The sequence below is a fragment of the Aplidium turbinatum genome, chromosome 1 (assembly GCF_918807975.1).
Source record: "Aplidium turbinatum chromosome 1, kaAplTurb1.1, whole genome shotgun sequence".
Lineage (NCBI taxonomy): Eukaryota > Metazoa > Chordata > Ascidiacea > Aplousobranchia > Polyclinidae > Aplidium > Aplidium turbinatum.
This window is the reverse complement of record NC_137472.1, coordinates 17,676,899-17,748,987: the sequence shown is the minus strand read 5'-3', so window position 1 is coordinate 17,748,987 and position 72,089 is coordinate 17,676,899. Positions and strand designations below refer to the sequence as shown.

At 37.4% G+C, this 72,089-nt stretch overlaps 2 protein-coding genes across 5 annotated transcripts in view; both read left to right on the top strand.

The window, feature by feature from the left end:
* LOC145769269 (uncharacterized) overlaps positions 1-11,935 on the top strand; it is a 15,023-nt gene extending 3,088 nt beyond the window's left edge. For 3 of the 4 annotated variants that reach the window (XM_082580862.1, XM_082580869.1, XM_082580855.1), the window contains exons 3-17: positions 577-623; positions 1,057-1,231; positions 1,699-1,941; positions 2,379-2,423; positions 2,815-2,964; positions 3,620-3,738; positions 5,322-5,401; positions 5,874-5,969; positions 6,740-6,843; positions 7,215-7,321; positions 7,743-7,838; positions 8,461-8,623; positions 8,959-9,028; positions 9,349-9,474; positions 11,716-11,935. In XM_082580862.1, the coding sequence (XP_082436988.1) occupies positions 577-623; positions 1,057-1,231; positions 1,699-1,941; positions 2,379-2,423; positions 2,815-2,964; positions 3,620-3,738; positions 5,322-5,401; positions 5,874-5,969; positions 6,740-6,843; positions 7,215-7,321; positions 7,743-7,838; positions 8,461-8,623; positions 8,959-9,028; positions 9,349-9,474; positions 11,716-11,853 (1,759 nt within the window). In that variant the 3' untranslated portion in view covers positions 11,854-11,935. Of the gene's footprint in view, positions 1-43; positions 185-576; positions 624-1,056; positions 1,232-1,698; positions 1,942-2,378; positions 2,424-2,814; positions 2,965-3,619; positions 3,739-5,321; positions 5,402-5,873; positions 5,970-6,739; positions 6,844-7,214; positions 7,322-7,742; positions 7,839-8,460; positions 8,624-8,958; positions 9,029-9,348; positions 9,475-11,715 lie in introns of those variants that run through there. The other variant, XM_082580875.1, reaches the window with a different exon arrangement.
* Positions 11,936-38,756: 26,821 nt separating this feature from the next.
* Positions 38,757-55,804, top strand: LOC145769259 (uncharacterized). Its single transcript, XM_082580844.1, has 10 exons — positions 38,757-41,671; positions 42,598-42,714; positions 43,109-43,279; positions 44,669-44,761; positions 51,374-51,521; positions 52,630-52,679; positions 53,878-53,995; positions 54,203-54,282; positions 54,791-54,895; positions 55,166-55,804. Exons 1-10 carry the CDS (start codon positions 38,921-38,923, stop codon positions 55,271-55,273), a joined length of 3,741 nt encoding a protein of 1,246 aa, XP_082436970.1. The 5' UTR covers positions 38,757-38,920; the 3' UTR covers positions 55,274-55,804.
* The last annotated feature ends 16,285 nt before the right edge of the window (positions 55,805-72,089 follow it).

Sequence of the window (72,089 nt, the reverse complement as noted above, 5' to 3'; positions counted from 1 at the left end):
TTTTTCGCAAGTATTGCATTATTATTTTGTTTTTGTGATTAACTTTTAATGTTTGCTTTGCTTGTTGTGAATTGATCCATAGGTCTGATCCAAACAAATCGTAAAAATAATTTTATCAAACTCGATGGTGTCAATAAGTAGTGTATGTTCAATGCGTATGTTCATTGTATGTTCAATGAACCATGTAAGCAAAGGAAGTCGAGTAACGTAATCAGAATTGACATATTTAAGTTTATTATAGTAGCCTAACATACCTAGTAAACTTAAATAAACCGATTTATTGAAACAAAATTAAATAAGCTGTTACTACAATATACTTAAACATGTTAAATCTGATCAAGTTATATGGCTTTGTATGCCTATGGTTCAACAAGACAAATTCTTTACCAAAGCTCTATTGTTGCTAATGTTTGAATATTGTTATTTAGTTTTTATTTTCTTATGTTTAACCACTATACTATCCTTTTAATGTTTATGGTTTATTGTTTCAATTTTGTTAATTGATTTTGTTTGACGTTTCTTCGATAGTATTTGATTGAACCAGCCTGTTCTTACATTTTTCTTCCGAATTTTCAGATTTAAAGAAGACAAAGTCATTTATGAAGAAAGGGACAACACATTTGGTGTGTAGTTATGGTTTATTTTTCTTCTTCCGTAATAGTCACAAAACTTTAATCCTCAGCCAAGTGTGCTTTGTGAACCACATTTCTATTCTTTAGAACTTCCTCTAGACCAGTGATCATCCTGATAGTGTATTGGATGAAAACATTGAAAACAAAATTCTAGAATTTTCAAATAATTTCAGTATCAACAACCCTACTTTTGCATAACACGAAGACTACTAATTACAGAGCTTAGAGGATTTCTTCCATTCCATGCACTAAACCGTCCATTTCATGCAAGATGATTTCATACCGATGTTAAAGTTTTTTTTCTTTGCTATCTCATGGCATGCTCTATTGTGGAATGCTATGTTGTGTAGGTATTTTATTTATAGGCCGAGAAGGGTCGGTTTGTAAAGCAATCAAAATAAATTTACTGCTTTTAACATGACAGATGGAATTCCTGTCATGACAATTGTTAATATGCTCGATGACTACGGCTACAGTGAACAAGAAAGGTTATCTTCCGCGTCGTCAGATAGAAATCAATCAAAAAGGTTTCCTACCCCTGATCTACCAGCTGATGGGTTTGAACTTATAACTAAGTTGCAACTTCAATCCTTGAACAAGTGAGATTTGTCAGCCACAAAAGTGTACACTGTACAACAAACTACTTATTTATTTTTGTATTTATATTCTCCCGATGTTATAATAAAAATTCCAGAAAGCAATCTTCTTCAATTGCCTTGTCTGAGCCTGGCATTGACTGCCTCAGATGAATATTACTTCCGAAAGAAACACTTTGATCAACATGCAAAATTAAAATTGGAAAAAGCTAAATAGAAATTTAAAAAGTTTATTTGTTTAGAAACTTTTTCGAACTGGTATTCGGTTAGTTTTGAAACGTTCCTATAAAAATTGTTGTATTTTACTACCAGTGCATATTGACGTATTAAACATCAGTTTCAAAAAGAAGATCACGTGTTCAGACAAGGAATAATTTCAAACTTGCATAGGTAGGCTACATGGTCTTTACCAGCCTATTCAAAGTTACAGAAGGTCACCATTATCGTTCACGTCACCTTTTTTGTTACAGCGAAGTCAGCAACGGAATAACTCCCGCCCCAGCAAATACACCTTTGCAAAGCTCTCATGGATTTGCTGATGGCTCTCATCCTTCTGAAGATTCCAATTCTCAGGATCCTGTATATCTTCCTAACAAACGTGTACCGCCACACTCTGTCTACAGAATCTTACCTCACAGCATCAACAACATAAAATTGGACGCTCGTAAACTACAACCAAAGAAGGTTTACGTTTGGAAGGCGAATAATTCCAGGTATGTCTGGGAAACGTGTTAACAAGTTTTAAGTTCATATGGAGAAGCTAGTTTTTTTTACAATGAGTATTGGTAAAGTATTAAACTGTGGCGAATTAGGCAAACCAAGCAAACAGATGACCAACCTAACCCTTGCTGTTGCTAAAGAAATTGCATTCGGATTAAATGCCCACTCATAAAGTTCATGATGACAATTATAACTTTTAGAAAATGGTCATTAATAAACGATTGCGTTTTGGATTATTAAGCATCAGCCTACTTAACTGTCATAACTCTATTTAGTTACATTTATTAGCTGAAGGGATTTTGTTTGCTTCTAACGCCATGTTTTGAAGATGAGCTCTGAACTGAATAGCTGTTGACTGCATATAAGCTTACTACACCTGCAGTTTAAACTTGGTTTGTAAAACTTTTTTTTTTCTGTATTACTGGTCTAGCGCGCAACGCCGAATCCTGCCAAATCCACAGGATATCTCAGACAAGTGAGTGATCGATTTTGGTTAATGAATGAAAAGTACTGGTTGGCTGTTTAACTTGATTGAGATCTTGTGGGTTACAAAATTTCTTTGTTTTCTTGAAATCCATTTTTTGGTCATAAAGAAAAACTACTTCAGAGTCTAAAATAAAATTCTTTTAGTGAAGTTCAACGGTTTATGCGAATGCCATAGAAATGCAATTTGCGAACTGGTATAACATAGCCTATTCTCAACTAAAGTCTTTGATCAGCTTTAACGTGTACAATAGAGTACCGTACGTGCTAACAATTTGTGGACTTTTATCTTGAAGTGTTTTGAGAGTTTCAATACACCAATCCTTTTTTGTCCATAATGTTGGGAGAAATTAGTTTTTTTAAAAGGGTTTTTCTCCTGTCAGAAAACCTACCCCGGCATCAAACATTATATTACCTGTCGATATCTTACCTGAGAAGATCAACGAAAGTCAATGGCGAAAGAAAAAACTCAAGAAATCTACAAAAACACAGACCATCGGCTTACAATCGCTTAGCTTCGATCACCCTTTCAGGTAGGGCTGGTAGGCAAACAGCAAGCGTGATATATTTTTTTATTTTTGTTCTTAGTTTTTTTTTTTTCAATGATTTAAGGAAAGATATAGCATTGCCCAAGCAGCAAAATTCATCATTTTATATTGATTCTACGCCTGTAGACGTTAAATCAATGCAAAAATGGCAGGTTTTGTTGTGAGGTGGTATAGAGTTCATTTTATTGTATCACAGATATTCAAAACCGCCACGTTAGCTCAGTGGTTAAGCGCCCGACTCACGATCACGCGGCGCTGGTTCGGCTCTTGGGGCGTGCGCTTAAGCATTTCAGCACTGCTCTCTTTTAAGCGGCACTAGTGGATGGAATAATTTACCGGCAACAACATTTCAACAATCGGAAACTTCACTCTTCCAATCTCGGTAACCGGCCTTAAGTCAAAAGCCTCTACAAGTATGCGAAACTACCAGGAATAACCTGTCAAGGCTTCTTTAGTCCGAGGATAAAGAATCAAAACCAAGCAATCAACTTAGTTAACATGTTTTATTTACGCGAAAAAATATACATATATAAGTAAATGATTAAAAAAAGTCCATCCATCTTCAATGTCAATGTTTTTTGAAGAGCCCATGCCATCTTACTCCATTTTCTGTTGCAATTATGTATAAATAAATTGATAGGAAACTCGGAAAAGACGGCAAGCCTTTGAAATTTAGTTCCTTCAAGTCATCAGATGCCAACACTGCTGAAGCGCTAAGTGCACTGCATGCAATTGAAAAGTTACGTCATGTATCTGTTGGTGAGTGACGTCAAGCTAGGTTTACCCAAAGATCAAATCAACTGTTTTATACTTTGATTCAAGGTCTGCAGACGTTAAGTTCAAAAAGGGTTAATTTTCTGTCTGGCTTATATCTTCAAACCACAGCTGTTAAAGAATCTGTTTTTGAGGGGATCAGGTGTAATTCCTGGCCGTTTCATAGCTCCGGCTTTTAACTTACTCGAACAAACTGCGCTCTTGTTCTTCTTAAGTAGACGTGCAAGTATAGAGTAGGTAAGCTAATTTAGTAGTCCAGGCGCTGCTTTGTAAACCCATAGCAGTCGTAGAGGATACTGCTTCATCGGCCACAGACAAATACCGTAGCTAGTAAATTTATCAAGGAAGAAATTATATCATTGTATTATTTTTGCTATTAACGTGTCCGGAACGAAAAAGAGAATGCTAGCTACAACAGTCGATATACCAACATGCTAATGAACAGAGGTGAGCACCCGCTACTTTTAAAGTAGCGCGCTACCCGCTACCGCTACTTGGACCAAAATAGCGCGCGCAACCGCTAACTACTACCAATTTACAAAAGTAGCGCGCTACCCGCTACCGCTGGTCGGACCAAAGTAGCGCGCGCTACCATTACTTCTTCCGCTACTTTTGTCTAAAATGACCCTAGGAAATATTTTTCAAGTCCCTAGCTATGCAAAAATGACCTTGAAAACGAATGTTATCATTTGTTTACAATACACTGTCATTTTAACGTCGTTATAGAAAACACTTTCTAAGGGAAATTTATTGTTACGCATCTTTCAAAAACACGAGCATTTCAAAATGAGAGTCACTAAGTCCTGCCCGCTTTGGCTTAAGCACATCTTTTCCAACAGAGAAAAGTCTCTTCACCGCAGCACTGGAAGGAAGATGGATGTTGTATTTAATGAACAGATGTTTTAACTCGATATTCGAAAAGCTCAAGGACTTGCTCCTGTCCGAAAAAAAGGCGTCCACAATTGCTGTTTCCTTCTTCACCGACGTTTCATGGGATGTCGCCAATTATCGATTTCATAGCTTGATCGCAGGACCTTTGCTCCACACCAGAAAACGATATTTCCAAAAGACCGAAACTTTGCAACCAAACCGATTATATAGGCTATATAATATAGCTGCTTGACCACGCCAGTGTTGTCAAAAAAAACGAGTATTTTTTTCACTTTAAATTAAAAAGTAGCGGGTAGCGGGAATGCGACTGAAAAAAGTAGCGCCTCTCCCGCTACCGCTACTTTGGAAAAAATAGTGCCGCTACTGCAGCCTTTACTCCAACTAAAAAGTAGCGCCGCTGCCGCTACTTTTACCAAAGAAATAGCGCCGCTAGTAGCGGCGCTACTGCCCACCTCTGCTAATGAACGGCAAAGGTTTAAGACGTTTCTAAATACTTGTTCAGTTTATGTAGTACGATTATGTCCAGCTATCATGGCCACAAAGCCTAAATGCCTTCCTTAACTGGGTGACATTTAACCTTTGATTTACTGATGGTGTTTTTCTGTAATGAGAGCATCATCACAACTCAGAAGGGTTTCTATTGACTTTTGCTATATCTTTACCTGTTTTGTTTGCAGAGGTTTTGCTTCGAGTAATTAAAATGGCGTTGCGGAATAAAGTGCTCTCTTCCCAGCAAGCAATCTTACTATTACGTCAGGTAGACAACAACAGCAAAAGTCTTTTTTTATTCTATCTGTAAAGAGAAATGCATTTACTCATCCCACAAAATATCAATGTCTTTAAATTGTACCTTCCCATCACACTTAATTTGTTTGTTTGCGGCATGTTCGTGCACATAAAACCTATATACTGGATCGTCGACCGATAGGTCTACGGTTCAATTCCCCAGATGAGTGATTATTGTTTTATTCCAAGAAACACTTCTTGTTAAACCAACGGCGAGGTCCGAAATTAAGAGGAAAAAAAGCGACAGTTGCTCACGTTCTAAACCATTAGATCAAATCTGTAACTTTTTGCTGAAAGTTCTCAGAGCTGCTTTAATTTCTAAAACGCTAGACGCAGCTCCACTAAAACTACATTCACTCTCAGAATTTGAAGCGAATTGTGTAGGAACCAAAATTTGAAAACAAATTAACTCTATTTTACCTGGCGATTTTTATTTTGTTCAGGTCACAGGGCAAACCTACGCAGTACCTGCTACTCTGCCCGACAAAGATCAAAAAGAGGCTGACAGTTCTTCCTCGTTGTTACCAAAAACCATATCGGTAATAATATGCAAAGCAATGTCATTTATTAGTAAACCACCACAGTTTCGAGACTGAGTTGATCAAGCGGTTGGCTCCCAGCAACTACCCAGACAGCAAATCAGTCATGTTTTACATTGATTCAACGTCTGCTGACGTTGAATCAATGTAAAACATGACTGATTTGCTGTCTGGGTAGGATTTTTCTTTACCTTACTGAAACTCCTAACTGTTAGTAAGGTCTAATAAAACCTTTCTAACTGTTGCTGCTTGATTAGCAACGCATCCTATACTGTTAGAAAGGCATAACAGACTTATTTTTGCGTATTAATGGTAGCAGTCATGTTATTCCAACTAGGCGCTGAAGCTAGTGGACTGTGTTGCTATTAATCACTGTCAGATTTGCACTTCCACCTGGCCCACCATTCATTTCCACGATACAGAGAAATCTGTACCACGATTCGGCAAGACTTCAACAAAACGAACACATAAATGAACCAGAACAACCCAAGACGTCCAAAGCCCATCGAAGTGCTTGCTTGAGGGTTGTCACAATTGTTGTGCTGCATCAAGCTGCTAGCGTATCGTTACTTTTACCCCCAAGCCCCATTTCCACCCTATTTGCAAGGAATGAATTCATCACTCTAACTTAGGCAGTTCAATTCGCCCTAATAGCGCGTATATACCGAAACCATATACCACTTCGTCAAGCAATCTTAAACTGTGTATTTGGGAAACTTTTCCATCTACTGTTGTTATCACGTGATAACTGAAGCCATTTTGCATTTCAGGTTTGCCAACCAAGTGCCGCATGTCCCGACAAGCTGGCCAGCAAAACAACTCCTCTTTCTGTGTATAAGTTAGACATACAGCCAGCAGTTGCAGAAATAAAAAGGTGCTTACAGTGATTCATAAATGCTTGCCCAGCTGCTATAGTAAAATTCACACTTTTCACAATAATTCAAGGTCTGCCACCTCTGCAGAGGTTGAATCAATGTGAAAATGATGAATTTTTCGATTTGCCTGAAATTTAAATGTGAAATTGAAGACTCAGAGTGATATACGATCTTTTGTTTTTAAAGAAAAGAAGGTTTTGATGCTTCACAGCATCGTATTATTCGCCATCGTCTTGTGTTACAGCAACTGATTGTCAATAATTTGATTATTATAGAAAAGAATAGAGGCTATGTTACTGATATTAACTCGATTGTGAGTTGCACAAAGCTTGCTCAGCTGTAACAGGGTTTCCACGTTCCTTTTTTTTAGAAAACTACCACCTAATTCTACTCAACCCATCCAGGAAAAAAAAAAAACTGACGGTATTGTTCAAAACACACCGGAACGAGTGATTCGCCCAATCCTTAAATCTAGAGGTAGGACACGAGCTGACGTGTTGTAGCCTACTGACATTTTTTGCGATTTTCTATATGTTGTATATTTATTTATTTATTCTTTATAGCTTGGAAGCTTCATCAGCTGGTGCCGAATGTCTTGGAAATGAACTGAGTTGATCCTGATGATTTAATAAATAAAATACTTGCCTGGCGGTGAATTAAACACGCCGTGGTGTCTTTGAGAACGCAGTTCAAAAGCATACTTCAAAATTGCACCATAAATTATAATCTTCTAAAAACTATCTTTACTTTCATCACCTAGTTGAGACAGTGATATCCATATGTTATTACTTTGTAAACAAATCAGTATTTACCTGGTTTGTCTCACTAAGATCAACACATCTAGGTTCAATCTAGGCCTACCACTCAACATTAATTTTATGTTTTATTTTTATGGCAGTTGGGCTAATTGGACCTTCGACAGACGATGTTGTAGTGCGAACTCCCCCAGCAAGACCCTTCCATTACTTAAAAAACAGTCAAGACATGGGACTGCGTAAGTGGAGTAGTGGTTTGTCGTAACAGAAACGTTAAACTTGCATTACCGTACGTGTTACATGTTGTTAAGGAATTTTAATCAGCCAGCTTTGAAGGTAGCCTACAAACTGGCTTATTCTTAGTTTTGTCGTATCAAAGCTTATGCAAAGGTGGGACGTTGAAGCTTTGCGTGGACTAAACAGGAAAGATAAGAAGTCACCTTTGTTGTCCTAGTTCAAGCATATCATCCACTTAGTGCCTTGCCAAACTTAACAAAGTGCTTTCAACGTATGTGATCAGTGATGACCCCTGACAGTGATCATCTTCAGTTACGGTTTACACTGATTGTAAACCCACCCGCTGCCAAGGTTTTTTTTTAAACCAGACTTTAGGTTCTCTTCATCAGAGGTGAGCGACAGGATTGTCATAAGCGTGCTTAAGCTTTCTTCTATGTGTTGTGAATTGTATGTTCTTGTGGTGTAAGCTTATTGTGTAAGTGTAGCCTATTATTATGGAATGTGATTGATAAATGAAGTTATTTATATTTTTCTATCTCACCTGACTGCAAAAACTTGCCCCAAAAGCTCAAAAATCTAATGAAAGTGACACGAGAAGAACTTACTGAGATATTCACTCCATAGATCCTATCCCCACCCCTCCACCTTCCAGTCCATCGACCGAGAGAGACTCACAATACAATGAGGTTTTTGGGGGCTCAACAATGGTAGTGAACCTCTCTAACCCAATGTCTCCATGCACAGAACGACGCCTTTCAGGAGGCTCACTTTTGTCTTGGAGAAAAAGGTACATGTAGAAAATATTTTGCAGAAATGTACGAAAAGAGGTTTACTTATTCGAAATTATGTAACTTGGATTTTTTCGCTACGTTTCACGTGTAGCCCAACCTGAAGGCTTAGGTATACTTTGCTGTTATTTCAAGTGCAAGTTGCTTCATTTCACAAAGCTAATATTTAAGATCTTGTAAAAGGAACTTTTTCCATTTGCTATCAACGTGACAGTACTTGCAGTTAGCTGTGGCTGAAAACTCTTTGCCGATTTTGTTTTTCACTGAATGTTGTCAGCTATCGCGTGTGCTGCCCTGCAGTATTACTCAATGACTTGACCACTTGCACATTCAGCTTGACGTCGAATGGAAATCAAACTGATAGAAAAGCTCCGTCTTCTTCCAAGTCCACAATGTGGCCCCAGGTAAGTTAATCTGCAACCTGACTTTTCGCCTTCTCTGTTTTTTCACAATTTCAGGCTATGCTCATTTATTAAAGACAATTAGATTAATTTCCCCTGTCACCACAAACAAAATTTTGAATGGCCCACGCGTAGAAGTCGTAACTTCCATTTATAGTTGTCTTAAGCTCACCGGAGGCCTAAAAATGGATTAAAACTTCCACGCTGACTAAGCTCTAACTTTGCATTGCAGCTTACTTAATAAAAACTAAAAAAAACGTGTAGGCCTAGACTATGCTGGTGCAATGGCAAAGAATGTGGTTGATTTTAAAATATTTATATAGGTTGATGAGAATGATTACATGGCAACCGGAGGCGAATTTCCTGATTCGAGCGAAGATTTCATGGATTTCCACAATAGAGGAATACCCGAAGGAGTTGACGTCAAACTACCGGCCTTGCAGGAAACTGTAAGTTCAAGGAAGAAGTTGATAGCCACTTAAACATGACAATTCCCTGTAAGACCCGATGACACCGCCTACCAATCAAAACATGTTTAAGTGACTACTGTGCTATTGTGACCCTTCTAGCATTCAGCCAGAGAGTTAATCCTGCTTTGAACTTTGTTTGGTAGGTACCCTTTGACCGCCACCAAAAATTTACCCTACCGTCACGCATGAGTGATCACGAGTTTGTTGGCCTTAAATACCTCATGTATGAATCCCCCCTCAATAACCTTCACATGAATGTCAAAGAGCAATTCTTTTTCTTTTCAAAAATGTAAAAAGATTATTTTATACAATTATATTAATTAATTTTTGACCTCGCAAAGTTATCTGCATTTCTTTTCATACTTTTCTCACTTCAACCCCAAATATAAGCTAAATTTTCAGCTCTTTTGGTGTTGAAATTTAATAAAATGTTTGAAATATTATCGGCAACACTGAAAAAACAGTTTCTAGCGCGACGGTAACGCTCTCTCGTCTGAAGCGAGCGCGAAAAATCCAAGCAAAAATTTTTGTCCAAGTTTGGCAGTAAAAATCTCAAAAAGTCTAAATACAAACCATATTTTTTTAATATATATTTTACTTCTCCATTGCTTTATCTTTGATTTAAAAGGTCAACGAGCATCAACGATGCCACCGTTTGCAAGATGTTGTGGTTTTTAGACTTGCACTCAAATATGAGTGCTGGCGGTCAAAGGGTTAATTACAGAAGAAAAAAGAGTTATGGTTTGGGTGGGAATCGAACACACGTCATCGGAATGATTACCACCGCCTTATTCCTGTACAGTTCACAGTTTACGCCAAGCTGTGGACGACCAAACGTTGACTTAAGTTACTATATATCAGAAATGTTTTCTCTGTTTTCCCTGCAACTTCTGATTGGTTGAAATGCTGTAACTTTTGATTGGTCCAATGATTCATTTATCGTAAAAAACGTTTTACGTTTAAGTTCTTACCCCCAAATGTAAAAATCATTGAGCAATAGGAAATTAGGCCAAGTAAATTTGAATCACATTAGGCCAGTGGTTCCCAATCTTTTTAGGCCTACGGCACCCTTCAGAAGAGAAAATATTCTGTGGCACCCCGTGGCAAACCAACGATTTTCACCTCAAAAGTACCAGGTTGTTGGAATACACCTTTAACCGTTTCATTCCAAAGGCCTTCAAAAATTATATTCATAGCTTTTCTGCTTGACTTTCAGCTGTAATGCAATGTAGAGAAAAGTAGACAAGTTCGCTTTTTGTGCGTGCCCTTAGAAAAGGCAATTAACTGTCCTCCCCGTTACCGCAGTGGTTAAGCGCCCGACTCAAGATGAAGTGGCGCTGATTTGCTTTTTATGTTTAACAGCGTTAAAAATCCTTGCTCACACAAGTAAGTAGCCAAGTGGGGAATATCAGCAAAGAATTCAAAACAACATCAGCTACAACAGGGTTGTTCACACTCATCTTCGTCTAACTGCTCGCACCTTGTGGGCAATCCTTGAGCCTTGACAGGTGTCTGTGACATAATAATACCACAAGGATTGCATCACGAAGAGAAATCAGTAGGAAAATCGTTACACACGTGTCGTTCACTCACAGTCACATATAAGCTTGCTGGCAAAGCTGTGGATTCCGTATTGTTGCATCACAATAACGCAAATTCAGCAAAATGTAAGCCTACGCACTATTCTCAATCAACACACATTTTTCTCTGGTATATAAGATGTCAAACAATAGCAACACATGAAAACTTGCCATCTAAGTGCCCCTAGAAATTTCATTGTGATCCCCTGGGGGTTTGCAAACCCCCAGGTTAAGAACCCATCCCTTAGACTTAGAGTATTGCAAATAGCACCCCGGTTGGGAATCACTGCATTAGGTTAATAGCTTGAATTCGGCTAGTAGACTATGTTTTGAATTAAGTTTTTGTCAAGTTTGGTGGCTACCTGTTGGCCCATGCGTTTCTTTTGGGTTATAGTCTAGCAGGCTAGTCTTGGCGTTTGTGAACAATTATTTAGCTATTGCTTTCTTAGCTCAGATAAGCCAATATACCAAAAAACTTCTTTCATGAAAAACTGTAAATAAGCAACTGCCTTTAGTACCTTACTTCCTTCTCGTTAACATCTTGTCAATGCAAAGAAATGCTTTGCTCAGCTATTTAACAATGTAACTTATTTATTGCAACATTGTCTCTGACTGGAGCCGATGTTGTTGGATTTTTCAGGCTGCGTCTGGAGTAGAAACTACCGAAAGCGAAGAAGCTTCTCCCGTGCCTCCACCCCCCTCGCCAGAACTTCACCAAATGATCAATAAGATTTCAGGAAAAGAAGAAAACGCCGAAACAGTCAAAGCCATTTCATGAAGCCAAAATAACTATAAGTTATAGAAAGTTATGTTATTGATAAAAAGCGTCTAACGAAAATAAATTAAGTTTTTAATGCGCAGATTGTGCTACGGTATTTATTTTGCAGCTCATGTTCTGCAAAATCTAAAACAAATTCAGAAATATAGTCGAAGCTACAGCATAAGAAACAATCTTGGTAGCTAAGTTAGGATTGGAAATTATAACCCGGGTAAACAGTAGATACTACTAGATAGCCCACAAAGCTTTAGTGATGCCTGATTGCCAATGATAAAAAAATTATAGGCTTATGTAATCCGCGGCAAGCTGGCCAGATGAGAATTGCGGTGTCCGAGGTTTACTCCACCACGGCCTACTAGAACACGGCCAAATATGTTGCTATTTGAGAAATTTTCTAAGAGTTTTAATTGTTACAATCATAGCCATGACAAACCTGTCATTTTCTCACAGAAGTATGTAAAATAAGCAATATTTGCATCTAGACATATTTTGGCTTGTTTTGGCGAAGATTAGATATGTAGCCTACGTTAAGCACAATTTATGCAATAATAATGTAAAATATGTAAGACTTTCCAACCGCATTCTGGAGGTAGTCTCATAATACAGTCGTTAGGTTTTTTGTATAGCAGGGTCTTTCACCAAAAGACTTATTTTTCTTGCAAAATTAAACTTGGCGAAAAACAAAACAAACTAAAATTTAAATTGGCATATCAAATGAACAGCTTACAACATAGAATTCACAAAAAATCCTTGATATTTTAATGAAAGATGCAATTGCACCAAACGATACTACCTCCAGGGTACAGTTGGAAAGTCTTACATATTACATTACTGTTGTGTAAACTGTGCTCAACGTACATACCTAATCTCCGGTTAAACAAGCCAAACATATGTCTAGGTGAAAATTTTGCTTATTTTACTTACTTCTGGAAATGGGAAGATGACAGGTTTGTCGTGGTTATGATTGTAACAATTCAAACTCTTTGAAATTTCCTCAAATAGCAACATATTTGGCCGTGTTCTAGTAGGTCATGACTCCACCTTTTCTAGGGGCTTCCCCACATAGCTTAAGAGAGTAAAACATTTTGGGGAGGCAAACAAAATTTGCCCAAATTTTGTCTGTGCAAAAATACTTTCAAAAACGCAACATTAATAGGCCTACTCACAATTTCTGAAGTGATGTATGGTCTGATACAAAATTCGGGAACCTTTTTAGGTAAGAGTTGTTAAGTAGAAGCTTATCATTCTGCCCATATTGGAATAGGCTACCGCATGTAACTTAATAGTTTCCGAAACCGATGATATAATTGATACGTTTTACATTCACTGGAAAAATGTTAATGTAGGCTAAGGTATCTCATAAATTATAACAATAATTAACTAAGGCTATTATGTAAAATTTTGTAAACTGGTGAGAGGTCAAATCATCATCGTAAGATTGATTTTCCAAAATAACTGGACATTTTTGCCCAAATTCGCGACCTCCTTTTTTCAGCGGGGGAGCGACCGCCTCCCGCCCCCCATTTTCTACGACTATGTTTCTTCATGAGCTGCGGGAAATACTAGATAAGCCAGCCCAGACACGGGTCTTGCTACCGAAGCCCAATGTCACCGCAGTTCAATGGGAGACAGTCATTAGGCCAATAGATCCGCCGCCAAAGCGTCAGACCGGGCTAAAGGCTCTCAACTCTACCAAGCCTGCCCCTGCTTCCCCGTAATATCATCGCCATTGGGCTTTGTTTGATCCAGGTCCAAATTGGGACAAAGACCATTTGCTTTTAGGCCTATAGCCTATGGTTGTTTAAGGGCTACGCAGTAGGCCTACGCACACACTCTAGGCCAGCTCCATGTCCATCTGCGATCCAATAAGATCAAAATGTGCAGCTTCAGGGGAACTGCCCGAACTGGTTACAACGGGCTGCCGGGTAGGCTCCTCTGTTAATCGAGGCCTGCCTTACAGGATGCCGGCATGTCAGACACTGCCCTCTTTCACCAAAAAAAATTGCCGTTTTGAGACTTTTACTTGTGTCTATTAGCCCTAGGAATTGTTAGATGACTATAGTTTTCAGCCTGGGTTCACCTCTACACCGCGTTAAGGCAGCTTCATAGAGATGGGGGCTGAACAAAGTCAGCTTCTTATAGACACTCTGATTTCGTGGAGGAGTGGTTGGAATAATAATTCATAAACAACACCTCAACAAGAGGAAACTTCACTCAGCTTATCATGGTAACAGAGTCTGCATTAAAAATTCTAGCCTACTTCTACAAGTCTGTAAAACTGTCAGTAGTCAAGCTTCCACAATAACTTTCTTAGTCTGAGAATAATGATTCAATTGAGGTGGTACGACCTTGCTAAATGTAAAACTGATTATCCTGTTTCGATATCAAGTACGTCACATGAAGTTCGCGTTTTGTCGCTTCCACCCTTTTCTAGACTTTTGCTATGTTTTGCATATATTATTTTTCTTTGTGATGATCAGAAATAAAAACAAACTGAACTGAAATGGCCTAATCTATTCTCTAATAAACAAATTGTTTAAAAAATTGCTGTATTTCCACCGTTTTCCCAAACATCAGCGTTTTTTTGCTTTATGGCATATTTTTATAATATTAGTAAGGGGCAACTCTACTTTTTCATGAACAAAATAAAATTGCTAAATTGGGTTGAGTTGACCCCAGCAGCCTATTAAGTTTAATGTGTACTTTGAGTTGTAATTGTTGCAGTACGGTAATTTATTTGGATTTCAAGAAATTAGGCTAGAATTAATAAAAAAACATCGCAAAACTGCAATGCTTAGAGAAAGTGGAAAAACAAAGTGCTCTGTTGTCTGCTGGTGATTGCTGATAGGCTCAAAGATCTTTTTCTATGATCTCTGTAAAGGTGTATGTTGGTGGTATGCAGCTAATTTTCCAATGCTTTTAAGTATAAGTTCACTCGAAAGTTGCCCTATAATGAAAATGTCAGTGCTGCATTATGAAATTTACACTTGATTAATGAGTACAGTTTATTTCTAAAGAACTCAACACATATGTATGCAGTCATTTATTTTGATCCAGTCAAGTTTATTTTCCAGCCAGCAGACGCAGCAAAAACATCAGTTATAACAAAGTAATAAGTATATATAAATCCTACTGAATGAAAAGGAGACAGCTAAAAGACCACAAAGGGTCATTAAGTCAGCCGCCACCTTCAATAGGCCTAGAAGTAATAAAAACAATAATAGAAAAGCCAAAAACAACACATAATAAACAAAATGAATTAGTGTTAACAATAGAAATGTTACTGGAGAAAAAAAACAAAACAACTGAGACATGCTAATACAGTGTCAACAGAACAATACAGTATATTTTTAGGAAGTGGCTGCATTTACAGCGTCGTAAATACAGCCGTTCCATGCCTTTTTTTTAATCTCTACGTCGCTTTTACTGCGCATGCGCGCTGTTGCTGGAAAAAAAGTGCGTATATGACTTCTAAATTCAACTGTTTTTGCCAAGTGAATCAGTGGCGCGTGCGATCTTTGTCTGGCTCATACTCGCAAGGGTATGAGTTAGATTCCAGGGAAAGTTAATTTTTTTTTTGAACTTAATTCTAACCCGAAGTGACTCAATCGTTAGGCTACGTATTTTTGTGGCCGTTCAGTTTAGTTTGTTTTTAGTTCTGACCATCACAACGAAAAAACAGTGGTATATGACAAACATAACAGAGGTATTATATAGAAAAAGGTAGAAGCGACAAAACGTGGACGTTATAGCGTGTATGATAGTAAAGCAGGACAATCAGTTTAAAATATGGCACGGTCGTAACACCTAAAAATTTTATAAGTTTAGAATTTTTACTCATTTTATTTGTTAAAGAAAAAAAACTCATTAGCCTTTTTTTCTCTGTTTTAAATTTAAAAAAAATTGTTAAGGTGTTACGACGACGCCACGGTTACGACTGTGCCATATTTCAAACTGACTGTCCTGCTTTGGTATCATGCACGCTATAACGTCCACGTTTTGTCGCTTCTACCTTTTTCTATACCTCTGTTATGTTTGTCATTATTATGCTGTTTTTTCGTTGTGATGGTCAGAACTAAAAACAAACTAAACTGAACGGCTACAAAAATAGGTAGCCTAACGATTGAGTCTCTTCGGGTTAGAATTGAGTTCAAAAAAAAGAAGTTACCTTTCGGTGGAATCGAACTCATATCCTTGCAAGTATGAGCCAGACAAAGATCGCACGTGCCCCTGATTCACTTGGCAAAAACAGTTGAATTTAGAAGTTATATACGCACTTTTTTTCCAGCATCAGCGCGCATGCGCAGTAAAAGCGAGACGTAAAGATTAAAAAAAAGGCATGGAACGACTGTATTTACGGCGCCGTAAATGCAGCCACTTCCATATTTTTAGGCTTTTTTAGTGACAGCACAAGCAATAGATACGGTAATTTTTCACTATCCACAAGCAATCAACTACCTAAACTTCAAAGCTGATTATCCTACCTGGTATATTCCTGATGACAAGATTCACTGTCTGAAAATATTACCAGTGGCCTATGAAATTTTCAGAAGAGTCATAAGAAGTAAAATGCTATCATGCGGATGCAACCTAATTCGTACCATGAACAATTTGTACCGTTAGTTCGTACCTTGAAAAGATCAAGAGAAAAAATTAAAAAAGCCGAAGTTGCTGATTGCAGTTTTCGCAAGCATTTTAAAATTTTTTGCAAACAAACAAAAGCTCTTAGGATCATTTAAAAAAATTTTAAATTGTTTGCTGAAACTCCAATCAACCCTAACTCTTTTAAAATGTTTGCGGAAACTCCGATCAACCCTAAACCTTTTAAAATGCTTGCGGAAACTGCGATCAGTGACTTCGGCAAACTCTTAGGATCATTACCGGAAATTTTAAAATTTTTGCGGAAACTGCGGAAAAAACGGAAACTGCGATCAGCGACTTTGGCTTTGTTCTATTTTTTTTTCTCTATCTTTTCAGTTTGTTTGTTTGCGGAAACACCCTAGCCCTAAACCTTAACCCTTTTAAATGTTTGCGGAAACTTCAATCAACCCTAACCCTTTTAAAATGTTTGCGGAAACTGCGATCAGCGACTTCGGAAAACTCTTAGGATCATTACCGGAAATTTTAAAATGTTTGCGGAAACTGCGGAAAAACGAAAACTGCGATCAGTGATGTTCTATTTTTTCTCTCGATCTTTTTAGTTTGTTTGTTTGCGGATACCGATACTCAGACACCCTGACCCTTTTAAAATGTTTGCGGAAACTGCATTCAGCGACTTCGGCTTTTTTAAATTTTTTCTCAAATCTTTTAAGGATGCGAACTGACGGTACGAATTGTTCATGGTACGAATTAGGTTGCACCCTTATCATGCAGTGCAATTGAAATAAACGTTGTTGTAGTTCAATAATAATAATTGCAGTGGCTGCGGCTACCAGGGTGCAACCTAGTTCGTACCCTGAAAAGATCGAGAGGAAAGTCGCTGATCGCAGTTTAATAGCACAAAGCCGAAGTCGCTGATCGGAGTTTCCACAAACAACTCGAGGGTTAGCGGAAACTGCGGAAAAATATTTGCGGAAACTGTGATCAACGAGGGTTAGGCTTAGAGAGCATAGATTACTCGATGGTTAGGGAAAGCCGAAACTGTGAAAAAATGTTTGCGGAAACTGCATTCAGCGAGGCTTAGGGTTAGAACTAGGGATATGGTTAGAGCATAGATTACTCTATGGTTAGAGTTATGGTAAAGGTTAGCGGAAACTGCTGAAAAATGTTTGCGGAAATTGCGATCAGCGAGGTTTAAGGTTAGAGCATAGATTAGTTTATAGTTAGGGTTAGCGGAAAGTGCAGAAAAATGTTTGCGGAAACTGCGATCAGCGAGGGTTAGCGTTAGGGTGAGTGTTAGCGGAAACTGCAATCAGCGACTTCGGCTTTGTGCTATTTTTCTCTCGATCTTTTCACCGGGAAAATTTTAAAATGTTTGCGGAAACTGCGATCAGCGACTTCCGCTTTTTTTAATTTTTTCTCTTGATCTTTTCAGGGTACGAACTGACAGCCCTCGAAATTAGCTTCCATCTATGACGGCAAAAACATTGCCATCGCCAAATCAACAAACCTTGGATTGCGGCGGCAATTGCCGTATGCTTTAACAGGCCTCGAAATTCGTTTTTGTTGACGGCGGACAAACGTGTCCGGTCTGAGCAGCTATCTCGGCGGACAAATCAAGTCTCACGGCGGACAGACCAGTTTTAGCGTCGATCGTCATGCTTAATCACTGTATCTTGATAATTCTTCACCATTTGAGAACTATATATTAGAAGGCTTTTTAAAATTGCAGCGAAGTCACTCTGGAAAGGCTTTTATCAGACCAACGACATGCGCTTGAAGAGTCAAAACGCCGTGTAGCTGCTATACGCCGCATAACTGATTAACTTCCACCGAACGAGGTCGTGTGGCTTCTTGCGTCACAATGCTCTGGGCACGAGTCGGAAAACTTTTACACTAACGCTACTATTTTCTGCTGTGCAAAGTTTCGCTAGGCTTTTTTCTTTAGATTTATTTTTCGTGTTGTATTTTTGCGTGTTTTCCCTGGGCCTTTTTTTTTTCAACTGTAATACCAAAACTTAACAAATTTTATAACCAACCTTGGCTTATGATATTACTCGGAGATCAATGCCAGACACTGTGACGTAAGACTTGAACTACGTTGCGCGTGATTAGTGTAAAAGTATCGGTACTCCCATCGATTCTTGGCGAAGAATTCACCTTTGTTACACTGTTTCAATGTCATCAATCGTTAAAGCAACGTAAAAATCGAAGGTTTTCCTGCTTGTATGGAAGCGAAGGGATGCAGTATTTACATTTTCTAGATGCGCGGGAAATTATATTCTTGCAACAATTGTTCGTGCTATGCAATGACGATCTGTATCGCTAGTTCCTGTGTTATTTCTCGGCGGACAAATATGACCGATTTAGAGGGTACTTCCCGCGGACATCACATGCTGTGACGGCGGACATGTCCGCGGTGTCCGCCTTGAATTTCGAGGCCTGCTTTAATCGAACGAAATTTTATGCGCTTCTTCTTCATCGTGTGCCACACGGCGGTAGCCCAGAGCATCACGCACGCCATTTTATGCGCTGACAATACTCCTGTGAACTGTAAAAAGTTTGCAACCTTATAAATACTGGCTTAATTGTTACGCAAAAGTTATTCTTTCATCGAATGCTTATTTTTTACCGGTGTCGTTGCGAATATAAAAAGTGGTACAAAATTAAATAAATGGTTCTTCGGCAGTAAAGTAATGCTTTCGACCATATGGGGAGCAAGTCTTTTAGGCGCTGACAGTTAGGCGCTGGTCTAATAGGCGCGCACACTGCGGCGTCTGGATATATAGGTGCGGAGCACTGTGGCGCCCGGTCATTTAGGTGCTATTCCTAGTAAAGTCTGTAGATTGTATCAGCTTGGCAGGTAGGGCAATGAAAATTATATCATGGCTTCCGTGAGTGAAGCTGCTTAAACCGGCAATGCTTTTTACACAAAATGTTATATTGAACAGAAAAATATATTGTTGTTTTATTGATTCAAGTCTAGGTTTGCGTTGGTGAAAGCTTTATCAATAAATTATTGCTCAGATCCAACATCGGCTTATATGCAGGGCAATTAGAGCAGTAGACCACCAGATCTCCACAGGACACGTACTTCTGGAGTAGAAGTTGCCGGTTTAAAGGCGCAGCTTTGTGCAATCTGTTACCTTTAATAATTACTTCTACTTGAGACGGATAGATCGTGTGGAGATGAGGTGCGGGAAAACGCTCTACTACTCTTGATATTAGCACATCTCAACGGGACATTTGCAATGCATCCTGAACACAAGTTGCAGCCAGATGGAACTTTACTTAATCTATTATCTTTCGCAATTACTTTTGTTCGGGATGGATTGGCCATGTGACGAGAACGCGTAAGACGCTGTACTACTGTTCACATGAATACATTTCTACAGGGCATATAGGCTACACCTTGGCTACAAGTTGCAAGCATAATGGTGAGACTTCGCTCGTTATTAAACCTAATTGGGGTTTTGACGGAAAACTAAGTTACTTTTCACTCAAGCCTACCGCCCGTTTGAATACAGACTACGGTACATTTTTTACTGATGTTTAGTGTAGTTATTATTTGACCTAACTAAAAGTGAACTCATACATTTTCGGAATTTTGAATAGTTTATTGATAAAGCTTTCGCCGACGCAAACCTGGACTAACAACAAATAAATGCTGAACACGCGCATTAAAAAAACAACATATTTTTCTGTTCAATATAACATTTTATGTGAAAATCATTGCCGGTTTAAGCAGCTTCACTCACGGAAGCCATGACATATTTTCCTGGTCAATATAACATTTTGTGTGAAAAGCATTCCCGGTTTAAGCAGCTTCACTCATATATTTTTTCTGTTGAATATAACATTTTGTGTGAAAAAGCATTGCCGGTTTAAGCAACTTCACTCACTGAAGCCATGACCAGCAACGCACACGCATTAACAAAACAATATATTTTCCTGTTCAATATAATATTTTGAGCACCTAAATGACCGGGCGCCACAGTGCTCTGCACCTAAATATCCAGACGCCACAGTGTGCGCGCCTATTAGACCAGCGCCTAACTGTCAGCGCCTAAAAGACGTGGACCCATCATATGGCATCGCGCGTTCATGAACAGGCAGTTTTGCGTCTTCAAGTATTGCAGTGACGAAGCGACAACCTTTTCCTCCGATACAGCATCTGATGATTCTGACTATTTCTTTATCCAACAGACTTTGTGTTGCTCGCAGTATCCTAATTGTGCCGAAATTATGTTAGTGTACTGTATACGTAAATCGAGGCAATCTTCTATTGATTTGTAACCGGTACCTGATTGAGCAATTAACGTTATTTCATGGTAATTCAACGTCGCTAGATGTCGAATTAATGTAAAACAAACGTAAATTTCTTATTGGGCATTGTTGTTACGCGATATAACCCGCCGGGAAAATTAAATCGATTTGTGCTGACTCGAACGTTGAATCAACCCAAAATTAAGTTACTTTTTCCCCTCAATGAGTTATTTAACGTGAATCACCGTAACAGCGTGCGTATCGCGTTTTTATTGCTACTTTTGGTATTATTACATCACAACAAATCAAACAGTGCGGTCGTGATAGACTATTCGATTATATTTTTCTCTTCTCGTTTTACATGTTTTGGTACAATTTTTTCGTAATAAACGTTCACAGCAATTGCCGAGGCAATTTCAACTTTTGCCGTTTGGCCTTGTCAACGTTTTTGCGAAGTAAAAATATGCTAATTTTGAAGACTGCGTGAGTGCTCACAGCAAGTAAAATAATCCGAGGTGAGGTCTTGGTGCGATGTTTCTGCTGATTAAACTCCCGCTGCGAGTAAACAAAACAGGAAGAAATTTTGAACAATTTTTGTGCAAATTAAGTGCTCATTTTGCGACGGCATTTTTATTGCCGTAGCAGAATGAGCACTTAATTTGCACAAAAATGCACAAATTTTGCAGGAGGACTGAACTGAGGGTACGAACTGTTCAGGGTACGAACTAGGTTGCATCCCGGCTACCATTCATGATAGGCACAGCTTTTCAGGCTATGGTGTTTTATTCACTTGAGCATGAAGAGTTGCTTTTCCCTTGTTCTGACTTTTCAACAACAAATATAAGCTGCCTTTGTAGTTTGTCGCTTTTTGTGTCAACTTTTAATATGACATTTATTATGCATTTTTTCAATATTGTGTTTGCTAGAAGTTTGCTATAACGTTACTGCCAATTTTTGAAGTGAGAATAAGTTAGATTGTGCTGAAACATTTTTGTTGCGACAAAGTTGGACATGTAAGTCAACTGGTACAATTGCTTGCTGCATCAAAACCCGCTTTGCATGTAATATTTAGTTCTTTTTATTTTCTTTGGCAAACTGGAAAGTGTTGACTGCAATATATGAAAGTTGACACTTGAACAGAAAACAACAATTTTTCATCATCACATTAGGTTATACCAATGATAAATTTTGGACTAATTTAGTGTTGGCTCATTGGTGGAACTGGAAGTTGCATCTTGTGTTTGAGTTTGTTTCAGCTGTGTCTTCAAATGCAGATAGGTATCTGTTTATGCTTTTTAAATTCTTGCCCGTATTTTTGTAGCCTTCAAAATGTCTGAAATTCCCCAATAAAGTAAATTGGTATTATCTTTTTTTCTTGTCATCTGAGAGTGATCAAATGCACTATAACTTGCTACAATTGTGGATTGAGTAAAAAATGAGTAGGCTAATAAATATTCACAGAAATGTTTTATTGTCAAATGTCTTTGGTCTTGCTTGCATGGGCGGATAATAAATGGCTGACGTTTGAGCCTTTTTGTATAAAGTTCCAAAAACTAAACAAAAACTTTATAATTTTTCTTGGTATGATATAGTATTATTATTGGTAATTGTAAAAGTCACTTTCTTTTGGAGAATTTGGTTTACATATATCGCCTAAAATTATATTTTTGATTCTAGTTATTTAATTGACTGATCAGTTCAACAAAATATGGTAGTTTATTTTGTCTGGTTTTAAATAACTGCATTCTATTAAAAGGTTGCTATTGACACTGCATAGTGCATGTATATAACATTTTAAAAGCAAAATGTCTTTAAGAATAACATGGAATTGGAAGCATTGCCATTTTAATAGGCTATATAATATTTTTTAAATTTTGTTTATCCACTTGTTAAAGCAAAAGCCAAAAATAAAAGTGTCTAGTACTCTAGACAATAATATATGTATTTCGATTAACTGTGGAAGTCAACACACAGAAATTACACCCTGTGGCATCATTGAAAATCATATTTGAGTTAAACTTTTGGCATGTATATATATCAGTGCCGCATCAAGTTATTAATATTTGGACAAATGTTGTTAATTGCAGAAAAAAAATCATTAAAGGCAATAAGCTATTTAAAGCTGTCCACATCACTTTGTCATCGACAATATATATTATTCTCAACTCAAGGATAACTGTTGTATATATGTGTTAATAATCATATTTCTGAAATAAGGTACAGTTGTTGCTGATGCTCAGTGACGAAAAAAATAAATAAACTGCAAAAATTGCCCAGAAAAAAGGATGTACGTTACTTAAGATTTAAAAAAATCATCAGCCACAAACTAAAAATAAACAGTCCTGAAAAAGAAGAATTGTTAGCCTTCTAAACGTTTTTGGATCTTATGTATATGGTACCGTATCCATGAACTGCTTCTTTTTTTATTCGCTGAGACTTTTCAGTCATCTGTCCAAAATGACTTGAAAAATTCGGTCATTTTTTATTTATTTTGGTCATTTTTTCTGATGAAAATATTTCCTTTCAAGTAGCTGATACAAACCAAAATTTGCACTTCCTGACTAGCTACAACAGTAAGTTTCACCGAGAAACGTTGTCGTGTTTTATCTGAGAAAAGTTAGAACAGACAAATGTTTCTTCAACATTCATCAGCGAAACTCAACCTTGCAACACCCGACCACAGACATCTTTTATTGCACACTTTTTTCGGACATTTTGACCGAATTGACTATATTTTTTTCGGACATTTTGCTGAAAAATTGGTCAATGACCGAAAAAAAACCCAGTCCATGAATAAATTGAATATGTTCTTTTTATGAACAAAACTTTTAAAAGATGTCATTCTTGTGGCAAAATTGCTTCCTATGTCATTATTAATGTTTAGAGATTAGATACAAAACTGCAAGCATTCTGAACTAATACTGAATGCTAACAGACGGTATTGTGTCCTACCTAACATATATACATATTTGAAAAAACAGTACTAGATGTGACTATATGACTTGTTTTCCATTCTTTCTGTGTTTAATTTTTTCCACAACTTTTGTAAAAAGCATTTGTACCGGGTGCAGACCAGTTTTCTAATTCAAGCGCTAGTGGCAAAGAATCAATAGATACAAAAATCACCAGACTACCGGTTGAATTTAAGTAACTGTGCAATATTCTATATTCATATTTATAAGTGAAGATTTTTTTGTCATTCTATTTTAGTTATTGTTCCTGCCGCACAACTGCATGAGCACATTAATAACTTATCAAATTTGTCAACATTATTATTTATTGAAAGTCATACTTCTGGATTAAATTTATATGGTTATAGTGTATACTGGAGTGTATATGACAGTGTATATGCAGCATCATTAGACTAAAAGCAACGTATTTCTAGGTCATGATTAAAATGTATGGGCTATATAATATATGTGGAATTGTGTGAGTTTAGCAAAGGATCTACTAAACAGTAACAGTTGTACAAGTCTAAGTACGATGCAAATATAAGTAACATTATAATAAACATTATATTATAACATTTATTATAATTAAGTAACATTTTAACATTATAGGAAACATTATAAGTAAAACTATTATTTGGTTAGTGGTTATACAGTATCATATAATATACATACAGTTAACAGTATTATAACTTAACAATCTTAAATGACTTATTTGGGGTTGAGGTTTAAGAATGATTTAGAAACATAGATTTTAAAACTTACCTCTGATGTAAGTAACGTTACTGAAGTAAATAGTTCATTGTTGAACAAAAATTTTATATCAATGGGTCCATAGGCGTCGAAATATGGTGGGCCGGGTGGGCGGCGCCCACCATGCCGTGAAACGAGGGTGGGCAAAATATGTTTCGCCTACCCTGTTTTCATGACACTTATGAAGTGTTCGTTACAATTATTTCCGTTTTTGTTAAACGCTGAATTATTCAACCAACTGCAGCGCAACTTCTTGTTTTACGTTATGTCTTTACTTTGGCTAGGTATCGGACAGAACAAAGCAATTCCGCAACAACGCTGTGTTGAAAAAAATGTGCTACTCACTGCATTGTTGTTGCTACGGCAACTGCCACACGCTGGCAATTCCTGGTGAGAAAAAGCCACGTTTGATCTTTTCTCCGAATGGTCTCACTTTGGTTACATCACAATCAAACTTCAGTTCCGCGTCAGCGTAAGGGAATATGAATATGACATCATAATGAGCATGACAATAAAATAACCGATACAAACCAAAGACGTACTGAAACAATCGCTTTTTACCAGTCTTTCCTCACAAACTTGTTGCTGGGTGCAAATTGAGGCACCGCGCGGTGTTGTCATTTTATTATTGAAAAGTTAAACATGAAGCAAAGTCAAACATCTATTCGAGCATTCTTAAAACCAGCTTTCAAAAGGCGTCGAGATGATAACGCTGAACACGCCACGTCCAGCACGAATGAACGTAGAGATGACATTGATGAAGAAAGCAGTGCTTCAAGGATGGACACTGGACAGTGGTGAAGTCAATGTCTCAGGCAATGCACCGGTAGTTGTAGAAGACAGCATGAGCCATGGAAATCTACCTACTCCATTTGACGTTAGTATGCTGCCGGATCAGCTTCCGGCTCGGGAAGGTTCCGTCAGCACAGTCACCTGTCCGAACATTTTGTGGCAAATCCAAATTCGCCACTTCAAAGATAACAGGTCACGAGTTCGCGCTTTTTAGTTCGCAAAGGAAAACATAAAAGAAGTTTGTTTAGTTTAGCATAGGGATGGGCAAAATAGAATAATTGACTATTCTAGAATACTGAAACCGAATATAGAATACAGATATCTATTCTAGAATAATTGACCGTTTTTACCATTATCAACACATTTTAATGATTTTACAAAAACAATGAACATCACAAAATTGCTTATTGCAGTGTAACAAATTTAGGCTTTTTAAATGTTCACCTGTCAAACGGGATCTCATCTTGGTGGCAGTTAGTGTTGAGCGATATATCGAATTAAAATTTACGATACGATATCTTTTCAATATTGATATTTATTTCAATTTCGTTCGATGTTTTATCTATCACAGCCCTAACTCGTAACTGCAAACCCTTACAAAAACGTTGCCGAGGCCAAACGGCAAAAGTTGAAATTGCCTTGGCAATTGCTTTGAACGTTTATTACGAAAAAAATTGTACCAAAACATGTAAAACGAAAAGCGAAAAATATGCTAGAGTAGTCCATCACGGCCGCACTGTTTGATTTGTTGTGATGTAATAATGCCAAAAGTAGCGATAAAGCGAGCAACGCGATACGCACGCTGTTTGTTTACGGTAATTCACGTTAAATAACTCACGGGGAGGAAAAGTAAGTTACTTTTGGGTTGATTCAATGTTCGAGTCGGCACAAATCGATTTAATTTTCCCGGCAGGTTATATTGCGTAACAACAATGCCCAAAAAGAAATTTATGTTTGTTTTACATTAATTCGACATCTAGCGACGTTGAATTATCATAAAAGAACGTTAATTGCTCAACCAGGTACCGGTAACAAATTAAAAGCTCCCTGCGAGAAGATTGCCTCGATTTACGTATGCACTAACATAGTTTCGGCACAATTGGGATACTGCGAGCAACACAAAGTCTATTTTATAAAGAACTACATGTCAGAATCGGAATCATCAGATGCTGTATCGGAGGATGAGGTTGTCGCTTCATCACTGGAATCAGACACATCAAGAGGCTCATCGCTTGGCTGTAAATCTACACTGTCTTCGCCGTTGGCAATGAAGCATCCACGTTTTGCGGCTTTCGTGCTTTGATACCCATCCACACGCCTCTTTCGCAGAGCACCATCAGGGTGTTGACTAAGGAACAAATCTATGGCTATGGCATAACGACTGGCAGGAATGTCTAACCCTAACCTTACAAGTGCTCGTGTGGCCTCGGCATTTTTATTGCCGACGCTAACTTCAAAGACTGAGAAACTCTTTTCTTAATTAGAACAAAAGTATCAAAATATCGAATATTTTTTCAAATATCGTATCGGTTTTTTTTTTTCAATATCGCCCAACACTAGTGGCAGACCTGCACTTGAAAAACATCTCTCTGAAGAAGCAGATGTGGCAGTTACACAAAAATATTGCGCTTGACAAGAAAGATCTCGTTAATGCGAACAACGCAACTCGTACGTTTTTCCTATGCCGGATTGTACTAAACCGATAAACAATTCTACTTTCGCTGCAGCGAATTCGTTGCGACCAGACGGAGCGGTACGGAGTCGATCGTTAAAGCGGTTTCAATTATCCGATTTCATGTGCATTTTGAAACCGGTTAGGCTTCACAACCGGTTATTCTATATTCGGTACCGGTATTCTATTTTGCCCATCCCTAGTTTAGCAGCACTCATAAGATCGCAAGGCGCAAGAAAGCAAACATCAAACCTATTAAAGCTTAATTGCTGCAGCGACGCTAAACGCAATCTTTGTGTGAAAGACTAACCATTACGAAATTGCGAACATACACATTCAATGGAATCTGAAAACTCTCGCCCACCCAGAATTTCTCTCTTCTAAGAAAAAATCGACGCCTATGAATGGGTCTGCTATTATTCGGTGAGTCCGATTCGGTGAGTTCCTCATCTCCCACCCCCTAACCCTAAAACAGCAATGATAATTAGGCTACTGTACCCGATAATTTAAAAAAAAAATTGAAAATATCCCCTGTTAGAGATCGGACTCACCGAAACGGGCCATTCCGTATATCAATATGGTAAGAAAGGTAAACTACTGGGGATCTTACACTTTTTGATAAAATTCTTAATTAAAATTAGTTTATTCACCATGGTACTGTGTCCTTTAGTGTTATTAGGTTATATCTTTGTGGCATAAGTAATAAATATGTAACTTTTCTACCCACATTTCTAGTAATGTAGTATATACTATGGAATAGACTTTCCTGACTTTGTTTTAAGATCAATGTCTTTATTGAGCTACCATTTTTGCTCCAAGCTGTCGATCTATAAAATGTTCATGTTTGTTGTTGCTGCTATTCTACTCAAGGCGCACCTTAATATGCCTGCACTGCAACAATTTGATTTGTAACCACCATATATACGCAATGGATGCCGTGCTATATAAAAACTCATATTATTATTTAATCATTTTCTTCAGTTTTGTTTCACTGGATGACTAATGTTACTTTGTGCTGATGCTATCATCAACCTGGTGATTAACCATTAATAACCAACCAATCACTTTTAGGCTATTTGTTGCATGCAAACAAGCTAATTCATCACGCAAAGCATGATTTATGTGCATCCTTAAGTTATTGCACCTCATATAAATGAAATGTCTGATAGCACACCATCCACACCCACAATGGGGAGAAAGCGGACAGGAAGAACTCACAAGGTGGAAGATGAGACCTTGAGTCAGATTGCAAAAGAGGTAAAAAGCCTAAATGGCAAAACACAGTTTATGAAAAAGCAATTTTTGATGTTTTTTTTTTAGTATGGTACCGTATTTGCAAAAGCATTAGGTATAGTTGAACTGCGTGATCACTTGTTAGCGCTAAAAAATTATATACATATGCAATGCATAAACTTTGCATTTTTTATATTGACCGAAGTCATTATCTATTTTATAATTTTATATCTAATGTTTTAGATCTAGCAACTTGCTAGTGTTAGGCATGTCCACTGTCCAGCTTCATGTTGACATCACATACCTTGCACTCGGTTTGATTTAGTAACCATGGTGCACACAATTTAAAGTTACTCAATTAATCTTATTTTGCATTGTTGATTTGTGAAACTCCGAGAAACAAAAAACTTGTTTAATCTTAACAATTTACTGCAATAAGTTTTTGTTTTCGATTTCACACATAACATCAATTGCATTACATACTTACAACATTTTATAAGCATTCTATTTACATTCATAAGCATATACTTAATTGAACAACGTTTAGGCTGAGGCAAGGCTGGCCCAGAAAAGAGCTGCCCGCATTGAAGCAAGGGAGATACGAATGCGAGAACTTGAAAGGCAGCAAAAAGAGGTATCAGTAAAAATGTTGCTATTGAAATTAAGTCATTTTTTGCATGTTATGCTTGGACTTCTTGATCATCCATGAGCCAAGAATTTGCGTGACTTTAACAAAGATTAAACAGATTACAATTTGTTACAATTTTGATGAATAGAAGGGCAAGAACCCTCAAGAGGTATAATAGTTATGCATAAAAGATGGAGGACTCTATATGGCACATAACTCTCTTGATAATGCTATTTAAAGCTCAATAAAAATATTATCATGTGTTCCACTGTTCCTTTTTTCTTTAGTTTGAGCTTTTTTTATTCTTCAAGGTTCTTACCCAGACAATCAGCTTAGATACTTGCAATCTTTCAAAAGTAAAGTATTACCCAATTGGCAATATTTTTAAAATTTTCATGTTTCTTCAACAAGACAATTCTTTCCAAAGTGCCAGTAACTGGTCCTGAAAACTATATGAGATTTCACCTGCTTGGGTATCAACCATTTTATGTCGTGTTTTGAGGCAAGCTCATAATTTTGTAACGCAATATTCCCAGATATGACTATTGTCTTTTTAGTTTATTAGGCTTTAAATGAGCGCCAATTTTGTCTCATTATGAACTTCGTGTCAAGAGTAGAAACGTTGCAATGGGTTCCAACATTTTCATGATGTGGATCGAATTTGTTTCCAAGAAATAGCTCATTTTGTAGTGCAATTACCTGATGATTGAAAAGAAATTTTGAATCCGATTTTGCTTTCAGCAATCAGCATGATACCTTGATTCAGATGTGAACAAGGCTTCCATATTCTAGTTTGTTCATCCAATTTATAATCAAGTTTCGTGATTTTTCCACTAGCTAAGATTCTTATTCTGGCAGATTGCCTTCACATATTATGTTTCTACACTTACCTTTTGCTGTTTATATCCAGGGTTGTAAATCTTTCTTCAATGTCATCGTGCTATTTTCTCTTTGGTCCCCTTCCATTTTTTTCGTCTCTTGGTGCCCACTCTGTAGTTACTTTAGCCCGTTTGTTGTCTGTCATTCTTGCTACATATCCTGTTCATTGGCACTTCAGATTTTTTGCCATTTCCACAATGATGTACGTGTCTTGTTTTTGATGACTTCATTTCAAATTCATTTCTTTTCTGTTTATATTGTTGTTTTCACGCTCCTTTGCCGTGCTGTCAATTTTCTTGTTGTTTTGTAAGTGACCATGTTTTTAGAAGAGATGCTCTACTAGGAAAACCTGCTATATCGTTCGGAAGGTCTGGAAAACTAACCCAAACTATTGGCTTTGATGAGAAAGTGGTTTAATGTTTGAAATGTTCAGCTTTAAATGACCTCACCACCGCTTCCAACAATACTATCTTGGAGTAAGATCTTAAAACTAAACAAGCTGGAGATATGACAATTTTACAGAAAATCCTGGCCAACTTTAAAAGAACCAAAAAGCGAATAAAACATTTTTGGTGTTTTTATGGAGTGCTTCAATCCTGTAAAAATCTTTCTTTTTCTTTACTTTTATATATGCAGCCTATAGTGTAGTGTTGTCTACTTGTATTACTGGAGGTAGAGATGTAATAACGACATGGATATACACCAATACACCACTGATGATCCCAAACAAAGGTGAAACACGAGTATGGCGTCTGCTGTTTCCGTTCGATAGCGGCTCTAATGATTATTACAATTCCCCACATTTCTATAATTCCTCGTAATAACAATACTAGCATTTATACATATTGACGTGGTTTTTTAGTGTAACAATTATTGTAACGTATGGTCATTATAGTTAGGTATGAAGATGTTGTAGATCGGTTCTTAACTGGAAGTTGTGAAATCTATCCTTACAATAAGTCATGTCTAAGAAATAGACTGAACTTTTATGGAGATTTGGTGTTCATCAGTACTCAGGGGATAAAATCCATGTGTTTTCTATTAATTTAACGTTTATAAGTGTTGAGGGGCCAAAAACCAATATAGCTTATAAAGACGGCTTTTCAGAGTTAAACATAAGCTCCGTTTGGGATATATGCAAAATCGTTTGCAATGGTAATGATTTTTCACTTGATACAATAATGATCGAAATAGAACAATTTCTGCTTGTTAAATGCAAAATTGACATAACATTGCATCTACCTGTCTTATACACCAAAATATCAAATCTTTTTATACGTAGGTTTTTAGTCTGTTGACGTTGAATCAACGAAGAATTAGGTTTCATGCCTAGGGCTGGTTTAATTTGAGTTGCTGGTCGAATCGTTGTTCAAACTGGATTTGTTTTAAATTACTTCTGGCAGTTTTGAGTCGAGGCTTAACCTTAGAATAGTATGTACACCTTTGTGCATATTAATTGACTCAAACATTTTAAACAATATCATTTTCATCGTTTATTCGCATACTGTTTCGTTTCGTTGTCTTTTCACATTTTAATACGAAGTGTGACCACCTTTACTGTCTATCACCTGTAAAACTCGCTTGGGCATGGAGTCGATTAAACTTTTGCAGTTTTTCTGTAATTGTTCGTCGTGTTACTATACCTGAATTATGGCTTCATCAGCTTTATTATGGTTGTACAATACTTTTTGAGGGGGCTAGTCTTCATGATTGACCATAAATTTTCGATATGATTTAAATCTGTGGTGAGTTTCCAGCCCAGTCCAACACTTTTATCTTGCTTAATTTGAAAAAAAAATGGTTACAATTTTCGACGTGTGGCCAAGAGCAAGGTCCTGTTGAAACAACCCTGAACCATCTTGAAACGCCTAATTTGACGTCTAATGTGACGCAATAATGTGTAATCTCTTTGAAATGCTCTTATTAAAGCCTATGAACTAACATTATCAACCCATAGGCCTATCCTCCTGGCGTCAGTTTAAACTGACAGCGCAAAAAAAAAGAGTTCCAAGCATGCTGATGCCGATAGGAATCCAGTATTTGGGTTAATCTGATAATCGAGAATCCAGCTAATTGTTTTAATCCCTTTAAATTGTAAGTTTACAGCTATCGCGATAATTGCAGCAGCCTAAGTTTAAAAAAGTGTTTAAAAATTAGCGCACTATCAAACGGCTATGAATAAGAATAAGATTGAAAAATTTGTACACACAACTAAAAAATATTTTATTGCAGCAATTCTATTTTTGAAACGTTATTTTCGTTGCATATTTGAACTAAATCAAGTAGTTGCAATATATTTAGTACCAAACAGTGTATGGTTATCTTGTGTAGTTTTTAAGTTGTAGAGATCTACTAAACCAAATTCAGGGGGCTGAAGAGGTGGTGATAAGAGAGGTCTAGTGATCCTCTATTTTTTGGTTGAATCTGACCTGGAATGGTCACCATTTTTAAATGGCAAAAATTGAATTTCCAAAATGAGGGAAAAATGATGCACCCAATCATGACACCAAATCACTATTAAGAAAGTCAAAGTCGAAACTTCATCTCTTTTAAAACTTTATGAACCGAACTGTTAATATCAACTACTTGTGGATTTACCAAGACAATTCATATTACTTATTAACTGTATCAGTATTGCGTAGCCCGCCGTATGTGTAGAGACGATGATTGACGCCCGCTCTTTCACCAAGCTTGACAGGGTGAAGTTTTCACCTGCCCTTGAACTTTTGTTGCCTGTAAATTATTCTGTCCACAAGTTGGCGCTGAACGGAAAGCGTCGGTAAATGATTTGCTCCATTGCGCACGCTGATATTGTTACGTTTACGTCACTCACTCAGTCACGTGATTTTGCTATGTCTTCGTTCTCGAGGCTAGGCGTTTGTTGACTGAGCTGTGGAGACTTAACGTTGGGGTTGTGCATTGAGTCTTTTTACGATATAATTTTTTTCAAAATTGGACGTTGAAACGACTTCGAAAGAGCAAGGTTTGTTGTCCGAGGCTGCATGAAAAGAGTAGCTGGGTGGGAATGGAACAGATGAAAAGATCGATAACAGGGAGCATAATTATGCACTGAATTTGAATAACACAAGCAATACAAACTGGATGCCCGTTCAGCATACGCCTGTTTATTGACATTGACTTCACGCCTTATTATTCACAGCACAATGTCTTGTCAATTTTGGTCTCGAATTGGCAATTACGAAATATTGTAAATACATTTATTTTAAACTTAATGTTGCAACAAGTATCGTAACAATAAATTATCCTTAATGACATTGTATTACGGTTAGTTTTTTCATGTTCCGTTTTATGTATTTTATCTGTTAATTCCGTGGTGAATTTTTAAACTGTTGCTGTCCTTAATTTATCGTAACCTATGTAACTCGGTACATTTTTACAATTGCATAGAAAACAAACTTTTTTTGAAAGTTTCATTTTCATCGCTAAGGAGAAATTCGTAAAAAGTTCACCTACCAAAGAAGCAGTAGATATTGGCTGTGTAACCTGTGTTCTATGATATTGTGTTCGTTGTACGTCTCTATATTCGTTGCACCTTCTGTCAATGTTGCTGTATTCAACTGTTCATATGTAATCATGCTACCTAGATACCAAGATGGACACAGCCCGCTCTGAGGAGATGAATTGTATATCCACGTAAAAATATGTTAACTTACATAAATTAAAAATATCTTAACTACTTTTAATATGTCAATAAAACAAGTATTTCTGTAAATATTCCAAACAATATCTACCCACAAACAAACAAACCAATTACTTATATTGTAGACTCAAGATAAACCGGAGCGTGATTGGGATGACAAAGGGAGCAAAGCCTCCTTCACATCAAGGGTAAGTTTTGCTTATTTTCGAACAAGTGGCTCTTGACTTCATCTTGTTTGCTAAAATGAAAGCACATAGTTTGATGTCATGAATTCTACCTTGCTCTGCTAACTTTTGTTAATTTGAAAACCAGCTGAAAGCATGGTTTGGTGATGATTGATTTTTTTCTGGATCTGGGAATTTTTGCCAATTTCTGGGCAGTAGTCTTTCGATTTTACTTGTCTGGCTGATGATAGTCAGTCTGATTAGTCTTCAAATGCCAATAAAACTGGATGTTGTGTTTTTTTAATTAGCTACAATTGTTTTGGCAAATGAAACACAAGCCTCCACCGCTTGATCCAACTTCAGTGAAAAAATATTTAACTGTGTTGTCCTCTTTGAACGCCCTGCGCTTACCGCTGATTTAATTTTAATTGATTTTGATGCACTGATGTTGAAAGAAATTATTCTGCAATAATTTGGCTAGCAACAATAAGCATGTAGCATGTAGCACTAACTCTGCACGGAATGGCCTGTTTCGGTGAGTCCGATTCGGTGAGTCCGATTCCTTAACGGGAGATTTTTTCAATTTTTCTTTTAAATTATCGGGTACCGTAGCCTAATTATCATTGCCGTTTTAGGGTTAGGGGTTAGGAACTCGCCGAATCGGACTCACCGAATAGTAGCAGACCCAACTCTGCAACACAACGTAGGCCTAAGCACGTTTATGGTTTTGAAGTTTATATAGTTTGCATAACTTTATCAGACAAGGTTTTGTGTTTATTGAAAAGCCAAATTTTTGTGTAGCTACCTTGCTAGGCTAACCTTCTAGCTTGATTCAACTGCGCTGGTGAAATGGAATTGCAGTTGAGGAGTTTTCGAAGCGCCTATGGGGAAATTTATTTTGCGGTGTCTGGCAACACTGTATCAGTTGTCTTGTGTATCATAAATTGTATACGAGAATCAAGAAGAAAAATGACATGGCACTAATTTATATTAACATCTGGAATGCCAGATGAAAAGACCGAACGGGCCGGATTTGACTTCCAATATCTGTTGTAAACTCGGTCCAACACTGCATTTTTTTTTCGGTAAAAGTGCTAACGATAGAAAATCAGTTTTATGCAAGCCACAATGCATGCATGTTGCCAGGTTCGGAAGTTGTTTTGCAAATGTGCATTGCTGCGTAATAATACATAAATTCGACGACTCAGAAAGCAATACAACGCCAGGTTCGGCGAAATAGGAGGAGTTGGTGGATCTGGTTGTTTTGGCATAGTTATTGTTTGAATTATTTTTTGCAAAATTTCGTTCCGAACTTCACACAAATTTTATTGTTTTGTTTCTTGCAATGGCCTTTCCTTTTGTTAGAAACGAGGTAGTTGCATCAACATTGTCTAGCGATGTTGAAACGACGTACAAAGACAATTTTTATTTTAGTCTTGTCTCATTGACGAAACGTCGGAATAAAAGCAGATTGTCACTTTATAGATACATCTCGTGATATTTCAGCTTTATTTGCACTAGTAGAACGCATCATGTTATTTAAAAACTTTTATTTGCTAGACCAGTTATGGCTAGACGTTTTTAACACCATTGCAAACCAAAGATAAACGTATTTTAAACATCACTTGGAAATATTGTTGAACAGTTCGGGGACAGCTGTGTGTTTAGTGTGAAGATTTCTTGAAATTTAATCTGATGTTACTTTATTACAAATCTTTTGCCCTGGAGAAGCAATTAACTTTCATTGTAGCAAATTAAGAACAATCGAAATTCAAGATAGGACGTGATGAGAGAACTGTTTTACAGTTGCAAATCTACTTTATAAATTGTGAAGAAAAAGAAACTTTTAAAATCGGCCCTCCTGTCAGGAGGGCGTCGTGTCAGGATGATAGCTGTAAATTTCAAAGTGTAAAAAAAGTGCTCACGATATTACTGTTGTGCAGTTTTGAACTTTGAAGTCGCGCTAAACGTTAATAAACTTTCCCAGACTTCCTGAAATCGCCTTTTTACTGTTATCTGTGGAAGAAATATAAAAGATGGCAACGCATTTGGTTTCCCAGACAGTAAATTAACCGTTTAAAGACGTTGAATCAACGTCATAAGATGTCATTGACTCAACGTCTGAAAGACGAAACACGTTGAATTAATGTAAAAAACACTTGATTTGCCGTGTGGAAAAGCATTGGATTTTAGTACTGTATTTAAAATGCTTATTTGTGCGCGTGTAAACACACTTGGGTTGAAGCTATTTGCGTGTACATAATAACCCGACCAAGCGGTCACTTTTTGAAGACGTTGAATCAATGTAAAAACGGACTTGTTTGGTTGCTGGGAAAGCTTTTTGACGCTTATTCAAGTGGAACCTAATTTTCTTTTTTCTTATCTGTCCTCTACTTACCATAAGGTTCTATCAACACTTTTATGAAATATTCATTACGTGTCAAAGCAAGCAAAACAGTCAGAACGCTTAGTAGTACACACAGACTATATAGAGTTATAGATTATTGCAGAAATAGACTACTGCAATTATTATAATTTGCATAATAAAGTGTTTCAGTTATTAGTGTCAGGTTGGTCTTGTCAGGGATGGTTTATCCTGCTCCCTCGGCACAACAAAGTGTTTTTGTTTCTCTGCAGTCGAGTGTAGCAAGAACTCAGCGATAGACACGTGTTTTGCCCATGAGGTTGGGCTCATCGGTAACGCACCACTAGTTCTTGCCACATAGTTCTCAACCGCTGCTTTTGCCAGTCAGTTGAATTGGTGGAGAAAACAACACTTACCTTTGTGGAAAGAAAACAACTAAACTAAAAGTGTTTTTTCTTGGTTAGATAGTGGGTGCAGTGCGCTGGTCGATTTGTAATATGTAGGTCACTGCAACAGAAGGGATATTTTGCCCAAATCTTGGTCAGGTAGTGGTTCTGATGCTTGACATATCATTTGGCAGCTTGAAAGCTTTAAGAGTGGACCCAAACTGTGAAAGATTGTCAATTTGAAATTCGTTTTATCCGTTCGGTTTATTTTTATTTCTGACTATAACAATGAAAACAATATTATACATGCCAGAGATTTAGACAAAGATAGAAGCGAAAAAACGCAAACGTTGTAACATGCTTGAGACAGAAGTTGGGTTATATAATCAGTTTAAAATTTGGCACCGTTTGTATCTGCTGACGTTGTGTTTGTTTACCCTCATCCTCTTGCCAGGGGTTTTCACGTTTCAACACCAGCCGCGGCACAATTTCATTTAAGTGCAAACACGGTGCGAGTTAAACTTTATGTGCCGTTTTCTGTGGTATTGTAAATTGTAGCATGTTTGCATATTCTTAAGAGGTGGAAATTATCTGTTTGTAAGGACTCGTCCAAGCCTCCAAGGTGCTCCAATTTATGACTAAACTCTATAGCATTTACCAAACCCGTGCAGCAGTGGCGTAGCCAGAAATGTTTTTAAAATTTTTGGGGGGGGCCAAATATTTGATGAATTGAAGAGAACGACAAAGTGTTTGATTTAAGCCATCGCCACCTGATGTGCAGTGACGTATCCTGGTGGGTTGAGCAAGGGAAGCAATAAAAGTGGTGGGAGGTTAGAGCGTGCCGAAGGCACACGTATTTTAGGGGGGTTTGGGGGCTTGCTCCCCCGGAATTTTTTTGCAAAATTACACTCAAATAATGGATTATAGCGCTTTCTGGAAACACTTTTAGGGTAATATTTGTATGAAATTTATTAGCAGATAAACAGCTATTAACTTATTAAAGGTAGCTCTTACACACGAACGGGCAAAAACTGCGGCTAAAATTAGACAACACCAAAGACTCAGCTACACAAAAACTTCTAACTACATAAAAACCCAACAGAGTAAGGAAAGCCATTCTGAAATTGGTTCCACAGATTAGTTAAAAGAAACGTAAATCGTGTAAATTTTGCGCGATTTACGATTTGCAAAATTGATTGGTGTCTTTCTGTGTGTCTAAAACAAGTCCATGAGGGTGTTAATAGCCAGATCTCTTGGAAAACGTTATAAGTTTCTACAAATTTTATTATATTTTCAACAAAGGGCTCAACTTCGAAATCCAAACTTTGAAAATTGGGGGGGGCATGGCCCCTTTCGCCCCCCCCCCCCCCCTGGCTACGCCTATGCCGTGCAGCACATTTAAGATGGAAACTTTATCGTCACCTGATTATTTAGTGTGCTAATTTTTTTTTGTGGTTTCGTTGTTCAACGTGATAATCAATTGATCATTCATGCTGACCATGCGATGCTTTTTGTGCAAGTAATCATCACTAAAACTACAATCACTCATCTTCGCCATCGACTAGCTGTTAATTTCAATGGTACTTTTCAATATTTACGGTGTGATGATCAGCAAGTTTTGAAAAACTTATTTTAATTCTAATACGTACCTTTAACATTGTAAACTGAGTTAATAGCATGGCTATGGCTGGCGGCTATTTCTTGTTCTTTTACAAGGAGGCAAAGCTGCGGATTCACTTGATATCATTAGATATGCCCACTTTGAACGTCATTCTTAGTGTTAGATGTAGCAAAGTTGTCAGCTAAAGACCACATGTGACGTCACAGATGGTGTTTGTGCAGTGATCTGTTAAGCTTTCGTGTTTTTGCTCCTGAAGTTCAACCGTCAAAACACAAAAGTTATCTGACTAGCTGTGCGATTGAAAGATATATTTTGCTTTTGTCTGCGGTTTTAGCCTTTTTCAATTTGCGCAGTTTCTTACAGCTTTGGTGACGAATCTGCTTCGTTTAGACTGGTTATAGATCTTGCTACAAAAACCCTGTAACAAGCGTTTAGCTTCCTGTTTGCCTTTGTTGAGTAATCTACTGCACTGACTAAATTTTGATGCGACACTGTGGCACACTGCTGTGTTATCTTTTTTTCCCGCTTTTGAGTAAAATAGGTAATTTCTATTATAACGTCAGTGTGCTGTTGCTTTCAGACTATTTGCTTTGTGCTTATAGATCACGTTGAGGCATGGAAAGCTAGCTCGTATACAATAGACAGGAAGCTTGTGTGTTTATTCAGTGCAGGAAAGACGTATTGAAGTGGCTTGCATACCTTGCATGTTCAATATAATCTGTATTTGCTAAACGGTCAAATGGTGTTACATGCCAATATCTCTATGTCTGAAAGAACAAGCATACAAGAGTAGAAGGAAGTGGTATGATTTTACGTACAATATGCAACCAAACTTGGTCCTATCGTAGCTAAGTATACAGTGGTACCTACTTCTTTGTTTTCTACAGTAAGAAAGGAAGTTGTTTGATAGTGTGCGAAAGGCTGTAGAATCGTGCACCACTTATTAATGAAGGGTACTTGACTTTGTTTGTGTGAGGTAAAGTACAAGTTGGTTCAGTAGAAAAAAGGCCGAACTTTAGCAGCTGTTAAATACCTACTTGTTGTAACATTACAGCTTTAATGCTTGTGTAACACTAACATTTACCTTTATAATTATCGTTATGGGCAATGCTGAATCTCAAAAGCGTCACCATTCTGAAAGTTCAGGCAAAGAATCACAGCTCAAGTCTACTCAGCATCACCGCTATGCTGCTGCTTCTGATGACAATGTGCGATCTAATATTCCAATCCGACACATGAGCGCTGGAGACGTAGCACATCCGTCGCGTATTGCTACAGAGGAAGTCGAATTAATAACTAATAACGCGAAACATCAAAACAAAGCTAGCTCTACACAGAACAGCAGTGTTGGTATGGCTTGTACAGCAGCAGTAGACCTTTCCTCTGAAACAAATGTTGATGTATCTTCAAACGAGCTGTCGCCAGAGCTAGAGACTGAACCAGTTGTTGGTATTGCAGTCAGTTGTGAAGAAGATTTTGAAACAGCAGATCTTGAACACGTTGTGGTGCAAGAAAAATTGGAGCATATACTTTGTATGGTTGAGCAAGGTGAAGATGTTGATATTGTGTCAGAAGAAGACAATTTGTTTAACACACCCACTAAATGTTATTTTAACAAAACAGACTGTGTCTCAGCTAAAGATGACATTGTTTGTGTCAGTGCACCTATTCCACACGAGGAATTAATGATTAACTCGTTTGCGGAAAAGCTACTAAAAGATACATTTGAACGGATTATCTTTGACTCTGATTTCAATACTGTAGAAAGTAAAGTTTGTGTCAAGTCTTTGAGCAGTCCCCACAGGGTTCCAACGATAGTCATTTCTAGTGATGATAGTTCAGAAAATTTTGTGAAAGATACAGAAAATAATACATCTGATGTCAATATTGGTACAACTGAAACTAACATAGAACAGAACGCTAACTATTCCGAAATGATGGCAGAAGAAATAAGTCATGAAGATGTTCATGAAAAAGTAGTTGTGTTAATTGATGAACTGGTAAAGAATGTGATATCAGAAGGGCTGAATTCTGTAAACAACAATGCATCTGACATAAAGAAAGTAAGATTTGGTTCTGAACCTTCACTTGTCGCAGACAGTGATACTGTGTCAGAAAAAAACAGTATAGAAAGCCTTACAGACGATTGTACAGTAAACCACAGTAACCCAACATATACTGAAAAAGAAACTTTGAACGAAAATAGAAATTCTGGTGCTACTATTTCGAGTGCGCACGCAGCTGATGTCAGTGCATTAATCAGTGAAACTGCCAACTCAGATAGAGATTCGAAACTGGTTCTACTTGCTGAAAACATAACCACTGATATTATTTTGTCATCACTGAACTTGATTAAGTCTGAAAACAATTTAAACACTGTGACAGAAGTTCTGGAGTCATTGTTAAACACTGTTGCAAACCTGAAAGTTCTGGAGTCATTTGTAGCAACAAATGAATGTTCAAACAGAAATCCTACCGCTGAAGAAAATGACCACTTTGAAGAAGATTCAAATAATTTTGGTCAAAGTTCTTATTATGCGAACAGTGCTGTATGTTATCCTACTCATATTCCCACTGCTGCATCATATGGTACCATTGATGATAAACAGCGCGAAAAAATTGATGATGAAAGACACGAAGATATGCCTACATCTGCAGACGCAGCATCTTTGATTCGAGATATTGAACAGTCTGGTCAAAAATCAGGTTCCTGTTCAGTTGATCATGAAGCTGATGATATGCAAAATGGTAATGCAGACACTCTAATGGTAGATATTAAAACCGATTCAACTGAAGCAGGTTCAGAGACAAATGGACAAAGTGCAATGAATGCAACACAGTCACTAAGTGACATTGATGTACCCCTCAATACTTGTACAGATCAAAGAACCGAATCTGATGGAGAACATGTAGATGCGGCTGAATCAAATAATGGCGAAAACACTCCCAAAGATTTTTTAAATAAAAGCGCTATTATAGAAGAAAGTGTTGAAGTTATCATGTCTAAACTTGAAGAATTCATTTCAGAAGATGATATTATGCAAATGTTGAATGAAAGTGATGAGGCACAGATTCATAATACTGGCACTGTTGAGAATGATTCAGTCAACGAGAGCATATCAGATAATACTGAAAAAGATCTGCATAACGTTACAACAAAACAGAATGAAAACAATTCAAGCGAGTTGAATATTGATGATAATACCCTGGAGGAAAAGGTCATTAAAAGGGCTCCTTTTGCACTCGGTGATGATTCTGAAAATCAAAGTGAAGTTGAAAAGACTGATGTTCGTGAGGTAGAGGAAGCAGGAGTTCCACTGTCTAGCATGTCAACTGATGATAACTGTACTGATAACGATAAAAATGCAATCGAGTCTGCTACAATAGAAGATCAACCTTCCTGCGTTGCAGCAGCCAACCAAGAGAAGCGTGCAGATCAAATTAAGTCTGAAGAAATGGAAGAAGAAACTTTAAGCACAGAACACTCCTCAAAAAGTTTTCAACTAAGTCTTTCGGAGGAAATTCAAGAGGATTCTAAGCTTGCTTTTTTAAATACAGTATCTTCTCCTAAAACTTTACAATCTGAAGAACAAGATTCGGCTGTTTTACAACCAGAAAAACAAACTATTGAAGAAGAAAAAGATCGTGACAAGAAAGAGGAAACAAAAGAAAACGAAGAAACGGATGTTAGTGAAAAGATTTCTGGTGCAGAAGAGATGAGTGATGAAGCTGAAGAAATGGAGTCCACTGTGAGCCGACAGCAAAGACTGGCAGACAAAGGAGCTCGCTTGATGAAGCGGAAGCAGCAAGAAGCTGCTGGTGGGATGAAACTTAAATCAACTGATATAAAGGTTCTGTATGCTTTAAGTATTTCAGTTAGTAGATGTATGTTTTGACTTGGCATTATAACATTCACTCAGCTTATGCCTGGTTATCAGCACAAAGCTTCGCATGCTAATTGTTTTGTTTTCACTTTAAAAAAAAACAGTATACGTAGTGGTCGGGACCGTAGGGTTAGCATCACTGTTAAAAGATTAGAGATCAGATGCCTAAAACAGCTGTGTGCTGTTGAATTCATTATGGGTTAGGAGTACAAGTTATTAAACGAAGATCTCACGTTAAGTCTCACCTGTAGAAAGTATAACTTTTCCAACTTTGATGTAGTTTTGTCTGTTTGATGTGGCATATCAGTCCTATTGATTTGATTTTATCCTTTATGTATATTTTAAATTTTAATGCATTTTATGAAGTGTATCAGGCTGGTTTTTGGTTTACAGTTTATCGGGTTGTGGACACTAGCAATGTATGCGGTATCTTTCTTTCATTGGTTAAGTTCACTAGTTTTTGATTGGCTTTGTTGAATTGACGTTGTTGGTGTGAGAATATTTGTTTTCTTTTAAACTTTCCTAGCTAGTTGTTATTTTTACGATGTTTCACCGACTGGTGTACTAACAATGTAAAAAAAAAACATTTCTGGCCGGGTGATCATCACCGTGCGCCTTGTTCCACTGTTGTTCCCACCGTTTGTTGGCAATATGACAAACACAGTCGGCTGCTGCGATACAGGAAACAAGCCACCTGCTTTTGTGTTGGATGAACCGTTTCATGAAATAGTCACATTTAGTGAGCGTAATTCTCGATTCAATTAGAAGTGACTCGAAGCAACTTTGCAGTATTTATGTCGCATCAAATTAATATAAGATAATTTTACGTCTTTTTGTGATGTTAAAAATTCACTTTTTTATTTGAATTTTAACGCCTGGTTGTTTTTGTGCAGACTTCAAGCACCGGGAGCTCAAGTGCGGTCTACAACCACTCCCCATCTCTGTCCTTAACTGGTGATCACGCTTCCACCATCTCTGCTGAAAACTTAAGTTCAGCTGCTGAACTTAAGGTTATTTTTTTAATTTACTTCATAACTTTCAGTCATTTTGACTTTTATGAGGTAATGTAATTTCAAAGTAACATGTTGATTGAAAAATAAATGTCTATTTAAAAAATATTGATAGTTTATTGCCTACTATTTCTACTGAAAATATTAGATCATCAGATGAGGTAGGTATGGTATATTGGTATAAGGTGTTGTCTAAATTCAATCCTATTTGTCATACTTTTTGGTCATTAAACCAGCTCTTTGTTCACCATCCGAAATATGTCGTTGTACAAACACGCAACTGCAAATATAGTTATAGAATTGGCCTTTATTTGCACGCGTGTGAAATAAAATGAATTTCAAAGCTTTTTAAGCACTTGAAGTTTATTTTTCATCCATATATTTTTTCTACCAGAGCGCACTTAATCAGCTAGAAGAGAAATATAAGCAGTCCATGGTGCAAGCTGCTCAGTTGGATAACGAGCGCTCCCAACTACAATATCAAACTCTTCAGTTGAAAGACCTTCTTGAAGAGCAGGAAGACGATTTTTACAGATTGAAATCTGAACATAAAGCGTCTTGTCAAGTAATTAGCCTATGTTGCATATAAATGTAGTGTACAGTTAGTTTTGTTGTACCTAAAACCTTGTTGTTACATTGTATGGGTTGTCTTGCTATGAAATATGATAACCTTTGGTTAACTACCAGGGTTGGTTGATTTAAATCAAATGATTTAAATCATTGATTTAAATCATGATTTAAATCAAACAATAAAAATCAAAAAAATCAATTAAAAAAATCAAATGATTTTTTATTTGCTAAAATAAATACATTAACAAACGTTTCACTGCTTCTCTGTAATACAAAAGTTATATTTCAATACTTAAGGCTATAGGCTATGCATGCTTTGAAAGGCAACTTAGTTTACTTGGCAGTTCACTAACGGTGTTGTTCACTAAACATAGTTTTTGAGCAAGTTTTTTCCACTTTTGGTCTGGTTCAATCAAAAGTTCGAAATCAATTGGGCACTGCAAAAGCTGGCGAGCTTGCATTTATGTACAAACTTCTCAATGCAAAATAAACTGCAATTTTGTGTCATCTGAACTTTTATTGTTTTGGTATGGTACGTCGGTAACATAATTATACTATATACACCGCACCGGTAAACTTTCTTTGCAAAAAGTCTGGTTGTAAGCTATGCATCAGTTGAGCAAAAAAGCAAAGTGATGTGCGCTCAAATGTAAGAAAAGATCTTAGTGTAGTGAGATGACAGTCTGAGACGTACCTCAATCTCGATATGCACATTATGATTTAGTATAAAGCAACATATCACACCTACTTAAAAATATGTGCAATAGACAGGCTAGCCTACAATATGATAATAAAAATGATTAAACACTTGCAAAGCAAAGCCTTTCAATCAATCAAGGGGTTAAAAATAATTCTGCTATCTTACTAAAATGATCTCTTCCCCCAAGTAGACTCGACGCTTTTTTATATAAAAAAAAATCAAAAAAATCTGATTTAAATCAAAAAAATCCGATTTAAATCAAAAAAATCCGATTTTTTTGATTTTTTTAAAAAAATCATGATTTTTTCCAACCCTGTTAACTACACATTGTTTTTTTTCCTGCAGTTGCCAGTTGTTTATTAAAATTTAACGTATTTTAGCCTATTCATTGTTCTAAAGTTGTTCGTTTCATCAAACATTGTGAACTTGCTGTAAAAGCTTCGTGAGTTCGTGCAAACGGGCTTAGTCGATGCTATGAAAAATCAACTTTTGAGGCGAAACTTGCTGGAGAACTTGATTTCTTTCATCCGTATTTTTCGCTATCTGCATTTATCAAACCAGGAACAATGTAATCCTCAGTCAACGCATCATGGTAACAATGTATTGCACCACGTCGGATCACTCTCAAGTTCCAGTTAAGAATCTGGTTGAAGCGCTATGTTCAAGATGTGTTCTTGGTTTCAGGAAATAGAGAAACAAAAACGGACCATTAATTTACTGCAAAAGAAATGCAACGATTTACAAGAGTCTTTGAAGCAAAGAGACGAATTAATTCAAGTAAGCGTATTTTTACATTGAATTTTGATTTACTAGCAACAAACTGATCTGCATATTCAATCATATTCATTTAATATTATCAAGAATTATTGATTTTGATGTGGTTATTGTATATGTAAAAACAATTAATTTAGTCATTGCTTTTTGTGCAAAAAATAGGATTGATATGATTGTATTACTAGAAAAAATATGCCTGTCATATTTTTTAAATTTTACAGTCCTGCTTTAGTACATTGTAAATACTCTTATTTCTTAATTTGGTTCTGCAAATTTAGCGTATATGTGACTTTAACCTGGTCGTCAAACGTTTGCTTTCTCAAAAGTGAAGGACCGAAGCCATATCTTAAAACTGCAGTTATTGCTGCAAGTTGCAATGAAAGTTCTTTTCAAGTTTCAAAGCTAGCGTGTTGATGCTGATAACTGTTTTGTCATGAACACTATATTCGTGCTTTAATGATGGCATTATGTCATTAGTCATGTATTGCTACAACGATGTGTTGTGTATACTATATAATAATGCAGTGTTATGCTTGTTTAATTGTTGATAATTAAAACATGCAGCAGATTCGTTATGCACTGCACGTATCATGTCTACGTCATATTTAGAAAATCGTCTAAATGCACTTTGTTAATTTTGGATAATGTGGTGATCCGATTTTCTATTTAAATTTTGGCTCTGTTCAAAATTTTAACCAGTTTTGTTTAACGAGATGATGACGTCACAAATGCTTTCCAATGTCAACAGTTTTTTTATTTACCTCCACTGACAAACAGTCTGGCCAAAGGTTTATGACAACCACACAGTGGTTTTAGTTGAACAGCTTGAGGACTGGGTCAAGACAATATTGTTTTTTGGATGATTTTTTTTTCACGTTTTACTTACCCTGTGTGCACGCACTTTCACCCAGGCGGAAAAGATTTGATATGTCACTGCGGCATTAGATTTAAATTTGTTTTCTTTCTCATAATTTCACTGAATTATTTGATAGGCTACTACTTCACTAGCGATAGCCCAGTTAGTCAAAATTGCATTTTGACGTCTACTGGCGTTAAAACATCGCAAAACGGCAACTCTGGCCTCTGCTGCCAAGAAACCGCTTATTAGCTTAAATAACTAGGTTGAACCAAAGTTAAAAAGCTTTTAATTTATAATCATATGTAATATGATCTTTTGATTGTATTTTATTTGCTACATTATTTTAAAGCCTGTAGCAATCGTTGTGATCCATGGGCTATCAGCCTGTGTTGTGGCAACTAATGTGGTCTCCCACATGATCCTAAATCCTCCTTTATCCTTCCACTCCACATGGTTTCAAATCCTCCTGTATCCACCCATAGAATCCCAAGTCCTGTTGTATAAGATCTCTACTACGGCTGGAGGGTCTGTCTTCGGCAGTGACATGTTAAAGTGGTGCGGTTCTACTGACTATTATTTGCAAATTGCAATGTACTCGTTTCTTTTCTGGATAACTGTCTAATTTCTTGATATACGGACCGCTAAAGACTACTGACTAATGAGCCAACGCCTTCTTTCTATCATTTCTTTTAGGCTTTAGAAAACAGACAGGCAATTGAGAGTAAACTTTCTAGGGAGGTGTTTGACTTGAAAGAGACTCTTACTTGGAAAGACAGAAAGATTGAGGTATATGTGACACAATTGTGAGTGCTGTTTCTCTGACTTTCCTGTTTCGGTTTGCTGAGACTAATACTGTAAATGTTTTTCTGAACGGTTTTGAGTGCATGTCATTTGACCACCAGTAGTTTTGTGCACAGTTGAAGCGTTTTGTTCACTTAGCTTGTGACACCACTTGCAGTTTTTAAAACTTTCTTACGTTGGCTTTCTGTGTATCTCAGTTTGATTTAACGTCTAAAAGCGTTGAGTTTACGTGAAAATGAGTTTCACCAACACCAGCGAATTGTGCATCGTAGCCTCACAGTAAGTTAGTGGTTTTGTGAGTATATATAGTTTCTGTGTTGAACAATGTGGAGTGTGTTCAAGTTCGATAAACACCATACACTTTCTGAACATTATATCACTCTCCGTTAATTCCTGGTTGACGCAGCCAACAGTCCACCAACCACCATCCTTCTAGCAAATCAATCATTTTTACGTTAATTCAACATTGAATCAATGGCAACTGCGAAATTTTCAAGCTAAATAAGGAAAACGCTTTCGCTGATTCAGCATTTGTGGATTGCTTTTCCATTATTCACACAAATATAGACAATACAAGAAGTGAAACGGAGAACTATTGTTTTGATTTTCTTAGCCGAGTTTCAGTATCGTGTTTGTTCTGAACACATGTCACTCAATCACTGCTTTTCGCTCTATTAGCTTTCAATCTGTCGCAGAATAAGGCTTCAGGTCGTGTGTGCTGCCCGTTTTGCGTACCTATCCAGCATTTTTGTTTATTTGTTGAAACGTTCACTACCAGCATTTAATTTTTGAGAAAAACGCTTCAAAAATCAATCTCCGTTTAAATCAAGAAATAGAAAGACATTGATGTGTGGATTGCCAAAAAATTATCTTTTTTAATGGTTAAAAGACTAAGCTAGTTGTACTCAAATTGTTTTATTGCAACTGTGTAGTGTGACTGTGTATGTAAGGATGGTGGAAAAATTGAAATTAAATCTAGGGCATTTAGAAGGATTGTAGTGTACACCATCGCCATAAACAGTGCAATAAAGACTAAGCTAGTTGTACTCAAATTGTTTTATTGCAACTGTGTAGTGTGACTGTGTATGTAAGGATGGTGGAAAAATTGAAATTAAATCTAGGGCATTTAGAAGGATTGTAGTGTACACCATCGCCATAAACAGTGCAATCTGCTATCACTAAACACAAACCAAACCAATGAAAGACGAACTCTACGATTAAAAATTCAAAAGTAAGCTTCTTGTTGCGCTTAACAACCAAGAGTGACCACATATGTACTAAATCAAACTGAACCAACTCAGCTTCATTAATTCAACGTCTGCAGATGTAGAATCAATGTAAAGAGGACCAATTTTTATACAATGGTAATATGTGACCTGCCTGTCTTGTGAGATTATGACAAATTGACAATTATTACGAAAGTGTTCTATGAGATTTTAATGTTTTTTGTGTAAATTCGTTGTCACTCACTAACCGTTGAAACAGCAAGTCTTTCACTTAACGTTTCGAAACTTTTGCTTTTTGCATGTTATGTTTTAGGTATATATTGCGTGTTGTCGCTTCGTGAGACATATCATGCAGTCCTTTCCTGTCGTAGACTTGGAATTGATCTGTGTTTGGGTTTTATTCTTGTTTGCTGTGATCAAATACTTCGCATAGTTTTCTCTTGAAAACTTTTAAAAGACATTCTGCCTTAATATTTTCAAAGTTTCTACGACATTTCTTGTGAGCACAAGGTTATTTTAAAAATTTGTACTGGTGTTTTGAGTGATTGTCCAGTGAAATTACTGTTTAATATTGTGAATTTCTGTAAGTTTCCATTTTCCCAGCTAGGAAAATCCGTTCTTTTCGCATTGATTTAACGTTTGCAGACATTTAAAATGTGAAAAGGAAATTGTGTTAGCCTGGCTTACTTCTTCATCTTTTCTGTCTGTTCTACTTCAAACCAGGCTCTGCTGAGGAAGATCGCTCAGGAAAATTGCTGTCGAAGAAAAAATAAAGTGAGTGTCATTTCCATAGAAGTGTACCGATGCAGCTCTCTTCTTGCCCACAGGTTGTGTTCGAGAGCATGTATTTTAGTTGGCTACATTTGGTTATCCGAGCCTGGCACAGAACACACGAAGCATGCACAACACCATGAAGTCAATTTTAAAGTTGAAAACATGTTGCTTTGTTCTGCTGCATACAAGGGCGTAGTTAAGAAGGAGCAAAGGAGGCAATTGCCCCCCCCCCAAAAAAAAAATTTTAAATATATATTTCACACTCTGTTCCAGCATCGTAAGCTGAAAGTGCTCTCAGAATGCGCAATTTTAAGGTTTTTTTTCAAATTTTTCTGGGATAAGCTCCTCACCCCCTGTGGGTGCTTCGCCTTCGGTGACTCGTTGCCGAGCTCACTCACAATTTACTAAAATACTTATTTGCCCCCCTCCCGAAATTTTGTGCTGGTTACTCCCTTGCCCGCGCTCAACTAGTACATTGAATGTTGGGTTGTTAGTTCGTTAATATTCGAAAACGTAGTTGTTTGTAAAATCATAAATGACACTGTTTTTTCTTTGTGAAAAACGTTCTTGTGTTGATTGTAGTAGGCTTGGTTCTCACAAGTCGTTGCAACGATAGCCATTAGCTTGCTTTGTCGGTTTTTGTCAGTCAGCACGATTAAGTTACGCACTTTTAGTTACATTAAACAAAATGTAACTAAAAGTAGCGTTCAGTTCAATTGTGCTGCTTTTTAATGCATCTTATGCTCCCACTGCATCTTTTTAACACAATTTTCAATAATTCTATATTTTTATGTTCACTTAAACCAGTGTTTCTCAACCTTTTTTGACCTAACGCTCCCTTCATGAACCGGCAAAATTTTATCGCCCCCCAACAAAAACGATTAATTACAAAAAGCGAAAAAAATACTATTAATACTACAAAAAGTGCTCAATGCCAAGCAAAAGCCAAGCAGAGTGAATTACATCAAATACACAGCAGACTACTTAGTAGTTACCAGTCTCTAAAATCCTTACAGCCTGTTTTACTCTAAAAGGGGGATCATCAGAAGATCCTTATGCAAATGATTGATGATCTCCTTTTGATGATCCCTCTTTTAGGGTGAAACAGGCTGTAAGGGTTTTAGAGACTAGTAACCATATTTGATGAAAAGCAAATATACATTTGCGAGCATGAAAATAGTATAGGCCTACTCGTAGTCAATGTGAACATTGGGCTGGGTAAGAAAGTGCCAGTTTTTTCACATCCGGTGTAAAGCCAGTGAGAAACATTCGAAGATCACCTCTTTTGGATATGTCAAGTGGGTTTCGCTGTTTGGTAGGCTATGTAGCAGAACAACACAGCTGAATCCTTTTTCCACCAGGTATGAGGTAGGAAATGCTACCACGAAGATACGAGCTCTTTGACGAAATCGTTACACTGGGCGGTAGTTGGTTTAAACCAGAATGCCCCCTAATAATCAAAACGCCCCCCTTAAACCGAGGTAATCATACCGCCCCCCTGCAAAATCAAAACGCCCCCCCCGTTGAGAACCACTCACTTAAACCTATTGCGTATCTACCATAGGTAGAGCAGCAATTGGTGAAGAATTATTATGGAAAGCTGAACTAGTTTACCTAATGAACCTTCTTTTTGTGACTTTGATTTGATTAACTTCACAGCCGTGATGATCAGAAGGACGGGTTTTCATTTAACAAAACGTGCTTAGCAAATGTTTTGTTGCATTTGCGCTTGTGTTAAAACTCTGGCTGTCAGAAATGAGATTTTCTGGTTGATCATGAACGCGGAAGTGTTGCTACCAGCTATGCACTGCAGTCTGCTGAGACAAAGCAGAGTCTTTGCAAGAGGTAGTTCAGCTGTTGGCTGACATATGGTCAGTTTGACTCCAAAAAGCCATTAACTACCAAATTACCAGTATGTTTCAAGACCAGTGGTTTGTAAAATAACAACGTATTGAATACGATGCTTTTTTCTGAGATCAGTGGAAGTGGTGTCGTCTTGTTTTGTCTTTTTACACAAAACGCAATGCCGTTTGTTAGAGTAAATCAGTTTTGTTTTCATGTCTGCTTTGATACTACAGTACTGTATGACGAGAGGTGAGCGATTTTTAAAGAAAAAAGCTTTCTAGAGGGATTCGAACCCAATCCCTCACGTCTTTGCTATTTAACTTCAAGCCAGTGAGTGACGCTGACGTCTATTCTGGCGCCAGTCAGGTTAGCAAGACTGCACAGTGCACACTATCCCTGCTCACGAAAGTTTTCATTCTTTCTATTGTTTCAACGACCAGCAATGTTTAAATGTTATGGAAAGGATTCGGTTTCTTTTGTCAGCTGCAATGACCCTTATGAATTGACGTGAAGTGTTCTATTTTTCTCTTTTCTATCTTCTGTACTTTTTCATAAATTATTCACAAAGTTTATGATGAGCCAAGTGCATTTGCTGCCTGTTTTTTTTAAACAGCAATTCCTGTCCGAGCGTATTAAAACAACAAACATGTTGATTATTCTTGGTGCTGATTCTATCATGATTAAGACCTACTGCTTATATTTCATGTAAGCTAATGCAAACAAACATTACTGTGTAGTTGTTCCGTTTTCTCTATCTGCAAGTTGATGCCAAACCATGCATTTTGAAATTAGTTTCTGCGCATAAAGAAGACTTGTGGCTAGAACTTTGCTTTAGCGAGAAATATGTCACAAACTACACTTGCAAGTGTCAGAGTAAAGTTTTGTTGCAATGGTTTTTTACAATTTTAATGCAGGCCAACTAACCTTTGGAAAACAAGGCACAAGCATTTGAATTGACTCCGAAAATCATTGTAAGTCGTTTTTATGCCACTTTTGCAAGATACGCAGCGCACTTCTGGGGAGATGAATGCGTTCTGAGAGCAAAATTAACGTAATTGTAAATGTAACGTTGTTTGACGTTGCTTTTAATGTTCTGCTCCTCCATGATAGGAGCAAGGTCTGGTGGTGGTTGGAGAGAACAACAGAGAAGTGGTGGACGGAAGGAAAGATCCCGACGACGAATATTCATCCACAAAACTTGCTCTTGTGACCCCCGAAGCGGCTGAAGTCCTCCATTCTGCTGGTGATGGGCCTCTTGGTCAGTAAGCATGATACTAGTTTCGATTCTGCGTAAAATTTTGTTAGGGTTTGGCTTTGATTAGTTTCAACTTTGGATTCGATTAGTTTTGATTCGGTTCAAGAAATTCGATTCATTTCGATACCACCGAAATCGTTTCAAACAGACTCAGTACATTTGTCCGCATGAGCCTCTTTCATTGTTCATTAGTGACTCTTAATCATAGCGACCTACGTATACATTACACAAGGCTTGCCAACCTGCGAGCCAATTATAATGGCTGGAGGCCGTTGTAGTTTTGATTTTGTACTCTAGGCTGAATGCATACGGTAAGCCATGGATCACTGAATTAGAAGGATTGGAGTGTTTAAATGCGGCTTTACAGGAGTGGTGCAACTTTTGCGTTCGTAACCTCGGCTAACCACTGGTGTTTAAAATCATTCAAGATTTTTAAATTGTTACAATATTCAAACCCTGAAATTCAGAGTTGTCTTACGTCGGTCATTACGTGACGGTGACGCCATAAAGGATGCATTGCAATGTGACGTCACAATATATAGTCATTAATCAGCGATGTACGCATTTTAAAAAAAGTGGAAAAGCTGTAATAATACCAGATTTTATTTCACATTCGATCTACAGTATAATTACAGATGCACTGCAGTAGACAGCTGGAACCGCATAAAGAGTGTCATGACAGAAAATGTTTATTTTCCTTTCATTGTCAGTCTGTTAATTAAATGCATCAAAATTCATAAGCATATGGATACGCCAGAAGCAACAACGTGCTGTCAAACAGTAAATGTAGAATTCTTTCAGGATTGGCTGGATTTGCAATAACTGGTTCAAGATGTTTCGTCCCACTCAAATTTACCATAAACCTTCGATTCACAGCAAGATTGTCAGTTGCAATAGCTGAAAAGTGCACATGAAAACACTATGCATAAGCTCACATTGTTCATCTGTGGTTCTTAATCATCTTTTTTGTATGATTTTTCGGTTGAGTAAGACCAGCACTTAAACGGACCAACTGGTTTTGCTCGGGATTGGGTCCAATTAAGGGCGTTTGGTTGTGGTTAATTTTTATGCATAAAGTGATGAAATTCGTCAAACTTAAATTTACTCACAGATTCACGCTTGAAACATCTCGCAGAGGAAAAGCAAGAACTTCTCAATCAGGTAACGCTGATCAAATTGTCCGTTGTCAATTCACTGAACTTATATAATACAGTAACTTCGTCAATGAGACATCCTTTTGAGAATGAAAGATTCTGTCAGTTGTTTTTGCAATTCAATGTCAGTAAATGTCAGTTACAAATTGACATGAAAAGCTGAAAAACGTAAATTTAACATGGTTTCTTACAACATGAAAATCATTCACAGGCGAAGCTGAGTTAAAATAAATAAAACTCTTTATTTGTCTTGAAAAGACTTGCAGCTTAGTTTTACCTGGCGAGCAAAAGTTTCAGTTTTTTTACAACATTACGTTTTACGACCTTGAAATTCGTTATTACTTTTAAAGGGCGGGAAAACCCAAATTAACTTTTTGCGAGTTTTTTGTTTCAGCGTGATGTCATTGTGTACAACATGCGTTTTAGCAATAAAAAAATCCAAATTTTGTTGTCCTCGTCTCGCTAAGGCCGCTTTTGTTTGATACCCGTTTGCGAGGTCTCGCGCGCATCAAGCTGTGATGCTGTTCGCTGTGACGTCACAAGGTACATATAGTTGTGGCCAAAAGTTTAAGACCAGACTTGATTTATGACCATTTTTGCATTACTTCAAAATACTGCATCATATATTGTTTCAGTTGCATCATCTTTATGCATCATCTTATATCTGATGCAGTATTTTGAAGTAATGCAAAAATCGTCACAAATCAAGTCTGGTCTTAAACTTTTGGCCACAACTATATGTACCTTCTTGTGACGTCACAGCGAACAGCATCACAGCTTGATGCGCAACGAGACCTCGCAAACGGGTATCAAACAAAAGCGGCCTTAGCGAGACGAGGACAACAAAATTTGGATTTTTTTATTGCTAAAACGCATGTTGTACACAATGACATCACGCTGAAACAAAAAACTCGCAAAGTTAATTTGGGTTTCCCCGCCCTTTAAAGGCTGAACAAAACGCTCTCAAGATCCAAAGCTTGTCCGAAATCAACAACACCTCTACTTGAACTCAGGCTTTCATCCCAACTTAACTGATTTTGTTATTTTAACGTTAAAAATACGTCTTGAAACGGTAATTTGATATAAAATATTCACTATCGTGTTGGAATTGAGCTATTGAAATATTTTCTCTGCACGTTTAATTCACGTCTAGCTGGAAAAAAGTCGTGTCAAAGATTAACAAACATGACCAATTCATGCACCAGGTTCGGTTGCTGAAGTTTGAATTGGAAGAAGAGCGTAGAAAGATCGTTGTGAACGGGAGTGACGATGCATTGAATTCAGAATGCAGGCTGCCGGAAATGCAACTGTTGGAAGTTCAACGTAAGTGCTGATGGAATTGTTGCAGTTCATAAACGACGTTTAACATTGCTTCTTTTGCCAAAAATAATTTACAACTATCAATTATATGCTTTAGACGCATTGTAAACTGGCATTGAATTAAAGTAATAAGAGCTGAATATATAAGCGGTTCGTGCTTGTTTGACAAATAGACAAGTGGTTTATTTCTTACATTAACATTCACACCAGGTGAGGCCAACAAGGTAGTCAGCGAATACAAGTTAAAGCTTCAAAAGTCGGAACAAGACATAGCCGCTTGTCACGGAAATGTGAGTAAATAGCTCAGCTGATTAAAAAATTATTTTCTACGTTTTTTAGCTTTTAAAAGAGACAAATTAGGCTAATTTTTTTTGTACTTGACCGGGACTTTTGTACGTGAACGCGCTTTTTATGTGTGTGTATTTTAGGCACATTTCAGCTTATATACATGTCACAAGAATACCTTTGAAAGAACGCTTGAACTGCCTTTTTTACAAATTTTGTTGCTAACTTTCTGCTACACTGAGCACAAAGATCTGCTTTGCTTGGTTTTGGCTGATCATTGACAATGTGTTACGACATAGCGCGAATACGCATTTTCTTGCATAGAAGCTCTTTTAATACGACCCAGCCTAACCAATTGATGATCTGCGATGCTTTTTGCTTCAAGGCCCAGAATTGTGGGTTTATGGATTCAGATAAAAACACAAAAACACGCGGAACTTTGTTAACGAACTTAATGTCTGCCGACGTCGAATCGATGTAAAAATACGTGATTTTTTGACCTTGTGTTGGCAGATTGCTCGGCTAGAAAGCCAGGTTGGCCGGCTCAAACAAACGTCTGAAAATTTTGAAAAGAACGAAGATGACATGAGAGCAGAGAAGAGAAAACTGATGAGAGATGTGAGTTTGGTGGTTCAGTTGTTTGGCAAAATCTTACGTTTAATTAACGTCTTGCTGATGTTGACTTAACCCAAATTAACCCAAGTTTTTTTCCTTCATGTAGCGAGGATTCTGGAAATGCAAACTTTCACATTTTCTGGTAATTTTATTGGAGAAAATGTAATTTTCACAAAATTCATATATTTTTCTGGATGACTTTGGTTGGATATTACTGTCACATTCACACGACGTTTCATACATTGATGTTGACACAACGTTGTTTTTTTATAGCTTCGGACCGCGTTGGATCGCATAGAAGAAATGGAAATGACCAATTCCCACCTTGAAAAACGTTTAGAACGGTTACGAGCGTCTCGTACTGCAGTGAATCAGACATGACAGAACGGTCTCACCGTTCCAAATTCTGGCAGTAGTTTGCACATGGTTGCTTGTTCATCCCCAGCTAGCAAAATTTGTCTTTTGTACATTGATTTATAGTTGTAGACATTAAATCAATAGATATTTTACTAATTTTGCTAACTGGGTCGTGTGTCCGTACGAACCCACGGCTGCTTTCTTTGCTAGAATTACTGCTGTATTTTCATTCAATCAACCCACGATAATTTGCCACAATTGCTTTCGAACCCACCAGAGTGTATTCTGCTTCGGAAGTATAACTTGTGTCATTTTTACGCTGTGTCCACCAGCGTATAGAAACCTTTAATCAATGCAAAAATGATGAATTGCATGATTACATTATTTGTCAGATTTTATTCTTTAAAACTATGAGCAATGTTTCTCTTTCTCATTCGAAAACAGTTATCTTGTAGGATTGCTCCCAAGAACATCCTCAAGCAATGCAACACTCAATGGAGTATGCCAGTTTTTCTTGCTGATTCATTCATGTTAAATTACTTTCTTGTCTATGAATTGCTGAGTCATGACCTATGACACCTGATTTTCAGCTTTTTGTAGATACTTTGATATACTATGATACATCAATTAATCATACCGTATTTCAATGTCGCAACAACGCGGCGAATCTTTAGTTTTTATCACCAGAATCACCTTCTAGAAGCGATGCGAGCCAGGTTGCAAAATTAGTTATCCTTACATGGATTAAGATTAACGCTGAATCAATGCAAAAACGACCCATTTTGAAACTTGGAAATAGCTTCAAGCATGAGCCTTTCATCCACTAGTCGGTATGCTGGGGTGTGGCTTCAACTTTAACGTGTCATGTGATTTGGTTTTTCGTTGTTCACACATTTAAACCAAAAAAAGTATCAGTTACATTATGAAATGTGGTAGCAGACAAGGAAGTTGGAAAGCGACAAAACTACAAAAGGTGTAAAACGTAGCCTACTTGTAGAGTTTTCGACAATAAAATTTAAGGGAAAGCGGGGCAAAATGGACATTTGCTATTGTGAAAAAACTACAAACAAAACTACCAATTTGTTTTCTCTATCTTCTAAAACTACTTGAATAAACATTCCACACAAAAAATCTGGAACTTTCGTGCCACACTCGGTGGCAAAGAGGTCAAAATAACTTTGTTATAAAATTGTTTTTGTGTGGAATGTTCACAAGAAATTGTTTTATCCAGCCCAGGATACCACTGGCAAAGCTCAAAGATTGGATATCATGAAATTACTGGCACTGTCAATCCAATACCTGCAAATCTTGTAACCTGCGTATTAATCATTGAAGACAATGTTTCAAAAGATCTTTATCCCTTTTGTCCAGTCTTGAAACTTGTCTTTTTCGCCTACATTGGGGAAGGCGGGGCAAAACGGACATTTGCTTTTTTGAAAAAACTACAAGTAAATATAACAATTAAACTACTTGAATAAATATTCCACACAAAAAATCTGGAACTTTCTTACCACACTCGGCGGTAAAGAGGTCAAAATAACTTTGTTATGAAAACTTGTCAACTAAAATGTGATGATATTTAGATGATTTTTTAAAATGTCTGCTTCTCTTTTGGTTTTGAACATTGGATAATGGATCACTATGCTTCAAAAAATAAGCTTTCTACATATTTTAGTTTTTCTTATATTTGTAGACTTTTTTATGTAGCTTGTTAGGGCAAAACGGACATATCGATATCACTTGTAACACAGCCTGAAAGAAGCCATATTTTTTTTGGCGTGATAATTGTTTTCAAACGGATAGCTAGTTTGTTTTAGAGAACTGAAACAGCAAAGACGCATTTGTCAAGCACTGTTTTATCGATAGTTAGTTTAATTCTATTTGAATAAAACTACTGAAGAAGCTGGCTTTATGGCGGCGAAATCATTATTTAAAATAACTTTACTGTTTTTGCTCAATGATAGCCATTCTAACAAGTTCACAAAAATTTGCTTGACCTTGACAACTAATTTACAAAATAAAATAAAAGGCTGAGTGGGTTTATACTATGTCCGTTTTGTCCCATGCTTGGAGCAAAACGGAGCTCACAATAAAAATCGTTTATATAAATAATCAAAAAAAGAAACACAATAAGTTTTATACTGCGGGCAGTTGTTAATTGACAAGTTAATTAAAAAACGCAATAGGTCCATAATATCGAATTTGCTTGCACAAATAGAGTACTTTAATTTAGCATGTCCGTTTTGCCTCACCATTCCTATGTTGTAGCGTTGACAAGGACGACTTCAGGGAGGTGCTTGTGGACCCGTGCCCGAGATGATTTTTGTGTACTATAGGATCTTCCATGAAGCTCGAGAATGAAGAAAAGTCGCGTATTCTTCAAAACTGTTTTGTTGTTTTTTGCATTTTTTTGTTTGGGGAGTTTAGCTTATATTTGATGCCTGGGCTAAATTGTCTCAACAGCCCTGGGTGTAGTTAGAAACACCGACACGGAAATCATTAGATTTGGAGCAATATCGAATTTTAAGGCTAAATAGCCTATCATAATCATTTTTGCACGGATCCAACTCAATGGGCAGCTGAAAGCGACGAAGGGACATGAAATCGTCGAGCAATCTGCTCCCGATTAGCCTACTTTGTCATGTCATTGAGTGGTTTGCCGAAAGGCACAATTAGAGATAGGCTATGAGTTTTTTGTTGAAAGAAAAGCGAAAATATAAAAAACAATCGTTTTTTTTGCACCAACAATCTGTCTAAAATTTAAATGTTGGAACAAAATTTGTCCTTTTGCTTCTATGGCGTATTTGTTTTGAAATAATCAAGACATCGATAAGTTACCAAAGTAAAACTTCGTCACTAAACTTTTCATTAAAATCTTCTTTTGACTTCACCCATGATCTAACTAAAATTAGCAAATTCAAGTTCATTAAATTTAATTAACTTAAATTTGTCAATTTAGTGTGGTACTGTCTACTTTTTTTTTTCTCGATAAGTTAACCTATATCAGTCAACTAGACCAGCGGTCCCCAATCTTTTTTCTCCAGCGGAACGATTTTAAAATAAAAATAGCCTCGCGGACCGGCGAGGAAAATAAATGAAGTTTGATATCTGAGCTGCATAATGCCGCTCTATTTTTTTTATAACGGTTTGAACGCACTTTCAGCAAGATTCATAAAATAAACAGTGTAACAGTTGAGGTCGGAAAAAGAAATAGTCCAGTCGTTGAAGCGAAAAAAAGGGCCGAACCTTGTCTTAATTGGTATTGTAATATACTAATCTGATGATCTAGTATGATATTTCTTATAACAAGTTTAACATGCACAGTTGTTAGTTCATGTCTATTATTTGGAATGCCAGTACAGTCACGGTTCAGCGCTTACGACAGAAAACAGTGTTTCCCACTTATACTGTAACAACACACGTATTTACATCACTCTGCGGGGAAATCATCAATCTAAGCCAATAATGACTGATCACATGTAACAAAATTCTATCTTCCCGCAGGACACAAAATACACAATTATGACATTTCATAATCCTTGAATTTATCTGAGATTTTACGAAATCTGCTAGATTTTCTCGACTGAGCAGTGATGTACGCGCATACAAAAAATATTGACGCCGTCAGCGTTAACGCAAACGTTCGAAAAACCATACGCCGTATGCGTCAACGCAACTTGTAAAAAAAAGTTGGCGGCGTCAGCGCATACACTAGCGTAAACTCATTTTGTTTGCTAGGTGCCAAACATTCACACGGTATAAACCACTCGAAACAAACAAGTTTTATTTTGAATTTCCACGAAGAAACACAAGCATCTGAAAGTGTTCATCTGACATTTTGCTGTGTTTTGGTTCCAGTATGTCTTTGCCCATTGAAAACATTCTTTCAACTGCAGCGCTGGAAGGTATTGGCGTGTTGTAGCGAAAAAAAAAATACCGTCCTCACGGGCAAACTATCCAAAAAATGTGGCCGCAAGCGTTAGCGTAAACAAAAAGTCTAAACCGCAAATTTGCGGCGTATACGTACATCTCTGCGACTGAGTATCGGTATCTCGGTCTTCAGGGGACAGTACTCAGTTTCATCTATGTCCTGTAAGTTAATAGTTTCAGAAATAGGTTTGGTTTGAACGGTGTCCGACGTTTTTTCGTAAACAGTTGTTTGTAAAATTAATTCTTCGTAACCCAATTCTTCGTAAAGCATTTCTTCGTGCATGCAATTGACCGTAATACTAATTATTCGTAAAACAGTTACAATTCTTTACGAACAATTAATTAGGGTACGGTAGCGTATATGCTAGAGATGTGACGTGCTGTAGACGAGCAGACAGAGCGTAGAGTCCCTGATTCAGAATGGTAGCGAAAAAGGAAAGCCAAAACTTTTGTATGGTGGCCAGCTTTATTACAAAGATTATAGCGCACTTAACGTACAAGGGCAAGAAACTACTTATTGGAAATTTGAACATTTTCAAAGGAAATGTCCTGCACGAGTAACAACAGGGGCACCGAAACAATTTTTGACAGGGGGACAGGATTATGAAAAAGGGCACTTTTGTTGCTGAAAGGCCAATTTTTTTAAAACTTTTAATTGCTGGAGATAAACCGGTGGATTTATGTGGAGTATTTTTCCATTGCAGCATGCCATTTACCCATTCATTCACAGTGATTGTCCTTTTCCCTTCCAGAATTTACGAAGTAGGCTAAGCCCTTAGCCCACTTCACAGCAGATTCAGCAACATAGTTTTCTTGTGGGTACCATGGTGATGACCAGGGCCTCCGAGAGAAATCATGACTGGTCGGGAAACAATATGAAAAGTGGGCCCCAAACAAACATTTTTCAGCAAAAATACAAGGGTACCGGTAACGAATTTGTATCATGCGTTGCATCATGTGTCTACAGTGTCTTAAGCCGAACTTGGCTACTTTCCTCATCGTGAAATTGAATTCTTTTAAAGTTTCAATTTTAAACAACATAGCCAATAGGCTATATCTAAGTTATATGAAAAAAACTTCTTTCAATATGAAAATCAACAGAAATCACTCGACTACACTTGCAGCAAAATTGCCATTGTTGTGCAAAAATTTTTCTTGAAAAAATTGCAGTGAAGTTTTTTGATGTGCACAATGCACATCTCATACATGATGCCTTTGGCCACGGCCGTTGGGAGGAGAATTCGTACCTAAACGATTCTCTAGGTCCCGTACCAAAACGATTCTCTGGCCCCAAATAAAGACACTTCCAAGAAAAATGCACCATATCCAAAGAATGCAGTAGTTTGTGAAAACTCTCTGGTGTTTGGGCAGTGTGGGCGTGTTTGCTGATGAGTTCTTGTCCGTTTGTTGTGTGGAATCCTGGAAAGCCGCTTTTGGGTCGGTGATAACGTCTCCTTTCTTGACAAGTCTGCATCACTGCGTCTGCGTTGGTTCTAGTCATGTTGTGAATCGAAATTGTTATAGGTGATTATTTTGGTATAACCTACAGTAGATAGAGGAAAAATTGTAAACACACAATGCGGGCAATGAAAATAGCTCAACAAAGCATTCAATCCATTCCAAACCTTTTGCAATGCAAAGTTACAGATCACAGCATCAAATAATAAAGATTTTGCAAGGTCTAATTTGATGCACAACATGCATAAACTGTTCACTCGGTTTTGAGTCGTGGTGGAGCGTAAACAATTCTTACAAATTTCAATGTGCTAAAACCATGTTTTCAATTCGCAGCCGTTGGAGGACTGGAGATACTGGTTTACGTAACAAATTTTCAAAGTAACAAAAATATTTGGAAAAGTGTTTCGAAAGTTGCAATGAATGATTTCCTTGAGTAGATCCAACTCTAGTGCATTTAAGCAACGAGATATAACACAATAAGTGGAAACTCCTCTTTTTGCTCCGTTTTACGTGTCGGCCGTCACGCTTCACTACAGACACTTGCGCAGTAGATTAAACGGACATCACAAGAGTTTTAGATGGGATGTTCCTTCGATTTTATGTGCGTTGAGCTCTACCACTGAGCTATCTCACCGCCTAAGGTGCTTGGCTAATTAGTAATATAGTTTTGTACCATGGGTAAGGTGCTATCCACATGTTAGGCTATTTTCAACCTATTATTTAACATTATGTTATTGTCAGAAGCCTAAAATTAAACTCTAGTGCAGCCCTAAAGTTAACCCAGCCAGGCTACTGTTAGCCTGTCAGCAACTTAATCAATTTTGAAGGACCTGAATTTCTAATAAGCCGTCTAGACTAGCGTCGTAAGTCTTACAATGTTTTTAAAACCTTAGGCTATAGTCTTGCACTGTTGCTAGTTGAATCGTGAAATTATAATAATAATGATAGCATTTATATCTCCTTAAACACAGTCTGCATTGTATTACAAAAGCTGAAATGTTTTCGAAAATCCACTTCCAGCCTCAGCAAAATTTTCATCAGAGTAGGACTTGGCTTCAGTAATGTTCCGTATTCGTCGTTTTGTAGTGTGTCAATCATAGATGAACCCGCTGAGCAACTGGTGTCACTTTCTAGTTCAGACAAAATGCCTTGTTGTTCATCTGTGGCACTGCGCTTCAATTTTCGTAACACGTATCCCCCAATATATTCTATTATGTGTATTTCATCAGTTGTAAGCACCGTATTAGTCGTTTGTTGTTGTTGTGAAACTTTGCTATTTTCATCTCTGAAATGTAAATTTCAAAACGTTAATGTTTGTGTATTGAACATAGATGCTGGCAAGAGTATTTAATGGTATACAAATCGTAAATTCGTGCTATTTTTTACGGTAATGTAGGCAAAGTTAAAATATGCATCTTGCCCCGTTTTATGCATCTTGAGTATGTCTCATTTACTGGCTGGTATAGACAATTGCGTTATCTATTTGGCGACTTTATATGAAGTTTTTGGATATCGACCAATAAATACAGACTGAATTAAGACAAGTTTCGTACTTGAAGATAAGACGGAGAGATTGGGATTGGCTCAGTCAACAGCAATCCCACGAGATCACTGGATAAGCATATTAATCATTGAAGGCAGTTTCTGAAATCTGGCAGAACTGTCGTTCGTCGTACCAGACATGATTGAAATAAATGTAAATCACTGTTGATAAGCTACATTGGTTAAACAAGCTATAGCATCGGTATAGAATGAAAATGCCACTATATGTTTGGTTTTTAACTCAGAAACACATCAAACAATTTTCTTGTTTGCTCCACTGCTTCCATACGTTGAAGTTTTCCGTGAAATAACCTGGGATCACTTCAATTGCATCACAGCTAAACTTGTGAAAAAGTTCGCTCCCATTTGTGGTGGATTCGAATGCACGAATGTAATATTGAAGAGCTGCATCAGTGAAGTTATCAAGTGAACCACCAATTTGTAACCACATCTTCTGTACTGTTGATTCAGACACTAAAAAAATACAAAGTGTGTAATGAATACTACATGTAGTGGCGGATGTCCCGGTAGCACCTTTTGAAAGTGTACCACAATACGTTTCCTAAAAGGAAACTTGTCTACAAATTCCCAAATCAAAGACATCTTAACCAAAATAGAGGATTCAAACCAACGACCTCCAGTCTTCTGGCCAATAGCATACTCTCTACGCCAGGGGTCGGCAAACTGCGGCCCGCGGGCCAAATGCGGCCCGCGGACAAACTTTTTGCGGCCCTCGAACGATCTTACTTTTAGTACATAAACTAAAGTTTCATCATTATCTACGCATGAATTTATTTTATATCATAACAAAAAGCCCTTTAACATGTGTCCCGACATTACTCGGTAACTCCCATGTACGCTACAAAATCTCTCAAAATTATGGTCTGACGTTACTCAAAATTAAAATGGAAATAATTGAACTTCAATCATCCGACATATTGAAGGCCAAATACGATTCAGTTCCAATTGCCAACTTTTATAAAGAATATGTCCAGAAATCCACCTATCCTCATCTGTATGACAATGCAAAACGTGTAATGTGCATGTTTGGAAGCACATATTGCTGTGAGCAGCTCTTTTCAAAAATGAATTACGCAAAGAATAAACTTCGCACTCGCCGTCAGATCGTGATTTGAATGACGTATTGCAAATATCATCAACAAAGTTGCCAGTTGATTTAAACACCTTGGCCATGACACAGAAACAACATCATCCTTCACATTGATAAATGATAAGTAAATAAAAACAATGCATTGCGTTTTAATACGTGTTTGATAATAAATATGAAACGGCAACAAACACGTCTCATTGTGCAATAGACACAGGAATAGGAGTTGCAAGTGCGCCATGATTTTAAGGATAATGTGGCGATTGTTTATAGGTTGAAATTTATGCGGCCCGCACGGTACCGGAAGTTTGTAGATTTGGCCCAGTAGTACAGAAAGTTTGCCGACCCCTGCTCTACGCTATGTTGGTTGGTCGAAAACTCGATCTTAGCAACTATATTATTACTATCCTTTTCCCTAACCCTCTGATTGGTCCATTGCCTCTATACACCTATGTAATGGTACATTTTCAAAAGATGCGTCCCGGTAGCTTATGTTTCCATTATATATTGGTGTAATGACGCTATTCAGTAGAATCAGGGCTCCCGAGAGGGGGGTCAGGGGGACCAATGCCCCCTCTGCAAACGAAAACGCGATATATGATGTCTTAGTTGCAACCTGAAGGGGGTATGGGCCTCCGTTTCAAGAAATTAGGGGCCTCATTTTGCTATTTTGACGTCTGGAATGTGGTCTAACAATTTCCCCTTTTTACGTCGATTCGACGTAGGCAGGTGTTGAATAGATGCAATATTTGCGATATGTTTTAATTTGGCAGACTGGATATGCCTACCACAGCAATTGTTACACACAAGTGGCTGACTGCAGTCAGATTTTAACGTTGATCCGTCGTCGCCAGACGTAGAAACAATGTGTAAATGGACGATTCAGGCTATAAAGTTGTCTTGCCGGTCTACAGGCAGGTAATATGCGGAACTGTAGTACCATACCTTTTCTGGTGTTATTACATGTGTTTCCAGCGTGCTTTGACTTGACATGAAAACGCAATCCCCCGTTGGTTTTGTAAGTTTTCGGACATAAGTGACATCTGCAAAAATACCGGATAATATATCCAAACAATTTTATTCAGCTTTCAACACACAACTGCACAATTTAATTAGAGGTGCGAGGTCCTTTGAAACGCTTTCTTACCCAAATTCACGTTGCACTGTAGACGCGCTCGTTGAAATGGGAATACTTTGAAATTCTTCATCTTCGATTATTTCCTCAAGATACTCGACGGTTAAATTATCAGAACTGTTTTCCATTGCACTGTTATAAAAAGCCAAACTTCTTCTAGCCCTGTTGGTTGTTTATAGCTGGATAAGATAAACTTTGATAACCATATAGCCTACAGTCAGTCGTTTTGTATCGTATTTCGTAGACCTTTGCTACCCTATACTAATTTAATATTGTTGTTAGCAAGAGCCTATGTATTTACCCTGCTTATTGACCTGTAACATCCTGATTAACCTACTTCAAAATTTCACACAATAATCTGAAAAGACAAGCGGTAACGAAAATAAACTTTTAAACCACCTAACAATAATACTATGGTCGGAACAGTCCAATTGCTTCGTGGTATTCGCCGTCACTTTAGCCTTGCTTTAGTGCATTCTTAGCACGCCGTACACCCGTACGGTCGCAGTCTGTAGCCTTCCATGTGCAAGCAGTGAACCATGAAACGTACGACGTAGAGAAACGAGAGAGATAAAAGAGAAACACTAAGAGAAGAGTGAGTTTCCACTCATTGTGTTATATCTCGTTGATTTAAGCAATGACATCCATAAGCAGAAAATAGGCAAGAAGGTTTTACTTCCTTCAATCTTGTTTGGACACTTTTGGAGATTTGTTGGATCCATTATCATATGCCAGGCAAACGCAGTTTCTCATGTCAAGGTACAGATGGTCAAGCAAACATAATAGCCTACCGCACACGCTTAGCCAAATCAGCACTAGTTTTCAAGTTAAAACAAGATAAAACGTTCAGTGATAGGCTATTGAGATCAATAGGCTTAACAGCAAGATTTCACGTAGGCTATTGAAGCAGTTTAACATAGCCGGACTCGATTCGAGATTCTCCTTTACAATGTTATGCTAGGGGGAAAAGTAGCCCGACTTTCCCCCTCTCGGAGCCCCTGGTGATGACGGGGACCACTTCACGCCCCACCGCGAAAAGAAATCTTTTAACTCAGCTGAGCCAAACGGTGGTCCTCCATCGCTCCAAAAGTTAACATTAAAATGTCCTGAATAGGCTACTTGTCAACAATAACTAAGAATTTGTCACCATTTAAATCAAACCAATCAGCAGAGATAAATTCAAAAGGCTGACTTGGTGATGGAAGGTGCCTCAGTGGTTGCTTAGCATGACTGGTGGTTGCTTAGTTGCTTGCTTAGTGGTTGCTTAGACTGACATGCATTCTCACCAGGGATGGAGGAACCATTTTAAAAGTAGGTGGGCCCAGAGGCGCAGCAGTCAAAATCAATCCGACTTCTGGGGCTTCGTCCCCCAGAACCCCCTTAGCATTGCTGCATTCCAAATACTTTATATCATTTATACATTGAGTTTTCATGATTGCCTTTCGTACCAACAAGCAAAAGTTTCCTATTTTGGTGTTTTAGACACACAGAAAGACACCAATCAATTTTGCAAATCGTAAATCGCGCAAAATTTACTCGATTTGCGTTTCTTTTAACTAATTTGTGGAAGCAATTTCAGAATGGCTTACTCTGTTGGGTTTTTGTGTAGCTGAGTTTTTGGTGTTCTCTAATTTTAGCCGCAGATTTTGCCCGTTCGTGTGTAAGAGCTACCTTTAATAAGTTAATAGCTGTTTATCTGCTAATAAATTTCATACAAATATTACCGTCAACCAGGGCTACTTTGAACAGTGAGCTAACTTTGAACACTAATTTAAAAATCCGACTACCCCTTGTATTAAGGCCTGTAAAAGGAACACTTTAAATTGCATTTCGCGGAAAACTTCATCAAATGATCGTTATTAATTGTCCTTTCCGAAAATGGCAAAATAATGATATTGTTGATAATAAAAACTGCTTTGAGAGTATTTTCTGGAAATTTTAATTTTTTGCCCCCAGATAACAGTTTTAAGTAGGCTGGAAACTTTTATGCCGATCTTGGAAAGTAAAAGAGCTTTTGATCCAGTTTTTTTAGAAAAAGGTTTCAATTTCATTAGCATGTCGAGGATAATTGAAAACTGGATTTGTGTTGAGCATATCGCTTGTAATTACGAAAGTTCTGGATCGCATCACTGTTTTAGTTTAGGTTGCCTAACTTTGAACAGTGTTCAGTTCAGTTCAGTTCAGTTCAGTTGTTTTTTTATTTCTGACCATCATATCAAAACAATACACATCAACATAGCAAAGGTCAAGAAAAAGGTAGAAGCGACAAAACGCGAACGTTAAAACGTGCTTGTGATCGAAGTAAGTTATTGAGTTGAAAAAAATTTGGCACGGTCGCAACACCTTCAGAAAAATTTAAGATATAAAGGGAAAATTAAAAAAATAAAAAATGTTACAAAACAAATAAACATATAGCCTATAGGCTATAACTTTATTAGCCTACATAACTTTAGCTGATATATTGAAGATTTGTATGGACAGTTGCTATGAAGATCGGCCATGGTGCGTTATCAAGAGTGCTGATGGTCGTAAGGGGAACACGTCTTGATGCGTTTAGCTCATAGCAAAGAGCAAGGCAGGCAAAGAAAACCCCACAAAGAAATCCTACCACGGGCAAAGCCATTTCAAGCGCAACGCACCAGGCCTTGCACGACTCACAAAATAGATAGGCTATAACTTGACGACATGAAACAATGACAAAAAACAAACTAGCAAAAAACAACATCATCATCTTGCGGAAATTCAATTATACCCAGGGAAGTTATGTCTTAAAGATATCAAGCGTGCTTTGATAAAAGTTGCGTTGATAAAGCGATAATTTTAGACCCCAGTCAGCTAAACTCGCCACTTCCACACCGATCCAATGTTGGCTAACGTTGTACTAATGCAAAAATGACAGGCATCGCCAGCTGGGATGTAGTAGTGGTATGTCCCAGTAATATGATAAATTTGGGTTACCGTATGTTTTACACGTTAAACCATATTAAAGTGACAAAAAATATCCAATTTGGCATATTACGTTAAAAAACATAGATAAACAATCAGACAATAGCATGACGATCCAGTCCAAGATATTGAAATAAAACAACTGGTTGGAGCACATGGCCACCGCTTCACCGAAAGATGGAGATTGGTCAAAAAGGATGGAAAAACTTCTGCAGACTCTGTAGAACTTCTGTGGACAAAAAAACACAAGAACCAGAAGGCCAGTAGGAGTACTTACAATCTTACTATTTTGCTAATAAATCTACACACATTGGCTTATCATTGCTGGGCAAAAAAAAAAATATATATATATATATTTATATATTAGTATGTTTGGTGCATGATGTAATACTTAGATGGGATTATTTCAAGGAAGATTTAGCTTGTTTATTTTTGATTTAAAGCCTTTTACAGTTTTACATTCATTTCTTATAGTAGGGGGAAGCTTGTTCCAAACTGTTGGCCCCATGTACCGTATTGATTGTTTGCAAGTGTTAATTCTGCAATATATCGGAATATAAGGAGAATTACTTCTTGTTGTTAGGCTACTTGATTGTTTACACATAAGTATATCATTGAATGTTGTGGGAAGCAGCTTTTTTGAATATTTAAACATGAAAGTTGCAATCTCTGTAGTTTTCAAAGTAGCCCGAACATTTTGTTTGGACTACACCACTGTGATTTAGCGATGTTCAAAGTAGCCCTAACATGTGGCTGTAATGAGGTTGTTTGTTTGCGCCATGTTTCTCATGCACATGGCATGAACTGTTGTGTTTGTTGTCATTTCAGTGTTGTGATCGCTGTATACAACTGCTTTTTCAAGTGATTAAATTTAATACTATTTACTCTGTGATTTATTTAACCTTGCAAGAAAAGTAGCAATTATTGCTTCATGATTACATTACGTACAGTTTTGCTTCATGATCCAGGGCAGTATAATATTCATCAATATTACGAGACTCGTCCTGGAGAAATTTTGCTGGGGGGGGGGGGGGGGGCGTAGGGGGCTTGTTATTGACTTTTTTAGAAGTTATTTCATCATGAAACCTTTTCAAATGGCAAAACTTGTTCAGAGTAATGCTACGTGACATATAAGATTGAACAAACTGCTCAATTAGGGCCTAAAATATGCATAATAAGTGAGTGTTCAAAGATAGAATACCCCAAACCTAACTTTGAACACCCACAAATTTGGCGGGAAAAGCCCCAAATGTTTACTTGTTTAAAAATTGCTTACACCTCCTTGAGCGTTTACATACAGCCCCAATTTTGGCTGAATCTGAGCTTCCTAGCATAAAAATGCGTGAAAATAAAAGCAAATAAGTGAAAAAAGTGTTCAAAGTAGCCCTGGTTGACGGTACCCTAAAAGTGTTTCCAGAAAGCGCTATAATCCATTATATAAGTGTAATTTTGTAAAAATTTTCCGGGGGGGCATGCCCTCGGACCCCCCTAAAATACGCGTGCCTTCGGCACGCTCTAACCCCACCAGTTTCATTGCTTCTCCTTGCTCAAGCCACCAGGATACGTCACTGCACATGAGGTGGCGATGTCTTAAATCAAACACTTTGTCGTTCTCTTCAATTCATCAAATATTTGCCCCCCCCCAAAATTTTTTTCTTGGCTACGCCACTGCTACTGGTATCAAAAAACAACAAGGTTCCTTCAACTGTCACTATATAGGTGACTGCTACTGTATTACAGTTGAATTTTTTTCCTAAAAAAGTTAATAATACGATCATTGAAAGCAATAAATTATTGGCAAATTGAGATGAGATCAACTTGATTGATCAAGTTTTTGTGAATGTGTTCAACTGTTCATCCTATGGTCAGGGATGGAGGAAATACGTGGGCCTGGGCCCACCTACTTTATTTTCTGGGTAGGCCTGGCCCACCCACTTTTAAAAGCTAAATTTCTTTGAAAAGGTAGCGAAAACGGCAAATTAGAGAAGGAGTTCCAAAAAAAAGCTCTTCACTCAATTGATACACACTAGTTTGATTACACAGGCCAACAAAAACATTTTGGCACAAAAAGTGAGAGTCAATTTAGAGTATTTTAGGGCCCCTGATTCCAAACATGCACTTAGTTTTTTCGAATTTTCGAAACTACCAGGAATTGAATTTCGAACTAAGGTTACGTTCTTCCTTAATAAGGATAAAATTAGCAGCTACTTCATTGAAGAACACAACTTTGTATTCTGTAATTATAAAAATGGCCTTCGTACCTTGATGGGTGTTGCTCAGTATAAAAGGCCTACCATAATAAAGAATTGTGTTTGTTCATCGATGGCTTTGTTTTGCTTATTCGTCTAGTTTGTGCAAAACAATGTATGCATTTTGTTGTTTTTACTTGGTAGCTTAGTTAGTAAGTGTGATACTGTCAACAAATATATTAACAAGTCAACGTACATACAATAATATACAAGCCAACAAATATATTAACACAAAGCACAAGTTATATATTCTACATCTTAATTGTGTCCTAAGGCTGGCTTCACGTCGTATTTTGATTGTTACTAGGCCAGTAAACGTTAAATAGCCATTTGTTTGGGTTGCAATCAACGTGATTGGTTTCAAATAGCGTTTATGAAACTCAGAAATGCGCCTGGGATTACTTCCAGTTTTGTCTATGTAATAAACGACACGACGTTAAATCTATAGGGGCTCAAAATCGCAAAATGTTTTTGCTGTAGCTGTGGGCTATCTCAAAAACTAAAGCCAATTGGAAAAAAATAAGTGCATTTTCGGAATCAGGGGCCTCGAAATACCTTAAAATGACTCTCGCATGCCGTGCCTTTTAAAAAAAAATTTTTTGTTGGCCTGTGAATGATGAAATCTAATCTTCAAACTTTTCTGTTGAGCCCAACTGTTGATGGGCAGCACATGTGGGTGTGGTTGCGTGTGTGATTGGTGGAGTAGGCTAATCTATAAATCAATCTAATTGTTCTCTAAGGTTAAAACACTATTAACATTACATATTATGCAGTGCATGCATGTAGGCCTACTGTATAATGCTGCAGATTATTTCTCCCAGGTTGGTATTATAACTGTGTGTGTATTTTGCCTTTTTATTTGTGTGTACATCGCCATATTTTATACAGCGCTATAGAGCAATTTAACAATTTTGTAATTGTTATTAATTGTAATTAATTGTAATTGTTATTAATTATTAATTGTTATTTTTTGTAATTATTATTTGTTAATTGTTACGTCTATTCCATCGAGTTAGAGAGTCAGGCATTTGGTGTTATTGTTATCATCGGACGAGGTTGAGTTAACGCACCATCCGCATCTTACGTAGATAGCACTACCGTGTTTGCCACGAAGGATTTCGTTGACAAGGTCCATTCCAGCAGTGCCAGTCATTGGGGTGTGCAAACCGTGCGATCACACAGGGCCCACAAATTAGGGTGCCCGCAATTTAATCAGAAAATGCAGTAATTTTGTCATTTCCAATGGAAAAATTCAACAAGTGAATTCAGCAAAGGAATTAGCAATAAGAAAACATAGAGACTCAACGGGTGCAACCTATTTCGTCCCCTGAACATTTCGTACCCTTAAAAGATCGAGAAAAAAACAACAGAGCCGAAGTCGCTGATCGGAGTTGCCGCAAACATTTCAAAGTTTCTCTCGATTTTTTCAGGGAACGAAATAGGTCGAAATTTGATTTTGTTACTCCGATTTCAGGGTACGAAATCGGGGTACGAATTTTTCAGGGAACAAAATAGGTTGCATCCAGACTCAACATAGAGACCTAGCTTTATTTCCGAAAACTGCCAAAGAAAGCATGATCTTATCCTTTTTCTATGCCATCGGACAGCACCATTTTACAGTAATATTCTTACCCAAATTTTTGTTGAACATGCTCTCAGAATGTCCCAAATTCAAAGTAATTTTTCAAAATTTTCTGGGAGAGGCCCCCAAGACCCCCACCGCTTCAGGCTTCGCCCGCCGACCGTCAAACCACCCCCCTCCCCTTTCAAAACACCTAGTTACGCTACTGAATTGGATCATTGTCATTGGGGCCCGCAAAGCATATTCCGCACAAGGCCCGAAATACCCTAAGACCGGCACTGATTCCTGGTAATCTTGGCCTAAGGTGTGTAGGACTTCGGTGAGTTTCCGGTAGGCAGAGGACATTGCATTGGTGTTTTTTGCAGAGTTCAGCAAGGACGGTTGATTTTCTTTCAATGTTAGCCGAGATCACCGTTAGAGCAAGTCCAAAAAAGGGCTGGCTAGGCGTTAGGGTAGGTGCGATTGTCGTGTGACGTGGTGAAGACATTGATTTCACTTCTGTTGTTTGTTGGCTGTGTTCAAAGTTACTTGTAGGGAAGGCCACGTAGAGGCTGTCTTTATTTTCCCCAGTAGGCATTAACTTAAGCAAGTGGTTTTCAAATGTTTTTAGCCCACGTCACATCCAAGAATTTCGACATCCACCGCGGCACATGGAGTGACTCCGTTAATGTTTTTTTCGAAAATTTCTTTTTACTCACTTTTTGATCGAAACTGATATAGGCTATTGAATAAACTTTCCTTGATAGAAATTATTTAAAGTTAGTTTTACTTAATGAACACAAAAACCAGTTAAATCATTTACGTTTACTGCAATGTAAAAGATGTAGGCCTATCTTTTTTTACTCACAAATAGTCTTGATTTGGAGCTTAACATCAGGTTGAAGTAGCAT

What these genes read in the sequence shown, in the direction of transcription:
- LOC145769259 (XM_082580844.1), top strand. Translation starts at nt 38,921, where the DNA reads ATGGGCAATGCTGAATCTCAAAAGCGTCACCATTCTGAAAGTTCAGGC. An exon ending in AACATAAAGCGTCTTGTCAA is followed by an intron (nt 43,280 to 44,668) that starts GTAATTAGCCTA and finishes TCTTGGTTTCAG; the next exon opens with GAAATAGAGAAACAAAAACG. An exon ending in AGAGAAAACTGATGAGAGAT is followed by an intron (nt 54,896 to 55,165) that starts GTGAGTTTGGTG and finishes GTTTTTTTATAG; the next exon opens with CTTCGGACCGCGTTGGATCG.